Here is a 54,278-nt window from a genome sequence, read left to right as displayed (position 1 = left end):
CCCTCATGGGGGGATCAGCAGCTCTGGCTCCCCATGCCTCCTGACCCTTAGCAGAAGGGAGGGAAGCTTTCCTGGTTCCCCCTCCTCCTGCCCTGGGCGTGGCAGGGAATTAAGTCTTTCTCTTGGGTGTCAGCAAACTGCTAGATCACAGGCTTCCCTCTTGGGCACTCATGGCTCAGGGAAGACCAACCTGTGGTTTGCTGAGGGTGGAGAAAGGGAAAAGGGAGGTGGTTCCCTACCTTTAAAAGTTCCAGACCTGGGCCCTCAGTGTGACCCCATTCGGTGTGTTTTGGAAAGAGGCCTAGTTCTGGTGTTCAAAGTCCTGAGTTGAGACCTGGCCACATGACCTTAGGCAAGTGGCTTTACCTCTGTGAATCTCCGTTTCCTTCCCTGAGAATGCTGCAGCCCCTAGGGATCCTGCAGAGGAAGAATTCTGTATTTCTGTAGTTGGTGGGTGCTTCTCTTGTCCCCTTCTGATAGTGGGGACCCCTCTTTTTTTTGAGACAGGGTCTTGCTCTGTCACCCAGGCTAGAGTGCAGTGGCATCATCATTGTTATCAAACCCACAAGGAAGGTTCGATGTTGCTTGTCGCACAGAAAGCCAATTGCTGAGACAACGATGATTGTCGAGGAAGAAAGGATTTATTGTAGGACATGTGTCTTCTGGGAGGAGGAGGTATGAGCTGCCTCAAATCCACCTCCCCGATCAACAGGGTCTGGGGTTTTTCTGGAGGTAAAATGCATCATTACATGTTTGGGGTGGAGTGCAGGGCACGCAAGCGCAGTGATAAATCCATGCTACTACATATATCCCATGATCAAAAAAATATCGGCTAGGTCCCTCGTAGGGTGGGGATTTTAGTATTATAATGAGCTAGAGGTTAATATTAGTCATTTTTTCAGCCTTGTGCACATGGTCCTTGGGCACAATCTGTGGTGGGGTATCACTTATCTTGTCTTCTTTGGATAAACAGGTGGTGTAAGACTCTGTAGTTATCTCGTGGCTACAAGGAGGTTCCACGGTTTCAGGGAAAGAAACTCAAAGGAATGAATTAGTACAACAAAGTTACAAAGTTTTGGTCATCAAATCTTACTGAGAGCTCTCTATTTTCTGCCTACTTTGGAACTATAGTTGCTCGGCTACCAGTGTAGATAAAACTCACTGTCAGGGCCCCTTAGAGGAGCCAGCCCTGGCCACCGTGTGAACAATGAAAAGTCATTCAAAATATGAGGGAACTAAAAACACTATTTTAAAAACTTTCCTGTTTATGGAGCCAGTTACAATTTCCCCCCTTCTCTTTGTTCATTCCTCAATCTTAGGGAATCAAGGCATGGATGGAACTGGCTGCTTCCTGCTGAAATGGGGTGTAATTGGGGTATGAGGAATACAAGTTTTTAGCCTGTTGCTGAAAGTGTTCACAAGTGATAGGTGAATGATTAAATGTCTCCAGTATCGTTACTTGTGTGTTTTTGTTTGTTCTTTTGAAATAACATTTTAATTTATATTTAATTAATGTATGTGTTATGAGGTAAATCAAGAAAATCAGTAGTAAAAGGGAACAGCTACATTTTAAGATCTCTGAAAGAATATCTTGAGGAATCCAAGAGAATAGTCTTGAAAATCAATCTCTCATTTTCAAACCATTTCTGTTAACCTGTTGTAACCATGAAACTTATCTAATTTTATCAACATGTGTTTCCACTTCTGTGGAGGTATTCATATAAGTGCAGCATGCAGAATTAGCTATAACACAAGCACCCCCTTGTTCTGTTAAAATATAGTCAAGAACAATGTGATTATCAAGAACCACTCTGTAACCGGCTCCATAAGCAAGAAAACACTTTTTATAGTTTTTTTGTAGTTCTCTTATGTTTCAAGTTTCCGGGCCAGTAAGATTTGCTGACCAGACCCATGTAGCTTCTCTTTTGCAGAGATGCATTCCCTTTTGAGTTTCTTTCCCAGAAAGATTGGAGGCTCCTTGCAGTCACAGGATTATTACAAAGCCTTATACCACAAAAGAAGAGATACCCCACCACAAATCTTGCCCAAGGACCCACTGAGCTTGCACACAAGATTGAAAGAATGACCAATATTAACCCCTAACTCATTGTAATACTCAATCCTCACCCTTATCCACCATTTTCTGATCATGGGATGTATGTAGTAGCATGAATTTCTTACTGCGCCTGCGTGCCCTGCACTCCACCCCAAACACGTAATGATGCTCACTCCCCTCATGCATTATTCATTTCACCTCCAGAACCACCCCCCCCCCAATCCTAGTGATTGGGGAGGCAGATTTGAGACATTTCATACCTCCCTCTTCCCAGTTGACACATCCACTGAAATAAATGCTTTCTTCCTTGCCGATCCTCCTTGTCTCAGTAATTGGCTTTCTGTGTGGCAAGCAACAGTGAACACCCGCTGTGGGTTCATTAACAATTTGAACTAAAGAGTCTAAAGATTTTTGCTGAGCAACTATTGCTAATGCAGTTTCATTAGTGATACTTTTCAAGGTTATGGATAGGTTGCATAGCACACATTGTTGAACTGTCACTCCAACCAGGGCAGTAGGGTATACTCAAAGAATTAGTCCTCTCCATCTGGGATTTCCCCGGGGAGGTACTGTTTTGAGGCTCCCCAGATGGAGTTCCCATCTAAAATTCCCCTAGTTATTCTTGAAAACAATTGCAGGAAACTGGTCCAGTGAGCAACTGCAGATCTGTTATGGACTGAGAAGGGAGTGGTGAGGAGTCCTAATAAACAAGCGTCCCCCATCGTCCAGCAGGTTAAGCAATCCTAAGCCCAGGGAGTTCCTTCTTTGCCTCTGCAGACAAAAATATATCCAAGGGGTGCACAACATTATCTGCTCCTGTTTGAAGATTTATAGAACCATTTTTAGGTAACATTAGGGTTAAATTTTTAAACTGAGGATCTGTATAAGGGAGTTAATCCTGTCCCTCTGGGAAGTGATAGGCGGCTAGTTTCCCAAAGCCTTGAGGATACAACTTTTTCTGGTGTACAATGGTACAGCATGGTCCTTATCTGAGGGGTTAAAACATTTCTTTATAAGATAATCTAAAGAGGACAGTGTGGAAAAGATTGTAACAGTCAAGTTTTTACAATAGGTGGTCAATCTAAAGAGATCAATTGCCCAGTAGAAAGGACACTTGTAAGAGTATGGGTCCCTACTGTCACTGTGTATATAATGTCTGATAAGTGGCTGGGTACAAAAGAAACATGGGACCTCTGAGTACGGAGTTATTAGTTGCACCCTGTAGGTGATACAAGAGACAGACTTCTATACGTTCAATGTACAGGAGGGTGCAATAGTGAAATTGTATACAGGGACAGCTACAGGGTCAGAATGGTCTTGCACTGAATGAGGTTTGGGATGACAAACCCAGGAGTGAAACAGGTTAGCAGAGGAGGCGATAGTTTGAGAAATCCTAACTAAAGAGTTGTCTCACCAGGCAAACAAAAATCCCCAAGGAACAAATCAGATGCATAGGGTATATACCTTCATGTTACTTATCTTTTTTTTCAGAAGAGAAACTTTAGATCCTCTAAGGGCTCACCCTTAGAGACTGTTCCTCCAGTCTCTCTGAGGGTGATGAATCCTGGAGGCATGGGGTCTCTGGCAGCGGTGTCTCTTTTATCTGAGTGTGATGAATCCACGGCTTAACTCCTGCAAGTTTAAATGCTGAGTGAGTTGTCAGGAGCACCTTAAATGGCCAATCACTGTGACTATTGGTCCCCAGGATGCTGGTTCCTCCAGGTTTTCAGTAACACCTTATCTCCTGGCTTTAGGGAATGAAGGGGCATGTCCTTGGAAACTGGAGCCTGTTGGATGCAAACTCAGAAATACTAGTTAGCATATTACCAAGCTGTTTTACATATGAGTGAGCCTCCATCTCTGGGGTGAGGCAATCATTGAGTGAGCCCTGGCTCGGAGCTCTTAGGAATGGTCTCCCATATAAAATTTCAAAGGGGCTAAGTGCCAGCTTACCTCTGGGGGCCACCCGAATTCTCAACAGGGCAAGGATAACACTTTGTCCCAACTAAAATTGGTCTCTTGACGAATTTTGGAGAGTGTCTTTTTAAAATTTCTATTCATTTGTTCAGTTTTTCCTGAAGACTGGGCTGTCCACGATGAATGTAGTTTCCAATGGATTTCTAAAATCCTTGATATTTTGGGGGTAATTTTGACAATAAAGGCTGTTCTGTTATCACTTTGGAGAGTTGATGGAAGTCCAGACCTAGGAATAATTTCTTTTTAAAAGGTCCTTTGTGACCTTTGACACCTGTTCGGTCCTGGAGGGGTAAACTCCATCCTGAAAAAGCATCAACAAAGACCAGCAAGTATCAAAAATTCTCAGGGACTCGTGGCATCATGGTAAAGTCTACCTGTCATTCTTCTCCTGGGAAACTTCTTCTCCATTGTGTTCTTTCCTTTAGGGGTGTCTGCAAGTCTCCGGGAGGGTTTGGGTTATTTTTCAAGCAGCTTTGGACTACTGTTTGAATAGTTCTCTGTAAGTTGGGCCCAGTCGTATGGGGCTGCATCCATCGTAAGGTGGCATCTTGTCCAAAATGGGTGCTCTGATGAATCTGTTTAAGCACTGGTCTGACAAGAGTTTTAAGAAGGAGGACCTTCCCTTCTATGGCTGTGAGCCAATTTTGATCATTATACTTCGAGAATCCCCATTCTTTAGCTCTTTCTATATCCTTTTTGGAATATTGAGGATCATGTTTATCCAACTGAAGAAAGGAAATTGGAGTCAATTGACAATTCATTTGTCGGGCTGCCCTTTTTGCCATTAAGCCTGCCATAGTGTTTCCTTTTGTGATATGAGTGTCTGTTTTTGGATGTCCCAGGCAGTGCATGATGGCTACTTGCCTAGGCAGTAAAACTGCTTTTAATAATTCAAGAATCTGAGGCCCATATTTAATTTCTTTATTTTCAGAAGATATCCCTGTGCCTTCCAGATAGCTCCATGAGCATGAACCACCATAAAGGCATATTTATTTATTTATTTACTTATTTTTTGAGACAGAGTCTCACTCTGTTGCCTGGGCTAGTGTGTCGTGGCATCAGCCTAGCTCATAGCAACCTCAAACTCCTGGGCTTAAGCAATCTTTCTGCCTCAGCCTCCCAAGTAGCTCCCATGTGCCACCATGCCTGGCTAATTTTTTTCTATATATATTTCTAGCTGTCCAGATCATTTCTTTCTATTTTTAGTAGAGTCAGGGTCTCGCTCTTGCTCAGGCTGTTCTCGAACTCCTGACCTCGAGCAATCCTCCTGCCTTGGCCTCCCAGAGTTCTAGGATTACAGGCGTGAGCCACCGTGCCTGGCCCATAATGGCATATTTAGAATCAGTATAAATATGGATACAATTATTTTTCTCATGCTATAGGGCTCTGATCAATGTAAGCAATTTCACTTTTGGGGCAGATGTTCCAGAAGGTAGGGCTTGTGCCTCCATTACCTGTTGGCTGGTAACCATGGCATACCCAGTTTTGCATTGTTCCTGCTCCATGAAGCTGTTCCCATCTGTGAAAAATTCTTCATCTAAGTCTGACCAGGGCTGATCAGTTCAATCTGGGTGGCTAGAATATACTGATCAATAATTTGAATATAATCATGAACCGGGGAGTGAGAGTCCTCAGGCAGAAAGGTGGCAGGATTGAAGGTGGACACTGCCTTTAGAGTTACATTAGGATTATCTAACAAAGTAGCCTGATATTTGCCCAGCCGGCCAGTCATTGACTAATAGCCCCCCTTCTGTTCTAGGAGGGGTAACACATAACATGAAGCATGAACAGTTACTGGCTGTCCAAGTGTAAACTTTTTAGATTCTTGTAAAATATCACAAGTAGCGGCAACCGTTCTCAAGCAACTGGGCCATCCTTCCACCACTACACTACATCTGTTTAGAGAAATAGGCCACAGGTCGTGCTTATGAGCCCCCAAAGTTTGGGTTCACACCCCCAGTCCAGTCCTTGTCTTTCCTGGATGAACAAATCAAACAGCTCATGCAAATCCGGGAGGCCCAGTGCAGGAGTAGTCATCAGTTCTTCTTCAATAGTCAAAGAGCCTTTTGGCATTCTCTTGTCCAAGTGAGGGGCTCTTTTGCCTTTCTCTTTAAGGCTTCATAGAGAGATTTGGCTATTAGGCCGAAGCTGGAATATAAATCCGACAAAACCTTGCCATACCCAGGAATCGTCGCAGCTGCTTGCGAGTGGTGGGGACTGCAAACCAGTTTATAGCCTCCCCTGGGTCTAGGAGGAGGTTTCGCGTCCCCTGAGACTATTCAAATCCCAAGTATTTGACAGGGGGCAGTGAGATCTGGGCCTTTTTCTGGGATGCTTTAAATCTTTTGTCAGCTAAAAAAAGTCAGTACAATTACAGCATGTTGCTTTGATTTAGCTTCAGTCTCACTCATAATCAAAATATCACCTCCGTACTGTAAAATTACTCCCTTTTCTAAAATTATTTTTCTTAAATCTGTGGCCAGAATTTCTCCAAAGATGGTTGGAGAGTTTTTAAATCCCCGGGGAAGGATAGTCCAACAGTACTGGCATTTGGTTTTGGTCCTTAAATCCTCCCGTTCGAAAGCAAAGAGTTCCTGTGATTCAGGAGCAAGGGGAATGCAAAAGAAGGAATCTTTCAAGTCTATCAGCGAAAACCAAGCAAAGTTGCCAGATAGAGTAGTGAGAAGAGTATAAGGATTAGGTACCACGAGATGAATGAATGTCTTCCGCTATTTGAGTTATGGCCCTCAGATCTGGAACAAACTGATATTCCTGAGTTCCAGGTTTTTGAACTGGCAAAATAAGAGTGTTATAAGAAGAGCAACAAGGCCAGAGAAGTCCATCATTTAAAAAGGCCGTAACTAGGGGCCAAAGACCCTCCCTAGCTTGAAGCTTTAATGGGTACTGCTTGAGTCGAGAGATTCCCGGTTTTACCTTGATATGAACAGGGTCCGCGTGTGCCCTGCCACAGGGCATACCACAGGTAGCCCACACCTCAGGGTGGACTTGATTGAGGACTTCAGCAGGTAGCTCTTGAGGGACAGCCAAGGAGGTGAGCAGAGCTGCTTGCAAGGCACAGGCACGTTCTGGGGGAACTGTGCTATGTACTCGTTTATTCTGGAAGGTCACTTGAGCCTGCGATTTAGAGAGAAGATCTCGACCTATCAATGGGAGGGCATGCAGCCACGTACAGAAAGCTGTGTGTGAGGAAAGAATTTCTAGTAGCACGATCCAGTCAGTGGCTGGAGAAAATCTTTTTGGGAGGATTCCTCAGATACCCCAGTCACCAGCATTGAGTGTTTAGTAAGCTTAGCCAATTTAAGATTTAAAACTGAGTAGATTGCACCTGTATCAATCAGGAAATCAATCAATTTTTCTTTCACTTTTATGGTTACCTCGGGCTCCTGGTGGGAGATATTAATATTAATCACTGGCTGTGATTCCATGGATTCTGGGGAGTCCCAGGGACCCGTCATTCCATATTTTCTGCATTTAGCCCCATCAATTGTACAGTAGGCTCTCCATCACTCTTTTGCTGTAATTTAGAGCAATCCCTCTTCCAGTGACCCTTCTCCTTGCAGTAGGCACATTGGCCTTTTTCTTTTTCTTTTCTTTTCTTTTTTTTTTTTTTTTTGGAGACAGAGTCTCTCTCTGTTGCTTGGGCTAGAGTGCCATGGCAACACGCTAGCTCAAACTGCTGGGCTTAAGCAATTCTCTTGCCTCAGCCTCCCAAGTAGCTGGGACTACAGATGTGTGCCACAACGCCCAGCTAATTTTTTTGTTTTTAGTAGGGATGGGGTCTCACTCTTACTCATGCTGGTCTCAAAGTCCTGACCTCTAATGATCCTCCCACCTCGGCCTCCCGGAGTGCTAGGATTACAGGCATGAGCCACCGCATCCGGCCACGTTGGCCTTTTGCTAAGGAAAATTTTCCCCTTAATCTTTTTCCTCTGTCGGTGGTGGTCCCTGTTGAGGGGACTCCCTAGAGTTTCTTGTCAGAACTGCTGCCAAAAGTTTTGCCTGTTGTTTATTTCATATACCTTTCTTTTTACCTTTTGCTGCTCTTTAATCTATTCGTGGTTTATAAAGACCTTATAAGCCACTTCAGCCAAATGAGATATGGGCAGAGTGAGAGCCCCCTCTAACTTCTGTAACTTCTGCTGGATATCAGGCAGGCTCTGGCCAACAAAGGTCATGTTAATTAACCTTGAATCATGAGGACCTTCTGGATCTATATCAGTATATTTCCGATATGTCTCCATCATCCACTCTAGGAAGGCTGATGGATTTTCATGTGTTTCCTGTTTTATTTCCTGAATCTTGTTCAGGCTTTTAGTTCTGGGGGCCCCTTTCTTAAGCCCAGCCAGGATGCATGCTTGAGAATGTGGAATCTTACCTTCCTCTCCATCGTTTGGGTTCCGGTTGAGATCATGCGTTGGGACGGCTAAATTAGCTCCAGTTCTCACCTGGTCATTTGTGTCTTCGGCATGTAATCAATCAGCCTCGAGCCTTTTCCGAGGACAATGCGACACTCCTCGGAGGGTAATGGTATGTTAAGCAGGATCTGGAAATCTGCCCATGTGGGGTGATGTGTGGTGAGAACGGGGCCACAGCCTGAGCCTGAGGGCCACAGCCTGAGACAGAGCCACTGTCACGGTGGCCCAGAGGTCTTTTTCAACGTGGGAGTTTCCTTCTGATGTCAAGAGGGGGTTCTTAGATCTGGCTTCTTGTTCCCCAACCTTCTTGAAGGCTTCTGTTCTCTGCACTAGGATCTTACATTTAATTTGATCTGGTTTGTTTTGATACAGAAGCATAAAAGACTGTACATAAGAGATTTCACCCCAACATGATGACAAAACAAATCTAATTGGAGAATAGTATCGTAGCTCAATGATCCATTAAGGGGCCACGTCTACCCAGACCCACGAGAGTACTGGGGCCAGGCAGTATCACAGAAATATACCATTTTTTTCTTCTTCATAGGCTCATAACCATATTCAGACCAGTTTTGAAGAATACAATCCAAAGGGCTACACTCAGGAAATGCATTCTTATTTTCCATAGTCACACAAACACACACACACCCCACGTGGACTGGGTTCCAACAAAGAAGCCCAGGCAGTGCCAAATACAAACAGCTGGAGCCCTACTCTCCCAAATAGCTGAGGCTTCCAACCCAAACGGGAGCTCCAGCGAATACTCCCCAAACGGAGACAGGAGCTTCCCTCTGCGCCAGAGACCCCCTCTCATATGCCCTCTCCAGGCCCTGAAAGTACCTCCTTTCGGGAGCCTCTCGTACATCACATCAAACCTATTAAAATGTGCCTATGGCCCACACATTAAGTATCTTTTGCTATAAACTTTTTGAAGGGGTTTTGAGAAAGTTGCTTTATAAATTATTTGGCAATAAATAACTTATTGAATTTTGATTGGCTATGATATTTTTGTGATCATAGTAGATACTGGAAATTCTTGGAAAGTGAGAAAAGCTTACAATGAGTTTCTAAATGTAGTGCCATTTTCTTGACTGCTGAATGAATTAATTTACAAGCCAGTTAGTAAACCACTAACAACTTAAAATCAGGCATGGTAGTAGTATTTAAACCATGGAAATCAGCAAACACTGCAAAACACTGCAGTATTAATTCATAGCTCTGACCGATTTACCCCTGACCACTGGGGAATTGTTCGGGTTTTTTTTCCTTTAAATCCCCATGTGATTCAAATGCGTAGCCACAGATCTGAAGAAGTTCAGGATCTTGAGTCCACTTAGAGAGGCCCGAACAGGGACTGCGGCTCAAGAGGAACCCAGACACGATTCTATCAGGAAGGGGGAACCCCCGCAGGAAAGACAGGGTGTGCTCTCTGGAAAGTGCTCCCTGCCTCCAGCCTCAGGCCTTGCTCTTGGGGAGTCCTAGTTTAGATCAAGGGCTAGTCAAGAAAGGGTTTAATCTCTTTATATGTTTGTATTTGTACTGCAGTCAGTCTGTTCTGTTTCACTGCTGCCATTTTATTCAGTAATCTTTAGCCTATTTATTGTGTTTATTTTACTTCTCTTTTTATCTTTCACTGTTAACAGTCCCTGCCAGCAAGCAGAATGGAGGGGGGCCTGCCCAGCAGGGAGGAACTGTGGCCGAAGCAAGCTCCTCCGCCTTTCCTGCACCAGAGGCAGGTGGCCTGGGGGAAGTCCTTGATCTTGAACTGAGACATTTAGGGTCTGCGGGTGGCCTCACCTTCAAAGTGCTGGGGCCTCTCCAGACAGAGGAAGTCTGTGAGCCTGAGAGGTTTCCTGAAAGCTGCCAGAGACAACTCAGCCAAGCTCCAGCTCTGAGAGGCTGTGTGAAATGGGGCAAGAGCTTGGGGTTATTGACAGAGGAGGGATGAATGGAGCACGGTGCCGTGCCGTGGTGGGAGGACAAACCAGATTTATGCGTTTCAACACAGAGAACTCTCAAAACAAGCTGTGAGTAAAAAATGAAAGTTACCAAGCCATGTGTATGGTACACTGGCCACTGATGTGAAAGCACTCACTTAAAAACAGTACAATGAGCCAGGCATGGTGGCTCACGCCTGTAATCACAGCACTTTGGGAGGCTGAGGCAGGAGGATGGCTTGAGGCCAGGAGTTCAAGACTAGCCTGGGCAACATAGCAAGAACCCTTCTCTCCAAAAACTTAAAAATTTAGCTGGGTGTGGTAGCACCTGTAGTCCCAGCTACTCGAGAGACTGAGGCAGGAGGGTCACTTGAGCTCGAGTCTAAGGTTACAGTGAGCTGTGATCATGCCACTGTACTTTAGCCTGGTTGACACAGCAAGACTCTGTCTCTTAAAAAAAAAAAAAAAAAAGCACCTTGGCTGGGCATGGTGGCTCATACCTGTAATCCTAGCACTCTGGGAGGCCAAGGTGGTAGGATTGCTTGAGGTCAGGAGTTCGAGACCAGCCTGAACAAGAACTGAGACCCCCCCTCATCTCTACTAAAAATAGAATAAAATTAGCCAGGCATGGTAGCATGTGCCTGTAGTCCCAGCTACTCAGGAGGCTGAGGCAGGAAGATTGCTTGAGCTCAGGAGTTTGAGGTTGCTGTGAGCTAGGCTGACACCATGGTACTCTAGCCCGGGCAACAGAGTGCGACTCTGTCTCAAAAAAAAAAAAAAAAAAAAAAAAAAAGTCACCTGAAATAAAAAAAAAAAGAAGCTCCAAATAAAGTCCAGAATCTTTCCCCAAGGACAGAAAGGAAAGTGGGGCTGGATGTGGTAGCTTACACTTGTAATCCCAGCACTTTGGGAGGCCAGAAGATCAACTGAGGCTAAGAGTTTGAGACCAGCCAGGACAACATAGTGAGACCCCGTCTCTAAAAAAAATAATTTTTTTTAATTAGCTGGGTGTGGTTGTGCACGCCTATAGTCCCAGCTACTTGGGAGGCTGAGGCAGGAGGATTGCTCGAGCCCAGGAGTTCAAGGTTATAGTGAGCTATGATTGTGTCACTGCACTCTAGCCTGGGTGACAGAGGGAGATCCCATCTCAAAAAAAAAAAAAGAGAGAGAGAGAGAGAGAGAGAGAGAATGATCACAACTAACATCCCCTCCTTTATTCATAGGAGAAAGGAAGGGGAAGAAGTAGACATTTACAACAGGCTTACTGTGCCCCAGGCTCTGTGCTGGGTGGACTGAGAGCTCAGGACACCCTAAGACTTAGGTTTCTCATTCTACAGATGCTGAAACTGATGAGCTTCAGTGACATTAAGAAACTTGGCTCCGGGGGCAGTTGAAATTCTGGATTTAGATCTAGCTTTGTCGGACTCCCAAGCAGCCAACAGCAGCAGCAGCAACTGGCAACAGCCACTGCTCCCCATTGCTACTGCTGGGCTAAGAGTGATGTCATTTAATCTTCCTAAGGGTGATAGGTTTTATTATTCACATTTTACAGCTAAATAAAATGGGATGCAAGAGAGGCTGAGCTGGCCCAAAGTGACACAGATCTGTGTGGTTCCAGTCTGTTCACCAGCCCGCTCGCTGGCCTCTCTCCACCTGCCCCTCCCACACCGGGGAGATGCTGGCAGAATCTCTGAGACGTGGAAAGGGAGAAGGCAGCCACATGGGAGTTCGCAGATCAGGCTGACTGATTCGGGGGGTTGGGGTACATGAACTCCCATGGCCGTCTGGATGTCATCAAGGCTTATGATAAGGACACTCTTCAGAGCCTGGAGGTCAAGGAGACAAGGAGATGAAACAGATATTGCTTGTGTTGTGGATTGAATTGTGTCCTCAAGCCCTGTATCTATGCGCATGACCTTGTTTGGAAACGGGATCTTCGCAGATGTAATCCAGTTAAGAATGAACTCATACCGGATTAGGATGAGCCCTAAACTCAGTAACTGGTGTCCCTACAAGAGGAGGGAAATTTGGACACAGAGACTCAAAAAGACAACTACAGAGGGAAGAAGGCCCCGTGAAGATGGAGGCCAGATGGGGTGATGAAGGTATAACCGAAGGAACGTCAAGGATTGCCAGCAACCCTCAACCGCTAGGAAGAGTCAAAGTTGGATTCTTTTCAAAGCTTTTGGAGGGAGCGTGGCCCTGCTGACAACTTCACTTAGGACCTCTGTAAGAGGATGAACCTCTTTTGTTTTAAGCCATCCAATTTGTGGCAATATGTCATAGGAAACCTGGGAAACTAACACAGCTTGGTTGTTCCACAGGTGATTGGGCAGTCACATCCAGAAAACACACATTATTGTCAACATGTCATGTGGACTTGCGTAGTGAGCCAGAGAGTTTCATCCTTGACCCTCATTTATTTTATTATCCCCTTGGATGAAAATAGAGAGAAAGCCTACCAACCACATTGGTGGATTATGCAAAACCTGGAGAGATGGTTAGTACTGAAGACAGGATCTATAGCCAAAAACACCTCAATGAATAGCAAAAACATAACAAGGACAAAGTCCTTTATTTAGTTTCAAAGAACCATTTGCACAAATGCAGGATGGGGAATCCTTGGCTGGATGACACTCACGTAATAAAAGGTGTTGGCTGAAAGCAGAGTATGAGTCAATAATGCATTGCCGTCACTGAAAAATATTTGTCTCACTTCTTTTTGTTTGCTTCGGGTATATATATTTGTTACTAATTCAACCCCAAACTCTCCCCCATTTAAATATTGGCTATAAATCTCTAGTCAATAGATTCAAAACATTAGCTTCCACCTTCCTGAACAAATCTGTCCCAAAGCCTTCTGGTTTGCTCCAGAGCCCAGCCACAACTGTCATCTTGAAATTTGGCCCCACCGTCAGCTAGAATTTGCTCCTCACTTAATTGGCTCTTGGTACTTGGATCCCATTTCTTCTTCCTTTTTCGATTTCTCTCTTGTTTGAGCAGAGCATATCCTCCAGTAGCTTCCTGAAAATATGGGTGCAAGGGAGATGCATTTTTTTTTTTTTTTTACTTGAAAGGTTATTTCTTTTTTTCTTTTTCTTTTCTTCTCTTTCTTTCTTTTCAGACACAGGTTCTCGCTATGTTGCCCAGTGTGGTTTCCAACTCCCCAGCCTCAAGCGATGGGTGGTATATTTTTGAAATGTTCTCTGAAAATGTTTCACGCTCACACTTAGTTGCTGGAGATTGGATATTGTTGTCCTTCAGAATTTTGGAGGTCTTGTTCCATTGTGTTCTCGCTTCCAGAGCTGCTGCTGAGAAGGCTGATGCCATTCGGATTCTTGAGCCTTTGTGTGAAATCTGGGTTTGGTTTTGTTTTGTTTTGCTTTCTCAAAACTTGTAGGATCCTCTCATTGTCCCAGTGAGCTGTTCCAGCAGATTCAGAGATGAATAAATTATAATCTCAAGGAGCTCCAAGCCCAATAGAGAAGACATGTGTATTGGTTATCTCTTGGTGTGTAGTAAATTACCCCAAAAGTTAGAGGCTTTAAACAATGAACATTTGTTACCTCACCTGTGAACAGGAATCTGGGCATAACTTAGCTGGGTGCCCCTGGCCTCAGGATCTTTCATGACAAGACTGATAAGTGATCACTGGGGCTGCAGTCGTCTCAGAGGCTTGGCTGTGGGAGGACCTGCTTCCAAGGTCAGTCATGTGGCAGTTGACCAGCCTCAAGTCCTTGCTGTCTGTGGGCTAGAGACATCTGTTCCTTCCAACCTGGTCCTTTCCATAGAACACACTAAAATGGCAGTTTGCTTCCTCCTGCCATGTTCTTGTTGTTAGAAGTCAGTCAATTAGGTTGAATGTGGTGACTCACACCTGTAATCCTAGCACTTTGGGAGGCCAGGAGTTTGAGACCAGCCTGGGCAGTATAGTGAGACCCTACTCTTCAAAGTATAAAAAAAAATTAGCTGGGCATGGTCGTGCATGCCTGTAGTCCTAGCTACTCTGGAAGATGAATGGGGAGGATTGCTTGAGCCCAGGAGTTTGAGGCTGCAGTGAGCTATGATGTTGCCACTGTACTCCAGCCTGGGTGACAGAGAGAGAACCCATGAAAAAAAAAAAAAAAAAAGAAAAAGAAAGAAAGAAAGAAAGAAAAAGAAAAAGAAAAAGAAATGAGTCAATTAGCCCAGCTCACTAGACTTCCATCTTTAAAAAGAAGAGGTTAGATTAGCTGCGTTCTGTGTTCTCTGCCAGCCCTGGCTTGCTGGGATTCCATCTCCCACTCATCTCTCTGGGTTCCATAGGCTCCAGGCCGTCATAGCATGGATTGCTAGCAAGTAACGCAGTGTAACGTGCATTCCAGCCCCCTGATGGCTGTCTGCATTCCCTCCTTCCCTCTGCTCAGGCCTGCCCGGGGGAGCCATGGGTCTGCGATGAGCTCAGCTCCTTATCTTAATTCTGCAAACCTATTTTGAGGTTTGGTCTTGTTCCCAGCTGAGCACTCAGGTACTAGGGTCCTGGTGTCTTGGCCTGGAATCTGCCCCGCACACCATGAATCACCAGTGGACAGGGGCTTCCAGAAGTCATATAGTCCATCTCTCTGCTGCAGGCAGGACTACTTCTGTTCATCAGCGATAATCTCTAAGTAGGTACAGAAGAAATCGTCACACCTTTAGGGTAACATGTTATATTTTGCAGATCCTCCATAGTGAGGTTCTTTCTTAGATCTATCCTAAACCCTTCAGGAAAACTTAAAACAAAACAAAGCTAATTCTGATGGCTTCTGGATAGAGAAATCAGGCCAGATCTGCCCCACTCAGCTTTCCCTCACAGAAGTGAGGGCTCAGGCCTCCAAGCAGCGCGTGAAGGAGACCCATTCCTGTCACCTCTGTCCTCTCTGGCGAGGCCCAGCCCACACCTGCCTTGGCCAGAGCTACGGTTGCCCTTGGCACCCTGAAGGCCTGCAGATTAGGTAACAGGTCTTGGCCAGACATTCTGGTTTGGCAGGTATAAGCTACAAGTTAAAAATTGTTCTAAAAATGCACACAGGCCTAGAGGAGAGGCTGTGGGCAGAGGCCACAGTCAGTGGATGTGTTTTCCACAGGGACTTTGGGCCCAGAGCTCTGACCCAAGGGAAACATCAAACTTGGGGGCGAGTGGCAGCACCTGCTCCCCAGAGATGGCACCTGTGGCCCAACACCCTCTTAGCCGTTTTCTCTAGAAGTGACTCAGCCTCTCTTTGCCTCCGGTGAGAAAGCTGCTCTGGCCCTGCCACCGCAGGGACACGCCTCCCATCTGCGTCTGCACTGGCCCTTCACTTTTTTGCTATTTTGACGGTTTGTTCCATTTCCATACTCTTAGGTGCCTCTGCCCTCCCTTACTTCTTAGTTTCTCTTCCCCCTCTTCTTTCTTTTCCTCTTTTTTCTCTCTTGCCTCTACTCCTCTATACCCACTAGGTAATGAGGATGAGTTTTCCTTTCTCCCCTCCTGAAGCTCTGCCCCTCCCCCCAAGCCTCTAGGAACCGGCCTGGGGGAGGGAAGCAGCCTCTTGTCCCTCCATCTGCGGCCCTGGGGATCCCCTTCGCCTCTCTGGGCCTGTGTCAAATGGCGACAATAACACCCACTTGATCCTCTGCCTCACACAATGGCTGGGAAAATCAAAAGAGGGGATACTGACTTCTGTACACACATGTAAGGACTTTTTTAAAGTTTCCTTCAGTTCATTCATTTGTTCCATATTAATTAAGCACCTGTAATTTGCCAGGCATTGTGGTAGGTTCTGGGGTATATAAAGAGGAATGAAAAACACTTGGGGAGGGGTCCCCAAACCTGCCTATCAGAATTACACGGAGGGCTTAAAAAACAAAAATAAACTCCTGACATCCACCCAGCCACACAGGGTGGGAATCCGCAAAGGTGGGGCCCAAGGAGGCAGGTGATGCCTGTGTTTTTACAGCAACTCGGGCGAGCCAGCCGCCCCGGGCTGGAAACTGTGTGCAGGTGGGCTGGGGTGGGAAGGGCAAAGCCGGGGTCCACTCTGGGAAGGATTAGAGGGGCCAAGGTGGGAGGCAGGAGAACAGGTGGAAGCGGCTGGGAACATTGAAACATGGGGGCATTTTTCACCTGCTCCTTGACGGGGTTGACCACACACGTTTCCAGACTGGCCAGCGATTCAAGGCCTGTAATGGATTCTTTATGAAAAGGGCAGGCATGGTGGCTCCCACCTGTAATCCCAGAACTTTGGAAGGCCGAGGCAGGAGAATCACTTGAGGCCAGGAGTTTGAGACCAGCCTGAGCAAGAGCAAGACCTACAAAAAATAGGAAAATTAGCCAGGTGTGATGGTGTGCCAGTAGTCCCGGCTACTTGGGAGGCTGAGGCTGCAGTGAGCTATGATGACACCACTGCATTCTAGCCTGGGCAACAGAGCGAGACCCTATTTCAAAAACAAAACAAAACAAAACAGGGAACACTCATTCTATTTTATATTTTATAGCATGAAGTGTTGCCCCATTCAAAACAAAAAACATAGTAAAACCTAATGCCTCCAACCCTGATGGTTAGAAAAGACGGTTTCTTTTAGGAAGCATAATCTGATGTGAAGCAATTCCTTTATTCTACTTCAGTATCTTTTTTTCTCTTCTGTTAAATGGGAAGTTAAAATGAATATTTGTAATTTTAAAATATTAACAGTGATTTTGTTTTTCATTCCACAATTATTTGAGTATCCAGGCAGTGTTAATGGCAAAAGCAGTGAATAAAACAGAGAAATCCCTTCCCTGATGCAGCTTACAATCCAGGTGGGGAGAGAAAAGAAGCCAAAGTAACCGGATCCAATAAGAACACATCGAGTGCGATGGACAGTATTGAAATGCTAAGGAGGAAAACGGAATCAGGAGTAAGGAGTATGAAATGAGAGGAAGGAGATACGGTTGGAATTTTAGCTTAGGGAAGCCTTGGAGGCCCTCCTGAGAAGATAACATTTTAAACTTTCATTACAGAAAATTTCAAAGTGAGAGTATGTGAAAGTAGAAAGAATAATGAATATGAATATCCATATATGCATTATCCAGTTTCAACAAATATTAACATTTTGCCAATTTGTTTTTGTTTTTAAGAGAGAGGGTTTCACTCTGTTGCCCAGGCTGGAGTGCAGGGGCATGATCATAGCTCACTGCAGCCTCCAACTCCCCGGCTCACTCGATCCTCCCACCTCAGCCTCCTGAGTTGCTGGGACTACGGGTGTGCCACCACCTCTGGCTAATTTTTAAATTTTTTTGTAGAGACAGGGTCTCATTATGTTGCCCAGACTGATCTTAAACTCCTGGGCTCAAACAATGTTCCCCCTCTACCTCCCAAAGTTCTGGGATTATAGGCATGAGCTACTGCACCCGGCCCAATTTGATTTTATCTAATCTTCCCCAATTTTTTGTTTGTTTTTTGTGCTAGAGTTTTTAAAAGCAAATCTGAGACATCATATCAATTTTCTTATAAATATGCCAGTAAACATCTTAACTAATAAGGGTTTTTCTTTTTTTTTAAAAGACATATCCTCCCTACTCCCAACCAAATTAACAATAACTCCTTAATATCATGGAATAACCAGCCCATATTCTCAATTTCAAATAAATTCAAAAATGTCTTTTTACAATTGGTTTTGAAACAGTATAATATAAAGGCTAATTTTCAGTGATGTCTTTTTTTTTTTTACTTTTTCTCTATTTTTCGGATTTTCTACCATGAACATGTATTCCTTTCACAACTTTTTAAAAATATAATTTTGAAAAAGAAAAAGAAAAGATGACAAACTGGAGAAAAAGCTTGCAGCAAATATGGTAAAAGATTAGGTTCAGAAATAGCTCATCAAGACTGATGATGAGGCCAGGCGCGGTGGCTCACGCCTGTAATCCTAGCACTCTGGGAGGCCGAGGCGGGCAGATTGTTTGAGCTCAGGAGTTTGAGACCAGCCTGAGCAAGAGTGAGACCCTGTCTCTACTAAAAATAGAAAGAAATTATATAGACAGCTAAAAATAAATAGAAAAAATTAGCTGGGCATGGTGGCGCATGCCTGTAGTCCCAGCTACTCGGGAGGCTGAGGCAGAAGGATTGCTTGAGCTCAGGAGTTTGAGGTTGCTGTGAGCTAGGCTGATGCCATGGCACTCTAGCCCATGCAACAGAACGAGACTCTGTCTCAAAAAAAAAAAAAGAACAGAAAAGTGTAAATTGTTCCACTGTGGGGAGCAATATAGCCATAAAGAATTTTAAAACTGTATACAAATATATGTTTCTCTTTAACAGCAAAAACAAGCAAACTAAATGCTCAGCAATAGGATAATGAATAAATAAATGATGGTACATCAACGTGATGGAAGATCAGGCTGCCATTCAAAATTCTGTTTATGAAGACTTAGGATTGTGAATGAGCATTTATGATAAAAGTGTGTGATGTGCAAAAAATAAAATAGATTTCTACGACTACAGTGAAATATTAATAAAATATGCATGCATCTGGACAAACAGGAAGAACAGAAAGAGAGAGAAAATAGTATCGTTGGATGAGAATGTTGAGATCATAGGTGACTTATTTTTCCTTCAAAATTTCCTTTACTGCCTTAATACTGTTTTTACAATAACTCTTTTTAAGGAGAAGTCAGGATGTGGGTAGAAAGTTGGAGTCGTGGAAAATATGCCCACATACACCCTCTCCTCCTTCTTCGGAGGTCTGTGCCTCCAGCCCAGTGCTTGCTAGTCTCACTGTCCCACACCCTGGGAGGGCTGGAAAAGGGGCCCGTGAGGTCACCTGCATTTCAATGCACTGGCAGGCCCTGGCGCCTGGGGCACCGCAGAAACAGCTCTGCCAGCTGTTCCCCTTTTCTGAACCCACCTCCCTGCCAGGTTCTTTATAATACTTTGTTTCAATTTAATTCTCCCAACAAGTCCGTGAGATTTGAGAGTTGGGTAACTTGCCCAAGGTCACACAGTGTGTAGAGAACAGTGCCAAATTCAAGCCTCTGTTCTTAATCTCTGTTTTCCATTGCTGTGCTGAGTTCTCCAGTCAGCTCTGCCACAAGGCTGGCTGTGCAGTGGAGCAAGCTCCTTCGCCTCTCTGGTCTCCTAGTCACTCCTAGGTAACAAGGTGAGGGGCCCTGGGGAGGAATGTGCCTCCCTGGGTTTGGACTCAGAGCTTCTCATGGGCTGCGCAGTGCAGAGGATGGCGGGACCATCACCTCTACTGACTCAGCCATGCATTCATTCTTGCACTCAACGCACATCTACTGAGCACTCTGTGTGCCAGGCCCTGTGCTACCTCTGGGGATGTGGGTAGTAAGACACGGTCCCATCGGGCTAAGGGAGGGAGACATATCAGCAGAAAAGTGTAATGAAATACTCTCTCCATTCAGATGTCAACTGCTCAAAGAGGATGCGCTGGACTGTGTTATAAACTGTCTCTCCACTTCGATTCACTTTCCTATCACCCTGTTGTTTCTTCATGTATTTATCACTGTTTGAAATTCTCTTAGCCACTTTTGAGTTCCATGAGGATGGGGACTTTGTCTTGCTCACCTCTGTGTCTCCCAGGGCTTAGCACCGAGTGGACACTGCATGGATGTTTCCTGCTTATTGAGTTATCTGAGGGAAGTATTACAGGCACTTGCAGAGCTGAGCAGAGCAGGGCCCCAGAGGAATGATTTCAGAAGGAAGAGAAGGGGGGTCTCACCAGGTATAGTTTGGGAAAGGGAGGGAAATGTCCCTTTATTGGCAAGAGGTCACGATAACACCCGAGACCCTTCAAACCCAGAAGAGAGGTGGCTGAGGTGCTGAACACAACCCCAGGATCTGGAGTCAGAGATCCTGACCGCAGCCTCAACCCCGCAGAGAAGCCAGAACTAGAGGATGTGGCGCTGGAAGGAGCCTCAGAGCTCATCCAGGTCCATGCTTTACCTCTCCAGCTCCTGCTCTTTGTAGGGAAAAAAGATGGTGAGTGGCTCATGGCTTCAGGTTTCACTGGTTTCAAAGAGACATAAAAGATTGAGATGATAAAAAGAGACATTAAAAAGATTGTATTCCCATCAAACTAGCAATTTATCTTCTATAGTTTGGCCTAAGCAAATAATGGCAAGATGAGGGCTGAGTACAAGGATGTTCATCACAGCATTGTTTATAATGATAAAAAGTTGGAAAAAGCCTTGTCCAACCATAGAGGAGCAGCTATTAATAACTAATGATTGGTACATATGATGATATAGTATGTGCTCATTAAAATGCATTCGTGGACCCGCACATTTATAGCCTTGAAAGACTACTCAAGATGTATATTTCATGTAAAACCATGTTCCCAAATAGCATTATATGTTTGATATTCTTTCATTTTGACAATTTTATATATATGGATGTATGAGACAAAAATATATTGGTTATCTCTGAGCGGTGGACCTACTGGTGATTTTTCTCTCTTTTTACTTAGTTTTCCCCTAAATTTTCTGCAATAAATATAAATGATTTGGATATTAAAAATGAAATGTAAATACAGATAAATAAGATCTAGACTATACTCTGGAGATGGGGGTTAGGCAGGTATGAAATACAGGGAAAAGCACATCCAATTCCGGGGACCAGTATCCCTGGGGGAGAAATCGGTGCCCATCCATCCTCATAGGAAATGAGAACTCTCCAAACATGGAAAGAAACCCGATCCACTGGCTCTAATCAGCTGAGCGTTCATTCAGTACACTCAAGGCTGAGTCTGCTGGGTGCTACACTCAAGGCTGAGTCTGCTGGGCGCAGGGATAATGGGATTAGAAACACAAAATTGATTTCATGATGGCAGGATCTCCAGGACTGTCAGTTGGGTGGAAATCGACTGCTCTACCCCAGGCCTCCATGCAAGTGCCAGCCTCCTCCGCACTGGGGTGTCTGTCCCCCAGGAGGATGGAGGGGTGGCAGAGCCTCCTGCCTGGTGACCCCTTTCTTGTCAGTCCCCATTCAGGGAGCTCTTTCTTACACCGAGTTAAATTTTCTGCCACCATAATTATAAATATAATAATTTTATTGTTCTCTCATTACAGAGCACTTGAAAGATATGAAAAATATATACTTGGAATGAATATGAATTAGAAGGAAGAAAAATATCACCAATAAACCCATACCCTGGAAATATAACCCACTCATTCTTCTATATTTTTTTCTCTGCACTTCAATTCATATATAGGCATAATTGGCATCACCCATTTCCTTCCTTTGGGGTCCTTATCTCTTCATTTACCATCAAGAGTGAAGTTTCGGGCCAGGCACGGTAGCTCACGCCTGTAATCCTAACACTCTGGGAGGCCGAGGTGGGCGGATCGTTTGAGCTCAGGAGTTTGAGACCAGCCTGAGCAAGAGCGAGACCCCCGTCTCTAGTAAAAATAGAAGGAAATTAGCTGGACGACTAAAAGTATATAGAAAAAAATTAGCTGGGCATGGTGGCACATGCCTGTGTCGCAGCTACTTGGGAGGCTGAGGCAGGAGGATTGCTTGAGCCCAGGAGTTTGAGGGTGCTGTGAGCTAGGCTGACGCCATGGCACTCTAGCCCGGGCAACAGAGTGAGACTCTATCTCAAAAAAAAAAAAAAAAAAAAAAGAATGAAGTTTCTTTTTCCTTCTTCTTTTTAAAAATTTTTTTCGTAAAGAATGGGGGCTCAAAAAATTGGGTAAAGGCTCATAACTGTTCCTCTCCATGGAAATCTTTAGTATAATAAAAGGCAGAAGGTTTACACAATCTGAAGAGAAACCAGGGTATGTAAGAATGAAGTTTCCTAGATGTTTGTAGAGAAAGGCCTTCCAGCCTCATCTCCTGGGCCCAGCTCCTTGCTCCCTGGCTGGGCTGCGGCCCCTCGATAGACCACTGACTGCTGCCCAGCAGAGACAAAGGTGCCCCCCACCCACAGTGTGCTCTGTCCTGAAGACCCTCGAGGGAAAAGAGTTTCTCATCTGTGGAGCACAAACTCTCATGGAGGAGAGCACTTGGAGGGGAAGGGCAGGAAGTTGGGATTGAAGCTCTGAAAGCCCCTGTCATCATGGTTTTTGTTGATTAACATAATCAAGACAGCACCGAGCACAAAGGGGACAGCAACAACACCGCCATGTCTTACACTGGACACAGCAGGCCCTGTACTGTTTCCATCCACCAGGACTGGCCGTACACACCCTTCTCGGATGTCCCTCATTGAAGTTCCCACCAGACAATCACGATTTTGCTTGGCTTTGTTGCTGGTGACTCACATACCAAAAGCTACATGGTTCTGGCTGGTTCCCCCTCACAAACTTGAGCTCTTGCTGACGACAGGGGCTTTCCACCTCCTGTCTTGATGCTGGGATGTTTGTGTAGCTCACTCAGTCATGAGACCCTCAAAAGTCTCAAGCTCTGTCCCCATCCAGGCTTAAGAAACCTGGGTGCTGCCAGGGCATGCAGCCTGACACAGGCCTCCAGATGCCCCCCCAAGCCCAGTCTACACAGCAATCACTCCCTCATCCCACTGAGCTGGCCCACAGCCAGGGCCCCCCTCCCTCAGCCTCCCGCAATTCTGCCCAGGCTACATTGCATAAAACCTCTACTCCAGCCCAGCCGTGTGCATCACCTCTGGTTTATCACACAATCCCCAGACCCTTCGCTTTCCAACTGCCCTCCTGCATGAGTATTCCATGGAAACCCAAGACCTTTTTCTCAAGTCGATCCTTCAATCAAAACCTAATGATGATTTCCTGTTTCACTCAAAGTGAAACCAATTCCTTATATCAGCCACCCTCTCCAACTCTGAGGGCTGTCCCTCCAATACATCAGGCTGGCTCTGCGTTAGGGCCTTTGCATGGCTGTCACCCCTACCTGGGATGTTCTGACCTCAGGTGTCCATTTGGCTGCATCTCTCAGCTCCTTTGAGTCACGCTCTTGACAGGGCCCACCTTGTCCCCTGCAGTCCCCGTTCCCACCAGCACCCCTCACGCCCTTCTCACACGACAGCTCTCAACACACGACATGATGAACTCATTTATTGTGTCTGTGCATCATGGCCCATCTTCCCTCCCCCGAACGGGACGCAGGCTCCCTGAGGGGTGCAAACTCACTGATGTGTCTGGCGTGCCGAGCGGTGCCCCACACAAAGTAGCTGTACAATAAACAGTTGTCGAATGAGAGATGAATGAGCAAAAGGTATTTAGAACCTAACGTGCTAACAGGAGGAAACTCCTGATGGGAGAGAAGAAGTGTACTTTTCCTGGGGGCCAGAGGCAGGCTGGATCACGCCCACTGCAGCCTGAGTCCCAGTTTGTTTAGGAACCTCCAGCTCAGTCTCCCTCTGCGCAGTCTGGAAGGGGGAGGAAGTGTGCTGCCCATGTACATTGTCCATCTACCTGTGGTGTGAGGCCTTCCTGGAGGCCCTGGAGACGTCTAAGACACACAGGCAGACCTGCCTTAGGCCCCATCTTGGACCGATTAGGTTGGATCTCAGAGAACGTCCCAGACAGTCCCAGGGAGCAAGGTGCCCAGTGACTGAGGGCCTGAGAACCACTCTCTCTGGAGACACTTTTCTTCCTGGGCTAGCTGGGTGTGTCTTATTCCCCCAGAAAATGGGATCACTCAGATGATGCCCCAAAAGCTCCTGAGGCAGCTGGGACGTGGTGGAAAGAATACGTATTCCATCGCCAGAAGATATTCAGCTTCCACCTCTGCCACTTACTAGCTGAGTGACAGGCTTTGAAACCGCTCTGTGGGAGGCAGAATAATGGTCCCCAAGGATGCCCGTCCCCTAATCACCAGAACCTGTGACCGTGTTACATTGCATGGCAGAATGGATTTTGTAGACGTGATTAAGGTCACGTCCCGGATGATCCCAGTGGACCCAGTCTAATCACATGAGCCTTTGAAAGCAGAAAACTTGCTCTGGATAAAGGCAGAAGGGAGGTGACACACAAAGGGGATCAGAGAGATGTGAGGCACGAGCAGGACTCAACCTGGCTGTGAAGATAGAGGAAGGAGCTGAAGCCAGGGGTGCCAGCGGCCTCTAGAAGCTGACAGCGACCCCCAGCTGACAGGCAGCAGGGAAGGAAGCACCTCATCCCACACCACATGCAAATGACCTCTGCCAGTGGCCTGCATGGGACTGGGCACCGACTCAGCCCCAGAACCTCCAGAAAGGAGCACAGCCTAGACCTGCCTCTGGCCTCGCGAAGTCCATGCCCTGCCTGGACTTCTGACCAGAGGAACCTAATACATTTGTGTGCTTTTAAGATGCTAAATTTGTGTTAATTTGTTACAGCAACAACAGAAAAGGAATATTCTCTTTGGGCCTTGGTTTTCTCAGCTGTAAAATGGAGACGAGCTTATGGTCTCCATCTTGCCGACTTGCTGCAGCAACTAAATGAAATTAGCAGGAAGGCGCTTTGTAAACTGTTCTCTGTGACCTAGGCTGTAAATCTGCCATAATTGAGTGTTCTGCTCCCCGGCAGTCCCGGGGTTATCTCTCAGCCAGCGGCCTGTACAGGCAGGATTCCAGGCACATTCAGGAATGGTGGAGAAGGGTCCCTGGGAGCTAGTCCAAGGACGGGCCTCTTCTTCCAGGGCTGTGGCCAAAGCCTCAGGGCAGGGAAAGGCCAGGGTCAGAGGACTGGGGAGCTGGCTCCTGGCTGCCCTTCAATCTTAGTCCTGAAAAGCCACACTGCAGGTGACCACACCTGAGGTAAGGTAAGGTGAGGCAAGGCTGGGAGGTGAGGAGACGGATCCTTTCCAAGAGACACGTCCCACGGCCCTTCCCTTCTCTTCATGCTTCAGTTCCATTCAGCAAGCCTGGCCCTGCCGTGCATGATACAGAAGCAGAATGCATCTGCGGCCATACCACCGTATGGTATGCCCGATCTCGTCTGATCTCCGAAGCTGAGCAGGATTGAAGCTAAGCAGGGTCAGGCCTGGTTCGTACCTGGATGGGAGAAGCAAAATGCGACACACACACACACATGCACACACACACACCGCCCTGCCCCCAGGGCACCGTGGTGGTTCTGGCGTCCTGGGCTGCTCTCTCTTCAGTTGGGAGTCCCTCAGACTCCCAGGCCCTTGAGAGCTGTCTACTGTCCCTGGTATCCCCCCCTTTGCACACTTTTGCTCCCCCCTGCCTGCCCTGTCCTGGCGAGGCTTGGGGGGAGGGGCTGGCCACCAAACCCACGTGGAGCACAGCAGGGGAGTCCCTGGAGCTGAAAGCACAGAGCAGGAGTGCCAGGGGCTTTCTGTCATTGAGCCTCCTGCCAAGGAGAGAACAGCCTCAGGAGTGGGAACCCCATCCTTCTATGGCAGGCAGGGGGGCAGTGACCCTCTTCCCAGCTCCTGTGAGGGGGCCAAGGCCACAAGTGGTTGAGAGGGAGGGTGACCAGGGTGCCATTGCCTATTCCCCCAGCCCAGTGGACAGCTCCACCCACCTTGGGAAGCTCCTCGTAGACCTTCTCCCCCGCTACACACATATCCGCCAAGTTCAAAGGGCCCTGTGAGGGCATCTAACCGAAACCCGTCATCATACATTTAGGGAAACTGAGGCCCAGGCAGAGGGAGCCCTCCATCAACATAGGCAGTTGTTCTACGGGCAGTGATGTGGCCTCAGATCTTTTCCCTCTCCAAAATCGGCATAGCGCACACAACAAGCTGCACCAAAAAGTCAAGTCCCAACCGCTCCCTTCCTCCCCCCACTGCATCCTCTGTATCGGCCTGCAGCTTGTGCAGTCGACACAGGGCCAGGCTATCCTGTTTCCTCTCAGCCAGAGGGGCTTATCACAGAGGCAGCCACATTCTCCCAAGATTAAATAAAAGCAGCCACACTTCCAGATATTCATTCGCTTATTTATTATTTATACCACACCCACTTCCAAGAAAGTATTTGAGGTGGCTCACAATAAAAGCCACATTGACAACAGAACTATTCATAAGTGAATAAATGTCCAGACAGTCAAAACCTTTCATGATTTCAGACTATGGGAGGAATTTTGTTTTTAAGGACAAAAGAGGTCTTTGAACTCAAGTACTTGAGAGAGTCGGGTCTTACATGTAGACATTTAAAGGTGCCTGGTCAGGTCAAATAATTAAAACTGGAGCAACTGGTAGAGTACAGGGGTAGATACCATGGGGAAGAAAGAAGGCCAAGGGCAGGTGTAGGAGTCTACACGCAGAAAGGCATCCTCATCTACTAAAGCAGCTTTGTCGAGAATCTACCATGTGGATTCTCCCAAGGTCTCTATGGAGATGAAGAAGACATAATCCCTGCCTTCAAGTAGCAAGGAGGCAAGGGCCCTGCAGTGGGCAGTGTGGATTGTCAACTGCATGGGACATGTTGGATGCAACTCCTCAAATTCCCTCGGCCTCACCTGTCTCCCAAGCCCGTGGCCACTTGCTCATGGAGAACTGCAGCCACATCTGCCACCTTCTTGTCCACTAACCACTCTGCTGTCCTGGCCCAGCCCTGGTTGGGGCCGGTCTCCAGCGTGGCCTCATTTGCACTTGCTGTGGCAGAAGCTGCAGCTCCACTGCCCAGGCCTATAGGCTTCCCTGATCACTTCAGACCCGAGAAGCACCATACCGCAGGGCTAAGAGCTGGCTCTCTAGGAGGCCAGGTGTCAGAATGCAGAAGTGTGATGGGTTCACTTTGGAGGAGCAATCTTTGACCAGTGAGAGATGGGGGAGTGAGCAGAGCCAGAGAGATGTGGTTTTCCTGTGTGGCCCATCATGCTCTCCAGAGATGTCCTACGTGGCCGAGTAGCCAGCTGTGTCTCTTCACATCCTGCCCTGACTGACTTCCCTCTTCCCTTACTCTCCCTGCCTGGATCGTAAATCCCAATAAGGCACAAGAACTTAAAACTCAGCTCAGGTAATAGTAGTACTTCCCAGACTTTGGCTGCACATAAATCACCTGGGGAATCTTGTTAAAATGCAGATTCATTGGGTGTGGGGTGGGGCCTGAGCATCTGCATTTCTAGCAAGATCCCAGTTGATACCATGCTGCTAGTGTGTGGACCTCACTTTGACTAGCAAGGTAGCAAAGTTTGAGGAAAACTGAGCCAAGATACCTCCCCAGGGTTCATTGCCTTTTATTTCTTGACAAGAGAACTCTGACTTCATTGGATGTCAATATACCTAGCCACAGGAGATGGTTCATGATTGGTCTAAATTAATCATGACAGCAGCCTGGGCAACATAGCAAGACTCCATCTCTACAAAATGAAAAAAAATTAGCCAGGTGTGGTGGTGCACACCTGTAGTCCCAGCTACTTGAGAGGCTGAGGCAGGAGGATCACTTGAGTTCAGGAGTTCAAGGCTGCAGTGAGCTATGAGGACCACTGCATTCCAGCCTGGGCAACAGAGTGAGATCCTGTTTCTAAAAAAAATTAGTCATGACAATCCCATTTCCCTTTGCCAATGATTAGTCTTGGTTGGTGGGCCCATGACCTGGAACGGGCCAGTCAGATGTAAGCAAATCTCTGCTGGGTGCTTCTGGGAAAGATTTTCCTTCTGAAAAAAGATGCGTTAATGTACAAAAGGCCCTTTTTGCCCAACCTGCTTTTTTATTTCTTGGATGCCGAAGTGTGAGGATGTGATGCTTGAAGCAGCAGCTGCTGTTTTGTGGCCATGAGGCAAGGCACACCCAACACACTAAGGATGACAGAAGGAAAAAGATCTGTCATCCTTGGTGACATGGTGTCACCAAGGTCCTTGGTGAACCCATCTGAAAGAGTCCACTGTCAGCTGACCGAAAAATAACTTAGTGTTTCTTTTGTTTAAGCCACTGTGGGTGAGGTGTTCTGTTACTTGCAGCCGAACACACCCAAACTAATACAGTGATAGCTCTGAAATCCTAGTGATCAGCGTCAGACCCGGTGGAAGCCCAGAGAGGGATACTGGCTTTACCCAGAGGGGTCAGAAAGGCTCCTTGGAAAACCCTCTCCAAGGAGGGTCTTGGAGGATGAGTCAGAGTTTGCCAGTCAGGCGAGGGAGGAAGGGCACCTCAAGGAGAGGGACGGCGCTCAGAGAGGCTTGGAGGCGAGGGCTGGGGAGCTGTGGTAAGAAAAGAAATGTCTCTCCAGACGAATCCACAGTCAGGAAAAAATAAAAAAGCAGCATGGCCTTGGCTCAGTGTGCAGTAGGGAGCCAGCAGGAGAACTGACGCCAGGGGCTAGACGTTGGAACTGGAAGAAACGGAGCAGGTTACAAATATCAGGGTGATTAGGCCACACGAGGAAAGGTGAGTTTGGGGAACAAGTGGAAGGGACCCAGCACCACCAAGAGGGAGCCTGAGTCAGTATCAAGACTTGTTCATCAAAGAACTTCTCACCCTTGTGTGGGCCTTCTCTGGGGACTCTTTGCTTTGCAGGAACTAGTCACCCTCGGCGTGATGGCCAATCACACAGAACGCCAGCGGCTGTTGGGAAAATCCTGACAAAGGTCAGGATCCCACACAAAGGACCCACCTGTGCTAGCGCATCAGAGCTTCTCACCAGATCCTACGTGGTACCGATGAGGAAACTGAGGCCCCCAGGAGGGCTGTGGCCCTACCAGGCCACACAGCTAACTGGAGGCAGAGCAGGACTGGAACCGCGTTCTCCTGACCTCGAGCTCTCACTCAGCCCAGCACCCCCAGCTCCCCGCTAACTACAAATGGCCGCGGATCAAACAGAACAAAGGAGAAACCCCTGGGCCTGCAGGATGACACAGCCTCCTTTCCCTGCAAACTGAGAGGAGACAGTGTTTGAAGCCCATGAGTAGGGACTGTCTCCCAGAGTGAGGAAGTTACAGATAAAATTCCTTAAGCCCATACTGATTATTTTTAACATTTTTTCAGAATTCCTAAGAAGCTAAACTTTTATTTTTTTTTTTAAAAAAAAGAATACAAACAAGCTTTGAAGCTGTTTGAAGATAAAAGGTATTTTGTGGGCCAAGGCTGGTGGGGGGAAAGGCTTACAGGTATTTTGAAATAAACTTTGGCGCATTCATCACAGTTTGAAAGGATTCTGATAATAGATCACAGACATGTTTGTCTCCACCTGGCGAGACAATACAGTCTCATCTCAGAGTCACATGACACAGTGATAACGTACAGAACTGGGCGGGGGTGGGCGGGTGGGGGTGGGGTGGGCGTGGTCCTAAGACCCTCAGCTCCAGAGCCTGGTGCCTGGTTCCAATCCCAGCTTCATCACTCACAGGCCGGGGCAAGTGTCCTCCTCCCTCTGTGCTTCGGTTTCCTCATCTGTAGCTAGGACAGTATCAGTCACCTGCTCATAGGGCCGTCGTGAAGATTACGTGACTTAGTGTAAAGGGCTCAGAGCAGAGGTTGCACATGGTTGGCCTTAGCTGTCATCATTAGTTCCACACATCTCGGTGGGGAGAAACATCCGGCCGTGTCTAGCCTGACTGGGCCTCCTGGCTCTCTGGCCTCTCGCCTACGCATACAGGGCACTGGCCTTCCCTATTATGTGTGGTCCTGGGGAAAGCAGTAACTGTCACCTGACGGACAGGAAAGCTGAACTTGAGGCCCCACCCCAAACCTATTGAAGCAGAAGCTTTGTTTTAACGAGATCCTACGGGGGTTCAGGAGAACATTAAAGATGGAGGGGCGCTGGACTAGGCCACTGACATGACGTCTCCAAGTGGAGGGGCTTCGGCCTTTTGCAGCCAGGACCCCACGGGCACTCCTGCCTGCTGGAGCGGCCTGGCCGCCCTGACTCCTGCTTCCCACAGGACTCAGGTCTGGATGTCACTTCCATTTCCCTGCCTCTGGTGTGGGTCTGACGGGTAGGGGCACATGGGAGACCTAGGTTTACCTGGAACAGGGACTTGGTGGTTGCATCTTGCATGGAGATTCCAGCCTTGCCCTTGGGTGACCTTCTACAAATCCCTGTGGCATGTAGAGCAAAAGGTGGCTTCTCCAACAGCCATCCAAAGGCCAGCACGCCCTGCCACAGAGACAGTCACGGGGCTGGCTGTGGGGATGACTAATCCTCAGCACCAGGTTCTGAGAAGTTGGGGCCATCAAAAACCCTGAGCAAAGCCAAGCAGGAACCATTCATTCATTAATTCTCTCCAGGAAAATTTTTTTTAAATAAGTGACAGCATTTAACTGATTCAAATGATCCATTTGTTCTAGAAGTCAAGAAAGCCTTGGTTTGACCTTGAACAAGTCACTTCCCATCCCTGGGCTCTCTGCGATTAGATGTAAAGAGGGAAGTTCTCTAAGGTGCCTTCTCTCTGTTCAAGAGTAAGGATAAATATGCCTGAATCAGTACACAGAGCATAAGTTAAGAAGGATGTGGAAGGCCAAGCTGTAAAATTCAGACTTGATACTCTACACTTGTGGTAGGCCACTGGCCCCATGAGCACTTGAAATGTGGCTACTCTGAGTTGAGATGTGGTACAAGTGTAAAATACATATCATATTTTTCATTCTGTATTCAGAAGAAAAAACATACTAGATTTTGAAGACTTCATACAACAAAAGGAATATAAACTACACATTAATATTATGTTGGTTGCACATTAAAATGATAATATTTTGGATGTGCTGGGTGAAATAACATACTTTATTAAAATGAATTTCAGTGGTTTCTTTTTTTAATTTTAAATGTGGCTACTAGCTTTTAAATTATATATGTGGCTTGTATTATACATCTATGGAACACTACTGCTCTAGAGCTATTCAACTTCTTAAGGATAGGAAGGGCTGAACTAAAGATTTATTTATGCTTTCCTTTTTTTTAGAGACTGGGTCTCACTCTGTCACCCAGGCTAGAGTGCAGTGGCACAATCGTAGCTCACTGAAGCCTCAAACTTCTGGGCTCAAGAGGTCCTCCTGCCTTAGCCTGCTGAGCAGCTGGGACTACAGGTAATTTATCCTTGAATAGTGCTCCATGAGAATCATTTCCAAATTTAACCATCAAAGAAAGAATCCACTGGGACAAATATGAGGGTTAATTCTATAGATACTCTAATGAAAGTTCCAGATTTTGCCTGTACTTTCCTAAAATGTCAGCACTTGAATGTGTAACCTATTGTTCTATCTTTAGGGACTTGTCTTAGTGCTTGCTTTAAGCCTGATTGGTTGAGAACCAGGGACAGGTCTCTGGAGTATAAGGATAATTCTCCAGGTCATACTTTGATCACCTGACAGAAAGGTAAATAAAGACCTAAAGTAAAGAGACATGTTAATCCTGAGGATGATGTTGCAATAAATTTTCCTGATACAGCAAATTGTTCATCCCTCTGACATAGAAGGCAATGCTTGTATGGTTTAAAAACCAGAACAGTGGGAACATTTTAGCAGGGGCTCACAGGGAGGAAGGTACCAACCCCCGGCTCTGTGGATCAGCTTCCTCTCATGAAATTCTCTGCAGAAGCCCTGCAGTTATTTGCCATGTGGATTTTGGGAAACTGGGGCAACACATCGTGACCTCTCGTCTGTCGCCCTGTCAGCTGCCATCCTGGGAGACACAGCCTGGATGTCCCTTCTCCCTTGCACATGTCCAGCTGACTGGGCACCTGCCTGGGCTAGGAGCCAAGGTGGCAGTTAGGGTGCAAGAAGACAAGAGAGGGAGACCATTTGCTTGGCCTTTGGCTCTGGGCCTCCCTTGGCCCCAGCTGAAGCCCCCATGCCAGCCAATAGCCCAGCAGGTCCAGAGTGGCCCCTACTCCCGGGGTCTGCTGAACCCTGCCCTGCTCTCTGAGCCCTTGACTCTGGGAGTGGGACAAGGTGGATAGGGCTGCTGTCTCCACCCCTGGGGACCATGCCCCCAGCCTTGTCCCATGGGGCACTAGGACTGCATGGCTTGTGCCCTTTGGGCCAGAGTTGCTTGGGCCAAATCTTATCTACAGGAAGTCCCTTTCCCCTCAGTGTTTTGGAGAGGAAGCAAACTTCCTTGCCCTAAGTTCTCATGACACAAATAAGTCTTCAAAAAGTCCTAGAATGAAAAGGACATGGACCGGGAACGGTAGCTCACGCCTGTAATCCTAGCACTCTGGGAGGCCAAGGCGGGTGGATTGTTTGAGCTCAGGAGTTCAAGACCAGCCTGAGCAAGAGCGAGACCCCATCTCTACTAAAAATAGAAAGAAATTAGCCGGACAACTAAAAATATATAGAAAAAATTAGCCGGGCATGGTGGTGCTTGCCTGTAGTCCCAGCTACTCGGGAGGCTGAGGCAGGAGGATCGCTTGAGCCCAGGAGTTTGAGGTTGCTGTGAGCTAGGCTGACGTCATGGCACTCACTCTAGCCCGGGCAACAGAGCGAGACTCTGTCTCAAAAAAAAAGGACATGGATACTATATTTTTGGAATATGGCTCAAGCTGGTCTCCAACTCCTGGGCTCAAGCAATCATCCTGCCTTGGCCTCCTAAAGTGCTAGGATTATAGGTGTAAGCCACCATGCTCAGACTGGGGGGCTGTATAATATATTTTCAAAATCTATATAACATATATGAATTTAAAGAATTATAACATTTTGTATACAAATAATTTGTTGGTTATATATGTTACAAATATGTTTGTAGCTTGTTTTTCGCTCTCTTTACAGAATCTTTTAGTAAGTATAAATTCTTAATTATGATGGAATAGAATTTATCAATGTTTTCTTTCTTTTTTTTTTTAAGGCTAGTCAAGTGGAGCAGTGGGAGTGGAGAAGGAACAAAGGGATCTGTAACTGGTTGTGAGCAATTAGTTGTAAACACCACTGCACTCGGACCAGCCTTATCAACGTGTTCTTTTATGGTTTGCACTTTTTGTGTCTGATTTTAAAAGTCATTTCCTATCCCAAAGTCAAATAAGATGTTTTTCTATATTGTTTTTTCTAAATGGTTTATAGTTTGGCCTTCCACATTTACATCTTCAAACCACCTAGAATTTTTATTTTTTGAGGTGATATAAGGTGCTTGTTCTTTCTATTATACTAACTTATGGACAATGTGCTCTCTAAACACCCCCATTACTACACAAACAAAGCTTACTTCTTTCAATTCAGTTTCATAAGGTTTTATTTAGTATCTACTGTGGGATTATCTAGAAGTAGGTCTTGCATAAGAAGAAAAAGAAAATTACGGATTGCTAAGTTTTGAATCATTAATTAGAGGTGTACTGTTAAGGAGACTATCATGTATTTTCTACCTTCCCGATTTATTAATTTCACACATAAAGAGAGGTTTATATAGGTCCTGTGGGCCTTCAGGATTCCCATACTCACTTCCTCTGAAATGAGTTTGGTGAACAGTGGTGTGGGGCGAGGTGAGGTCTCAAGTTCTTGTTCACATTCTATTTTGTTACTTAACTTTCTCTGCAGAGATATGCTATGGTCCAGAAATTTTTCTTAAGATCCTACCATGATCCTCTACTTTTGCACAAGTAGAGAGAGGTGTTTAAGAACAAGTATGGGCCAGGCTCAGCGGCTCACGCCTATAATTCTAGCACTCTGGGAGGCCGAGGCAGGAGGATCGCTTGAGGTCAGGAATTCGAGACCAGCCTGAGCAAGAGCAAGACCCCATCTCTACAAAAAATAGAAAAATTGGCTGGGGGTTGTGGCATGCACCTATAGTCCCAGCTACTCAGGAGGCTGAGGCAGGAGGATCACTTGAGCCCAGGAGTCTGAGGCTGCTGTGAGCCAGACTGATGCCACAGCCCTGGCACTCTACTCAGGGCAACAGAGTGAGACTCTGTCTCAAAATAAATAAATAAATAAAAGAACAAGTATGGTACCCATGTGACTAGGTGTTTCTACAACTGGGTGTAAACATGGTGAAAATCGATTGGGCCATATTTGGATTATTAAGTCCAAACAATTGGCTTACCATAAGCCTCCCATTGCCACTCTAGAAAAATCACTCAAAGTTAACAGCCCATTATGTTTGAATTTGTAGAGGTGACTAACTGGGGAAGTTCTTTCTCATCCAATATGAAAAATTATTTTTATTTTTAAGTCATTATTGTGTAGGTTTAAGCAGAGACTTCTGAAAGGCCTTTACAGTCCCCAGGGAGCCAGACTCCAAATGCAACAAAATGGTACTTAACAGAATAAAAGCCAGGTGTGGTGGTGCATGCCTGTAGTCCCAGCTACTCAGGAGACTAAGGCAGGAGGATCACTTGAGCCCAGGAGTTTGAGGCTGTTATGAGCTATGATTATGCCACTGCACTCCAGCCTGGGCCACAGAGCAAGACCCTATCTCAAAAAAAAAAAAAGTGTTATATGTATATATATAATATATAGAGAGAAGGCAAACATCTCGAATACTATAGAAGGCTATAAAAATTTCTGTCTGCCCACCCTGGTCCTCTCCCCAGAGTTAATCATTATTAATAATTTCTTATGTGTCCTTTCAAGAATTATTTTTAAGCATATATAAGCACAAAGTATTTATATTTGCCTTTTTTTTTTTTTTTTTGAGACAGAGTCTCACTCTGTTGCCCAGGCTAGAGTGAGTGCCGTGGCGTCAGCCTAGCTCACAGCAACCTCAAACTACTGAGCTCAAGGGATCCTCCTGCCTCAGCCTCCCGAGTAGCTGGGACTACAGGCATGCGCCACCATGCCCGGCTAATTTTTTATATATATATTTTTAGCTGTCCATATAATTTCTTTCTATTTTTAGTAGAGATGGGGTCTCGCTCTTGCTCAGGCTGGTCTCGAACTCCTGAGCTCAAACGATCCGCCCACCTCGGCCTCCCAGAGTGCTAGGATTACAGGCGTGAGCCACCGCGCCCGGCCATATTTGCCTTTTAATGATGCAAATGGAATCACATTAAATATGCTACTTGGCAGCTTATTTTCTTTTATTGTGCTATTATTTACATACAATAAAATTTACTGTTCTCAACTGTTTAATTTGATGAGTTCTTTTTTATTTTTATTGAGACAAGGTCTCATTCTATTGTCCGGGCTAGAGTACAGTGGTGTAATCACAGCTCACTGCAACCTCAAACTCCTGGACTCAAGCAATCCTCCTGCCTCCGAGTAGCTGGGATTATAGGCGCATGTGCCACCACGCCCGGCTAATTTTTCTATTTTTTTGTAGAGACAGGTCTCGCTCTTGCTCAAGCTAGTCTCGAACTCCTGGCCTCAAATGATCCTCCCACCTGGGCCTCCCAAAGTGGTAGGATTACAGGTGTGAACCACTACACCCAGCCAGAGTTGTATAAACCCACATAACCACAATTTAAGACAAGATGTAGAATTCCACCCCCCAGTAGGTTTCCTTGTTCCCCTTTCCTGTCAATTCCCACTGCTCCTACTACTCACTTCTCCCCACCATCAAAGGCAACCACTTTGCAGCTTGCTTTTTCTACTGAACATGTCTTGGATGTGATTTGTTATCAATGCATAGAGTCCTACCTCATTCCTTTAAATAATTGCATAATATGCGTGGCATAGATGTATCAAAGTTCCTTATAGACATTAAGGATGTTACCATTTAAAAAGTTAAAACCAGGCTGGGTGCAGTGGCTCACACCTGTAGTCCTAGCACTTTGGGAGGCCGAGGTGGGAGGATCGCTTGAGGCCAGGAATTTGGGACCAGCCTGGGAAGTACAGCGAGATCCCATCTCTACTAACTAACTAAATAAATAAATTCAACCGATATAAATATAATGGATTAAATTCTAAGTGAAAACAAGGCAGCCTCTCAACATGCAGCCCCTGGCGTTTCTACCCCAGTCTGGACCTCTGCTCTTAAGGTTCCACTGTTGTGTGGCAACCTTTGCTCCCTCCAGTTAAGTTCCAAGTCCCACTTTATCTATGTAAAATGATGCCATTATTAAAAGTCATAAAAAGAAAAAGTAGATGCTGTTAACCTTACCCAGAAAATATAATATTTTTAAAATCCTGTACCAGCAGCTACCCCTCTTCAAAGGGACTCGCTGGCCCTTGGTTTGTGTGTTCACACGTGATGGGGAGGGAAGAGATGGCCTCTAGGGATTTTTCGTCCTAACCCTATGCTCAAGGGACCTAAGTGGGCAAATAATGTAATAATATGCACAAATCTTACAATGTTTTTTAAAGTAACCAACCAAAAGGTACTGAGGTAGAGACACCACAGACCAATAAATCCTTGAAAAAGAAAGGCTACCTTGATAGTTAATAATTATGTAGTGCACAAGAATGGTTAATAGGATAGCCTACTCTTAGGTAGTAAGTGCATTCTAGAGCATATACAAGAAAAGTGAATATGTGATTAGGGAAGAAATTGAAGCAAGTAATAAAATTAAGTTATATCAAAATAAAGGCAGCGTGATCTTGGTAACTAGAGTAGTTTTACACGTGAAACTTAGCATCTATCATGGGTGGTGTCAGTTGGAAACGCAGAACTTTTCTTATCCGACAATAGCTTATCATATGTGCTTGGTAGATAGACCCAAGACCAGGTTCCTCTAAAAACAGGTAAAGAAAAAACTGGCAGTGTAGACCAGAGGACCATGAGCTATTTCCATGGAAAGGAGAGCATCTCTCACCTGCTCCCCCACTTGCCAGCACCCTGCCCCACCCAACACCCCAGTAATATACTAGAGAAAATTTTATCCAAGTAAATAGCTAATATTGTGACTATGGCAAAAAAAAAAAATGTAAAAAATTTAAAGACATGGTCACATTTTATGTATACACAATTATCAACTGTATCAAGGACCTTTGAGGACCCTCTTTAGAAATTAAGATAGTCCCCCCTGAGTCTGGTAAGATTTACTGCTGCCCAGCCCCTCTCCTCAACTGAACCACTACAGATGCATTTTAAAAATATCTACAGCTAAGTCAGTGACCTGCAAGTTACTCCAGGGAATAGGTATTATTAGTTCAGGTAGTGTTTTTAGCTTCATCTTGCAAGCTGGAATGGGCCGCGTTGGTGTGTGCTCCCTCTTAGCTCAGATCCCTGCAGGTAGAGCTACACTAAGGAACTCATTGTTGTTGGCATTTAAAATCATGACTAACCCTGAAGATTTTTACAGCTTTTCTTACCCAGAGCAAACGGTGGGTTTCCCCCTTTTGCTTACATTGAGACTTCAGGGGAAAAACAAAAAACTCAGTTTTTACTAAAGATCCTTTCAGAGTAAAGAAAGCTCAATGCCTAGTACTTCTGAGAAGTATAATTTGGTTTGTTCCTCTTTAGTGGTTTGTGGGATTTTTAAAAAATTACTTTTTTTTTCATTTGAGTAAGTGGAGTAGGAAGAAAGGGTGGGAATTGATGCAGGAAACATTAGAATTTCTCTATTCTCTCCCAGTCTCTAACTTTGATCAGTTTCTACAAATGACCAGGTCTGGACGCATCCCTGAGGAGACGGTGCCCTGTCAGAGGAACTAGGAAGGCCACAGGTCTGTTGTGGAAACATACATCGGACTGTCAGAGAGGGCCGGTTAATACCGCAGCCTTACAACTGTCAGAGGTTGGGTGCTGGGAAACAGACCAGGAGAGAGATTTGCTTACAGGAAGTTTATCAAGGATGGCCTCAGGATTAACACCTGTGGAAGAAGCAGGGCAGCAGGATTGAGGGAGGTTGGCCTGGGGTGCTGGTGACAAAGGCCTCAGGCGAGGTGACCCTCTGGAGCTGGGATGGCCCTTTGCAGGTTTGGTGGCTGTCCTCGGGGAGGGCATGACCTTGGTGAGGCAGCTCTATTCAGCCTCAGGTAGTCCCCACAGAGGGACTTCCCTTGTCCTTCCAGGCACACTTCTCATTACATTTTGGTCTCCTCTGTGTTTGTCTAATAGAGAAATAACGTGCCACACAGGTGCATGGGCAAGTCTGAGCTACCTCGGAGTTTTATATTCATTTTTACCCCTACATCATTCCAAAAGACGATCTGGGGTGCCAATGTAGATAAACATAGCTTCTTTTTTTTTTTTGAGATGGAGTCTTAATCTGTCGCCCAGGCTAGAGTGCCATGGCGTCAGCCTAGCTTTACAACAACTGCAAACTCCTGGGCTCAAGTGATCCTCCTGCCTCAGCCTCCCAAGTAGCTGGGACTACAGGCATGTGCCACCACACCCTGCCAATTTTTTCTATTTTTAGTAGAGACAGGGTCTCACTGTCGCTCAGGCTGGTCTTGGACTCCTGACTTCAAGCAATATTCTCGCCTCGGCCTCCCTGAGTGCTAGGATTACAGGTGTGAGTCACTGCACCCAGCCATAACTTTTTAATTATTACTATATAGCTACCATTTATTGAGAACTACTATAGGCTATTACTCGACTAATTATTTTACACAGATCATCTTATTAATCTCAGAGCAACCCTGTGAGATAGGTATTATCTTATGGATAAGGAAATAGGCTCAGAGAGGTTAAGTATCTTGCCCAGGGTCATGCGGTTGGTGAATGGCAGTGCAGAAGGTCGGACTGGCTCCAAGCCTGTTGTTTTAACCATTTGGGCCTATTGAAGAGACATGAAAATACGAGGAAACCAGAGGGATATTAGGGCCTCTGTCTGAAACATGCGTACCCTGAAGTCCTGCACAGTGTTGGGATGGACCCCAGAATTGAGTCAGAGCTTCCTGGGGCTACAGTGGAGAAAGAAAAATCAGAAACAAGATTCGTGGCAGAACCTCTGCAGTAAAAGTAAACCCATGATGATAGATGTCAGACTAGTGGTTACCTTTGTGGGAGGGGCGTGGACTGAAGGGCAAGAGGAAGGCTTCTGGATGCTGGTAATGTTCTCCATTTCGATCCAGGACGTGGTTACACAGGTGAAATCTGGTATGAACGTTTAAAAGGTTATACATATAAGGTTTGTGTTCTTTAGTGTATGTACGTTATACTTCAGTTTAAAAAAAGCTATTAAAATTGTGTCAAAAATAAAACAACCCCATTGTTTAGGTGGAGCTCAGCCTTTTCTGGTACTGAAACCCTAGAAAAATTTCCAGGATTGCTGTCTTCTATAACAGCTCCTACGATAAACTCAATATTGAATTTCATGTGACTTTTCATTCTAACGTCCCTTAATGAAGGCAGACAGCATGACGCTAAAGAAGAATTCAGTGAAGCTTTGAGATACCAACTCTGCAGTCCCAGGGTAAAGCTCTGTGTCTCTTTCTCATTGTTGTCAAGGTGGCATTCGACAGCACTAATGGGGGGTCCTGAGCGACTGCTCTCGGCTTTCTCGTGGCAGTTCTGTGTTGGGGCCACCCTGGATCCCAGGCTCAGAAGCACTGCTGCATGGGAACTGCTGGGTGTGTGTACGGGTATGTGCATGTGTGTGCGCACTCGCAATAGCGCACGTGCATGGTGGGAGCACAGGTGATTCAGTGGTTGGGTAACCTGGTTCACTTGTCCTGCCCAAGCTTCGCTCGCCAGATGCTGTTGCTCTCTCTGCTCCCTCCTTGGGATGGTCCCTCCTTTATCTCAGACTGTGCAACTCCAGGGCACCACTTACAAATGTCCACATTGTGCGATGCAGTGACTGTGAGCTATGGCCTCCTTTCCCCTTTCTCTCCTGGGAAGAAGGAGGCTTCCTGCTGAGGAGGGAAGGGAAGGCTTCATCCCAGCCCCATGACTCAGACAGTGTTTGGATCCTGGGGGAGCCAGGAGCCCCGAGGCAGCTGTGACCTGTGAGGCTGCCAACCAGAGCCACCGATAACCTGCCAACCCACTCTTCTGCCATCATTCTGAACCTTGAGTATTACCCAGCACCCAGGCTGTGCCTGTTATCCTAGCACAGGCCAACATGGGCTCTGGAATCAGTGGACCTGGGTTCAAATTCTGGCTCCTCCCCTTACTAGTTGGGCAAGCTCCTAAACACTCTAAGTTTTCTCAGCTGTAAAATGGACATGGTGATTATATTAGTACCCACCTCACTGAGATGTTAAGACAACTGAGTAACACGATATGTACACAGTGGATGTCACGTTGTATGTGCTCAGTATGAGTTAACTGTCCACACAAATCTATCTGCGTGATGTTCAGCATAAGAGAAAGATGTGCATCCTATTAGAGAATAGTAGTAGATAGAATACAGTAGGAAGGCATCTGGGAACCACAACAATCGGATATCAGACTGAGGTGGGGGTGGGGGAGGGGATGGGGGAATGCCTACACAATGAGTGCATTGCGCACCGTTTGGGGAATGGTAACACTTGAAGGTGCTGACTCGGGAAGGGGGGGGTGGGGAAGGGAGGGATATATACCTACATGATGGGTGCAACGCGCACTACCTGGGGAACGGACACGCCTGGAGCTCTGACTTGGGGAGACAGGCGGTACATGGGCAACGTATGTAACCTGCAATTCTGTATCCCCCATAACAATAAGATGAAATAAAAAAAAAAAAAAAGAATACAGTAGGAAGGGAAAGCCAGGGTTAGATTTTAAACAGATAAATCATTTTCTATTTTCATGGTTTAAAAAAGTATTTTTTCATGTTCAAAGTAATATATATTCATTAAAGAACACTTAATGGAAAAAGAAAAAGGGCTGGTCTGATGGTAGTGGGTTATCAGAACTTACTAACATTGGTGTCACTAAAGTTGGTATTCAACCTCCCACTGCTAAATTCGACTGGCTTTAAAAAAAAAAAGAAAAAGAAAAAGGTTTTAAAAACTATTGCTATTAATTTTTAGGGGTTTTTCCCTATTATTTTTTTTCCTGCAACTATGTGTTTATGTGTGTATGTTTTTTATTTTCATTTTTTGAGATGGGGTCTTGCTATGTTGCACAGGCTGATCTCAAACTCCTGGCGTCAAGTGATTCCCCCTGCCTCAGCCTCCTGAGTAGCTGGGATTACAGGCATGAGCCACTGTGCCCAGCCTATATTTTTAAATAAACTTTGTACTTTCTTTTTTTTTCTTTTTTCTTTTATTTTTTTTAAAGCCAGTCAAATTTAGCAGTGGGGGGTTGAATACCAACTTTAGTGACGCTAATGTTAATAAGTTCTGATAACCCACTACCATTGGACTAGCCAAACTTTATACTTTAGAATTTTTTTTATTTACAGAAAAGTTACAAGGACAATATAGAGTTCCCATATACTCCACACCCAGTTTTTTCTATTGTTATCATATTAATGTAGTACATTTATCACAAATAATGAACCAATTCTGATACATTATTCTTTGTATTTGTTCATTTGTTTGTTTGTTTTTGAGACAGGGTCTTGCTCTGTCTCACTCTGTTGCCCTGGGCAGAGTGCAGTGGCATCATCACAGCTCACAGCAACCTCAAACTTCTGGGCTCAGGTGATCCTCCTACCTCAGCCTCCCAAGTAGCTGGGACTACAGGTGCATGCCAACCACCTGGCTAATTTTTGTATTTTTTGTAGACATAGGGAGCTCTTGCTCAGGCTGGTCTCCAACAATCCTCCCACCTCGGCCTCCCAAAGTGCTAGGATTATAGGTGTGGGCCACCGTGCCCAGCCTTGATACATTATTCTGAACTGAAGTCCATACTTAATTTGGACTACCTTAGTTTTTACCTAATGTTCCACTTCTAGCCTAGGATTTCATCTAGGATACCACATTACATTTAGTTATTTTTCCCTAGACTCTTCTAGAATGTAAGAGTTTCTCGGGCTTTTCTTATTTTTGATGAACTTGACAGTTTTGAGGAATGCTGATGAAGTATTTTGTAGAATGTCTTTCAACTGGGACTTATATGATGTTTTTGTCATGATTGGACTGGGGTTTTGGGTTTCGAGGAGGAAAACCACAGACCAACAGTGCCATTTTCATCATACCATACCTAAGATATGTACTATCAACATGATTTGTCTTTGTTGGTGTTGACTTGGATTATCTGGTTGAAGGACTATTTGTAAAATATATAAAGTTACTTTTTTCCTCATCTTTTCATACTGTATTCTTTGGAAGGAAGTTACTATATGCAACCCACACTTTAGGAGTAGGGAATTATGCTCCACCTCCCTAATGCTATATGTAAATATATCATCTAGAATTCTCCTGTACAAAAAATTTGTCTATTCTTCCTCATTTACTTGTTTAGTCAATCAGTTAATTATGGTAGTAGAGTCTAATGAATATTTATTTTACACTTTGGGTTATAATCCTGTATTATGCTATTTATTTTCTTGCTCAAATTATTCCACCTTTGGCCATTGGGAGCTCCTTTAGTTGGCCCCATGTCCATAGACATATCCCCACCATTTTGTACTTTGAGCTCTTCCTTACTTTCTGGCACTAGAAGATGCTCCAGATTCATCTTAAATATTTCCTTAGAATATATATAAGAATCAGCCTTAGAATCAGTCATTTTTCCAAGGATACTGGCTCTTTCTTATTGGGAAATGGTATTAGGAACCAAGATCCAGGCACTGGATATGCTCATTGCTGCCTGGATATTATTGTTTCTAAGCCCTCTCAGTGGACAGAGCTAGGAAATATACATGTGAATACTAATAGTTTTTTAGTGGGCTCATTAGGATTTTCCCTCTATAAAATCATATCATCTGCAAAGAGAGATAGTTTCACTTCTTCCTTTTGAATATGAATGCCTTTTATTTCTTTTTCTTGCCTATTTGCTTTGGCTAGAACCATCAGTACAGTGTTGAATAGAAGAGATGAGAGTGGACATCTTTGTCTTGTTCCCGATGTTAGGGGAAAGTCTTTTACTTCTAAGTATGTTAGCTGTGGGTTTTTTGTAAATGCCCTTTATTGGACTGAGGTAGTTCCCGTAAGTTTGTTGAGTGTTTTTTTGTTTGTTTTCTTTTATAAGATGGGGTCTCACCATGTTGCCTAGGCTGGACCGAAACTTCTGGGCTCAAGTGATCTTCCCACCTCAGCCTCTCAAGTGGCTGGGACTATGGGCATGCATCTAGCTGTTGAATGTTGTTTTTTTAATTATGAAAAAAACATGGATTTTTTTCAAATGCTATTGGTATGGTATATTATGTTAATTTATTTTTAGATGTTAAACTAACGTTGTATTCCTGGGATAAGTCCTGCTTGATCATGTCACATATTCCTTTTTATGCTGCTGATTTCATTTTGCTAGTATTTTGTTGAGGATTTTGGCCTCCATCTTCATAAAACATATTGGGCTGCAGTTTTCTTACAAAGTGTTTGGTATTGATTTTAGGGTAATACTAACCTCATAGAATGAATTGGGAACTGTTTGGTCCACTTTTTTTTTTTTTTTTAAGCATTTGTAAAGAATTGTTATTTATTCTTCTTTAAATACTTGTTAGAAGTTACCAATGAAGCCATCTGGGCCTGGGGCTTTTCTTTGTGGGAAGTTCTAAAATTATGAATTCAATCTCTTTTCTTCCTATAGGTCTATTTAAATCTTCCATTTCTTCTTGAGTCAGTTTCAGAAGTTTGTGCCTTTCTAGGAATTTGTCCATTTTACATAAGTTATCTAATTTGTTGGCATATAGTTGTTCATAGTATAAGGGCCAAAGGGAACCTCTGAAGTTTAGCTGAAAAATCAATTTACAAAAGGCTGACTAATTGTAGAAAAGGCATACAAATTTATTTAATATATATATGCCTATGCGGAGAATCAGGGAGTGATTATCCACTCTCCAAAGGCATTCAGAAGCTCATATACCATCCTGGCAAAACAGGTTATAGGAGCGGGGAAAGAGGAATCCTGCTGAGCAGGATAAAGGCTTATGTACAGTGCTTATCTATAGTTCCTTTTGTCTTTATTCTTACAGTCTCCACTCATTTCCAAGTCACTTAGGTCAGCACTTCTCCACTCCCTTTAGTGAGTTTAGGTCATATGTTTGTAACACAGTTAGATTCTTTTATCACAGTCTGCATTCTATTCCAGAACCCCCTGAACTACTACTTGATTTTTTTTAATTGGCATACATTAAGGTTGACTCTTTGTGCTGTAAAGTTCTATAGGTTTTGATAAATGCATAGTCTCATGTACCATACAGAATAGTTTTACTGCCCTAAAATATCATATATGGTTCACCTATTCAGCCCACCTTATCCTCTAAGCCTTTAGCAACCACTGATGTATTTTAGGTCTTTATAATTTCACCTTTTCCAGAATGTCATATTAATGGAATCATATGGTATGTAGCCTTTTAAGACTGGCTTCTTTAATTTAGCAATATGCATTTAATATGCATTTTGCTTAGCAACATTTTCTACATTGTTATGTGAATTGATAGCTCATTCCTTCTTATTGCTAAATTGTGTGGATGGATGTACCACAGTTTGTTCATCCATTCGTCTATCAAAGGCTATCTTGATTGCTTCCTGTTTTTGAAAATTACAAATAAAGCTGCTCTAAACATTCATATGCAGGCTTTTGTGTACACGTTGGGTATAGGGGCCAAGGAAAAGTTTCTGTCTCACCCTCTGAAGGTTCACTGAAAAATTAACTAACAAAAGGCAGATTAATTGGAGGACAGGCATACAAATTTAATAACATGCACATGGAGAACCACAGAGTGATTACCCCCTATCCCAGTGGAGCTCAAATACTTATATACCCTTATTTCAGAGGGGAGGGGGAAGATGGGGGATATACGTGATTCTGTTGAGGGGCAATAAATGATTACCAAGGAGAATGAATGGATCTAGGAACAGAAATTCATTTGTAAATGGTTCTCTTTGGAAACTGAATGAGCCTCAGAGACAGATACTCTCCTAGTCTGTTCAGTCATGGTTACATTCTTGGTCTTCTTTTCTGTAATAGGTAATATTATAATAGGGAAGAGGAGGAAAAAACAATTGTTCTGGGGGGACTTTCCAGTCTTTATGTAGATGGGGAAAAATCTTCTCCAGGGTTTTTTTTTTTGTTGTTGTTGTTGTTTATTTAAACACAACTATCATTGTACAATCAACCTTTGTTGATCTCCAAGGGCCTTTAATTCAAAATACTCATTATACCAGGGAGCCATATTTTGGGGCGAAGTTCCCTGTGCTCCTTCATGGGTAAATGCCAAGGAGTGTGATTGCAGGATTGTATGATAAGACTAGGTTTAGCTTTATAAAAAACTGCCAACCTGTCTTCCAGAGTGGCTCTACCATTTTGCATTCCCACCAGCAACAAATGAGAGTCTTGTACATTATCATAGAAGACCTATCAGCTAAAATGACCCAGAATTAGTTTATAGCCTTCTGCTAATCTTGCTCTTTACTGCTCTGATGGATTTAAGGTTGTGGGAAACTGCAGGAAAGTAAGGGTGTGCCTGGAAGGGAGATATGGACCCTTTAATTAATTTTATCAATCTCCTGGCCAATGGCTAACCTTACAAACATCAGCATTAAGATTAAATCCAAGGACATCCCATTCTGCTAACATTAAAGGGCTGTTATCACAGAAAGGAAAGAGTCTTTCGTCACTAAATTTATAATCTCAATTTTCCCAGGCCATGTATATCTTGCACCTCTTCCCAATAATCCAGAAGGTACCATGCTATAGGGCACTACAGATATTACATGCTTTAGCTATCTCTTTTGATATTGTTGTTTATAGTAGGAAAAGTATACATTTGGGTTGAAAGGCCATACATAGGACAAGATGGTCTGTTTCTTGTTAATTTTGAATTCCTAGTGGAGATGATTTTTAGATACGTCTGTGATAGGGGCAAATACTATAAACATGACATTGAGGTTACTGGGTTTAAAGAGACCAGAGGGACTGACAGGTGTTAGGACAAGGGGTCAGGAAGCTGTGATCAGTGAAAGGGAGAGAGGGAGTGAAGAAAAACCTATCTGGGAACAAGGGGAGGGGCAGATGGCAGGGATGGGTGACCCTCATGGAAGAGATCCCCACAGGCTGGGATGGAGAATGTGGAGAAGGGGAAGGATGCAGGGAGTCGGGGAGGAAGTCAGGGCATGGGGGCAAATGCAGTCTGCCTGGAATGACAGCTGAGGTTGAGAGGTTTGGGGAGAAGAAACTGAAGTCACAGGTAGCTTAGTCATTCTGTCCTGAAGTTCTAGCAGCAGCAGCAGCTAACTTATTTGGAGCCCTTCTAAGGTGCTGAATTATCTATTATTTAAACAACCTTGCTTAAACCTGTGAGGCAAACATTATTTCCATTTTACAGATAAGAGATAATGGAGACTTAGAGAGCTTAAGATACTTAGAGGTAAGTATCTCTAAGATACTTAAAGAATTTATGATGAAACCGGGGTGCTACAGCCACAGACTTTAAAGAATTTAAGTTGAAATTCCAATCTAGGCTTGTTTGGTTCCAAAGCTCCTTTCTTTTTTTTTTTTTTTTTTGAGACAGAGTCTTGCTCTGTTGCCAGGTTAGAGTGCCGTGGCGTCAGCCTAGCTCACAGCAACCTCAAACTCCTGGGTTCAAGCAATTTTCCTGCCTCAGTCTCCCCAGTAGCAGGCATGCACCACCACATCTGGCTAATTTTTTTCCTATTTTTAGTATAGATGCGGTCTTGCTCTTGCTCAGGCTGGTCTCAAACTCCCGACCTCAAGGGATCCTCCTGCCTCGGCCTCCCAGAGTGCTAGGATTACAGGTGTGAGCCACCGCCCAGTCCAAAGCTCCCTCTTTATGTCTGTGAGCTCTTTTGAACACCTTCGAGGCTCCAGTGGTGGGGTATCAAAGTGCTCGCAGCCTGCCCGGATGGTACCTTCAAGACCCCTCACGTCTTGTTCTTTCCAGGAGGCCCTCTAGACCTCGCAGGTCACAGTGGTCCCTCCTCTGAACTCCCCGCAGCCCTTGTCTAACCACTCCCCAACAAGCACCTCTTGCTTTCAATGTTTGCCTTGGACATTGGCTCAAAGGACTTCGCTTTTTTTTTTTTTTTTTTCTTTTTCTAAGAAAAAAGTAAAGGAAAGAAAATCTTATGGGTTTGATCTTTGTCCCCTAAACTAGGCAGTTTTCTTGTTGTTGTTGTGGGTTTTTTTTTTGTTTGTTTGTCTGTTTGTTTTACTTTTCCTTGCTTTCCTTTTTCTTTCATTTCCCTTTTCTTCCCTTTCTTTTACTTTTATTTTCTATAATTTTTCTTTCCTTCCCTTCACTTTTTGTTCTTTGTTTTTTCTGTTTCTCATCATTTTCTGAGAGCGTGAGTCCAGGAGTTTGAGGTTGCAGTGAGCTATGATGACACCACTGCACTCTAGCCCAGTAACAGAGGGAGACCTTGGCTCCCCGCCCCCCGTCCCCCCAAAACAGAAACAGGATGGGGTAATTCAGTGTCTCTGGCAGAGGGAGTCAATGCAATGCAGACAAGCCCTGAGCAGGTGCCCCCTTCCACTCGGGCATAGATGCTGCTAGTTGAGGGCCATCCGTGACCCAGCCCAGTGTGTGTGCTAAGTGGCCAGAAAGAAATGGGTCAGAGGCAGGGCTGGCCTCCCAGGAGCTAACCACACAGAGATATCCAGACAGGCTGGAGGAGGTCTGCGGGTACAGTGCAGAGAGCCTGGCCTCAGTGGGGGAATCAGGGGCTTGGCGAGGTCAGTGCATCCTCAGCAGAGCCTCAGTCTCCAGGGAGGGTCTGGGTGGGCTGTGGGAGCCTCTGTCCCGGCCCACCCCCCAAAGGATAATCTTGGGAGCCCATTCCCAGGCATAGGATGACAATGCCCCCTGCACTGTGCCAGCACCAGCCCTCCAAGTGTGCGTGTCCTTGCCTGGAACCCACCTCCCTCTGCCAACTCAGAGAGGCAGAGAAGAGGAAGTAGGTCAGGGCTGGTGCCTCACTCAAGCTGACCTTAAATGGACTCCAAATCTAGGTTCCCAAATGCATACTCTGATCTGTTTGTTTCATTCCTTATGAACGTGTGAGTGGGCTGGGGGAGGGGGGAAGAGTAGTGTTTTAGTATTTGTTTCTCTTTACTTTCCCAGTAAGAGTTTTTTGTTTGTCTTTTTTGTTGTTGTTGTTTGGGATGGGGGTGACATTTGGTTGTTTTAGAAAAATCCTACCCTTGCTCCAGCCCTGGCCCTGTCTGCAGGGAAAGTTCTAGAGCAGAGTCTGTGCAGACTGTCTAAGCAATGCAGCTGGTTTTCCCGGGGAACTGGATCAAATTCACAACAGGTCTAGGTTGTTCCTCTGGTTTGGTTTCAGAAACTCATTTTATCAGTTCATGAAGGTTATCGGGTAATCTGCTACCCAACGTCACAAACCATAAGGCCTATTTATTAATTTGTGTGAAACAAGAGAACTGCTGTGTAGGCCAAATCTTCCCATTGGAGTCTAGTGTCTTCTCAGGAGGGAAAATCGTCTCAAGAATTAGGTTGAGAGGATTGTTTGGTAATTGTGAGTTCCTAACAAAGGAGGTGAATGGTCTATTTTTTGTTAGAGATACGGTCTTGCTCTGTTGCCCAGACTGGAGTGCATGGTGCAATCATAGCTCACTGCAGCCTAGAACTCCTGCCTCAGCCTCTTGAGTAGCTGGGACTACAGGTGCAGGCCACCACACCCAGATAATGTTTTTTTGTGTGTGTGTGTATGTGTGTGTGTGGAGATGGGGTCTTGCTATGTTGCCCAGGTTGGTCTCGAACTCCAGCAATCCTGTCTTGGCTTCCCAAGTGCTATGATTACAGGTGTGAGCCACTGCCCCTAGCCACTGAATAGTCCTGAGGGCTACGTAACTGAAGCTGTGATAGCCCAGGAATTGCCCTTGTCCACTGAAATGCTTTGTAGAATAACAAGCCAATACAGCTACATAAAAACAGCTGCCAAGCAGAAACCACTTTCATTCCAGTTGGCCACACAGCATGCCCTTTCTGTGGGGAGTGCTGGAGAACAGCTAATGAAAACCTCCCCCGCCTCTGAATCAGAATCTGCATTTTAACAAGGCCCCCCGGGTGACTTATATGCACATTAAAGTTTAAGAAGCACTGGGCTAGAGTCTAGGCTCCATGTGAATCTCAAAACCAACTTCAGCTTGATTCATCTCAGCACCTGCAGGGAAACCAGCCTGTACTTGAGTAAAGTCAAGGCTGGAGCTGGGATCTTGACCACAGGCAGGAGCAGCCGCCTGAGCTGGGGAGCGCAGCTGGCTCAGCAGGATCGGCTCCAGTTCCCAGTTTTCTCTTTCGCTCTGCAGTTCCTGCTGGCCTTGCAACCTTTAAGTCCTGGACTTTATTTTTTTTATTTTTTTAAAATTTATTTATTTTTATTTTTTTGAGACACAGTCTTGCTCTGTTGCCCAGGCTAGAGGGCCATGGTGTCAGCCTAGCTCACAGCAACCTCATACTCCTGGGCTCAAGCAATTCTCCTGCCTCAGCCTCCCAAGTGGCTGGGACTACAGGCATGCGCCACCACATCTGGCTAATTTTTAGTTTTCTGGCTAAATTCTTTCTATTTTTAGTAGAGACGGGGTCTCACTCTTGCTGAGGCTGGTCTCGGACTCCTGACCTCAAGTGATCCTCCTGCCTCAGCCTCCCAGAGTGCTAGGATTATAGGTGTGAGCCATCATGTTCAGCCTAAGTCCTGGACTTTATTACAGAAGACAGTGGGCCTCTTCAAATGTTCCCCTTCCTCATTGGAACCCAGTTTCAGAGGCAGTAATCTTCGACAGATTTGGAGATGTCATCATGATTACATTTTAGGCTGGCTGCTTTGCTTTCTGATGACCTGGCTGGAGGCTACGGACCTCTATCTCCTCAGTCAAGCACATTCTAAATCTTACTGTAGCGTAAGTTACTTCTAGGAAGCATCCTGGGAGGTAGTTATCCCAGGCACACTGGACCTTGTGACCTCATCTTTATATTTTGGGGTCTTTTATTTTGTGCCCCTGTCATGTCATCAAACTCCACCGTAAACTTGACTCTGGCCTTCCTAAGATGGGTAGTTATAAGGCCCAGGCTGCAGCCTGGCAGTAAGGATATAGAGCTTCAACTAGCAGAGCCTGCTAGAACTGTAATTTAACATTTTAATATCTGAGATGTGGCAAAAAGTGGCTTTAAGATAAACAATCTCAAAAATCTGAAGTTACGCTCTGGTATTTAAAAGCTGTGCCACTTCTAGCCAATTATTTTGTATTCTTTGCACATCCACTTCTTCATCTAAAAAATGGGCATGGTATCTATTTCACAGAATTATTGGGGGCCAAACCAAGATGACACAAATATAAGTAGCCAGCCCAGGACCTAGGCAACACAGGGGCTCAGTGAACGTTAGTTGACCCTGATTCCTGGATGCCCCAGCCCTGGGTACAGCTTTTCCCATCGCTCAGGAGACAGTGTGAGATGAACAAGGGAAGCCAGGCCAGGCTTCGCAGAGGGAACCAACACACAGCTGCCTCCTTGGCCACATTTCCACCTACATAATACAAGAAAGAAAGGTTTTGGCAGGATCATGTTCCAAACCAAGGGAAAGTTTGTCTACCATGTGTATTAAGCTGAAGAAACCAAAAAGTTTCTGCCGATTTGGTATTTTTTCTGAACACTGGATCTGCTGACTTGGGGGTTAGATGGAATGGTCTGTTTGCGAGTGTTTTCTTCACACATTTTTCCCCATTTACATCAGCAGTCACCCAGCACTTCACCATGTTCTTTCAAAGGCCTCTTTTTTAGACTTTTTTTTTTTTTTTTTTTAAACGCAGTGTTTGGCCATCTGGCACCCAGTTAATCAGAATTATTATTGCTTGAGGTGCTAGATTGAAACCAGAGAGGAAGGGAAGGTCAGATATAAGTGAGAGTTGCAAGCTCAGACCTCAAAAGAAGAAGATGAAAATAAGAAAAACCAACTGACTTGTTGATATTTAGGATGCAAAGTTAACAAAACTCTATTAATTCAATAACTCTCCTTATCAAAGGTGGATATACATTCTGAGAATTTAAGGAAATCAGCTGTCTTGCAGGGACAGTATGAATGCATGGCAATTTTGTCAACTATGTACCTAGATTTCTGAAACATTAGTTATATTAAAAAGTCTTATTTTTAGAATTATCTGGGATTCCCTCCACATGAATATGAATCCAAATTTGGAAATGAAATTAAATCTGAAGTGAAAAATAAATGGATCCCCCAGGGGGATCTTCTCAAATTGTCCCCCCTAAATGGTCCTTGGACCTCTTTAGTAGAAATTCTGCCTTGAGAAGAAGTCTGCAGAGCCACGCACGTAGCGCAGTCAGGCTATGTCATGCTCGGCTTTGGAAGGAGGCAGTGTAGTGGGATTGTTTAGGGCCAGGTTCAGAAGCCAGATGGCTTAGGTCTGAATTCTGGTTGTCATCATTTATTTGCCATGTGACCTGGGCAAGTAATTTAACTTCTGTATAATGCCCATTTCCACACCTGGAAAGTGGGGATGATATTTTTATTTTTATTTGTTTATTTTTAGTATAGCTAGCTTCCTTGTGGTTTTTTAAATTTTTTAAATTTTTATTATTTTTTAGTATACCTTGGGATAACATTCATTCCTATTTTTAAGAATTGTTCTGAGGAATACATGAGCTAATATGGTGGGGGTTTTTTTGTTTTGTTTTTTTTGAGACAGAGTCTAGCTCAGTCACCCTAGGTAGAGTGCCATGGCATCAGCATAGCTCACAGCAACCTCAAACTCCTGGGCTCAAGGGATCCTCCTGCCTCAGCCTCCCAAGTAGCTGGGACTACAGACACTCGCCACTATGCCCAGATAATTTTTTGTTTCTATTTTTAGTTACCTAGCTAATTTTTTCTATTTTTAGTAGAGATGGGGTCTCGCCATTGCTCAGGCTGGTCTCAAACTCCTGACCTCAAGCAATTCTCCTGCCTTGGCTTCCCAGAGTGCTAGAATCACAGGCGTGAGCCACCGCGCCTGGCCTAGCTAATATGTTTAATGCCCTAGAATTGAGCACATAATTCTCAATAATTCTTAGCCCTTGTTATTCAGCTTTAAGGCAAGGAGGCTCCCAACTGAATAGATAAGACTCTTTTCCATCTTTAGCTAAATTGGACTGGTGATAAACCGGACAGGTATTCTACATACAGTGTATATCAGACTATAGTAATATCTGGATAGCACCGTATCCATGGAAAAGAGAGAAATATGGAATACTAGTATAATTAACTAGTACTTGGCAAAACTAGATTTTGGACCTGGGTCTCTCTGTTTCAAAGATCCATCTGTTCCCATTGAACCCTGCTGAAAATTCACCCTGAGTCAACAATGTGGTGTGGCTGTTAAGGTAGCAAATGTGGTGGCAGACGGATGGCATTCATAAAGGGTATGGCGTCTGGAACAGAGGAATGATGGCCCTGCCCCCTCTGGATTGGTCAAACCAGGCTTCCGAAAGTGACCAGTGAGTGCAGAGACATGGAATCACATCCCATGTGGCCCTAGAAGGGATCTGGATATTTAGGCTGAAGAAGAGAAGACAGGTATGGACAAGAGAACAGTCTTCAAACAACAATAAATTTATGGAAAGTAGAGGATGAGAAAATTTAGCTCAATATAAGTAAAAACTTTCTAACAGTTCAAACTTCCCAAGGCTCTCTGCTTTGAGGAACTACAGATTTGCTCTCATTGGAGACATAAAGGAGAAATCTGATAACCATTTGATGAGCTGAAGTAGAGGGATTTTATTTAATTGATTCAATGTACATCTATTGAGCACTTACTATAGGCCAGGGACAATAATGCATGAGTTAAAGTTTCTTCCAAACATGAAATTCTATTATTAAGCTCTTAATAGCTCTATTCTTCCCAAATGGGACTTAATAGGACCTCATATCCTGCTCAAAACTTTTACTTAGCCCCCTATAGTAGTTGGCATAAATATCCCTGTAATCAATTTAAAAAATACTTATTCTCCTTTCCCTCCCCAAAGTGACCTTTGCTATTTGCTATAAAGTGAGGGCAGACTCCTCCAGATTCACCTGGATATTGCTCCTGTTCCATGCCCTCCTTGTGTAAGCTTCCTTTTAGCACTGGAGAAACAAAAAATTATTTAGTCAGCAGAATAAGGACAGGAAACTGAAGGTTTCCAAGTACATTTTTAAGGGTGGAAAATAAAAAATATGCAAAATAAAATGGAAAATAGTACAAACCTCAAATCTATGAGTTGATGGTCTACCAGCCATTCTCTGGAATGCATCCTGTTCCAATGTGGCAGAGTTCCACAATTTTATTTTATAATTCCAGTCCTAAAGTGATGGCCCTAGGCTTAGGATTCCAAGGTAAAGAAAATGGACATAGCATGTTAATAGGAACTGTAGTCAGTGCTGAACGTAGGGTAGAGTGGTCTCCATAGAGGTTGCTATGAAGACGTGCCATGTGACAGACAGGCAGAGTTCTGCCATCACTGACCAGTGTGTCACTATTTGCAAGCATTTGAAAAGACTTCATTTCTCTGTTTTCTAACTTTGCCTCCCAATTCATAAAACCTCAATCAATATTGGCTGAAGTAGGGTGGTAGAAAGTTGAAATAGTGAGCAAAGTAACAGGGAGAAACCTTGCGAGTTGAAATTTAACTTTGTTCTTCTTTTTCTTTTTAAACGAGTCTTATAATTTTGAGTGATTCAAGCAAGTCACAGAAGTCTCCATACAGTACAATATCATTTTCATAAAGCTCAAAAACAATCAAAACTAAATAACTTAGTTTTAGGGTACATAATTATATGATAAATGATTTTATTTTTAAAGCAAGGGAAAGATAGACTCAAAATTCTTGAGAGAGATTGCCTGGGGATGGGCAGAAGGTGAGGGAGGGGAGCAGCACAGGAATGCTCTGACCTTGACTTTGATTCTATATAGGGTCAGATATTAAATATTTCAGGTTTTGTGGGGTAGACAGTCTCTGCCACAACTACTCAGCTCTGCTGTTGTAGAGCAAAGGCAGCCTTGGACAGTATGTAATGAAATAAGTGTGGCTGTGTTCCAGCAGAACTTTACCTGTGGACTCATTTATCCTATTCATTAAAAAGACTTGTGCTCTGAGAAAGGAAATGGCCTAGGACTATGGTTTTCAAACCTAGGTTACAGCCCATCAATCGAATAGGTTGAAATTAGCATTTTTACAATTAAATAGGATAGAAAATTCCAGAGGGAAACACACAGCAAGG

General features: G+C 44.9%; 1 non-coding gene across 1 annotated transcript; it reads right to left on the bottom strand.

The window, feature by feature from the left end:
- Positions 1-22,062: 22,062 nt before the first annotated feature.
- On the bottom strand, positions 22,063-22,183 carry LOC138388723 (U5 spliceosomal RNA). Its single transcript, XR_011234216.1, has one exon. It is a non-coding gene; the product is annotated as a U5 spliceosomal RNA (small nuclear RNA).
- Positions 22,184-54,278: the final 32,095 nt, after the last annotated feature.

This window comes from Eulemur rufifrons, chromosome 7 (genome assembly GCF_041146395.1).
Source record: "Eulemur rufifrons isolate Redbay chromosome 7, OSU_ERuf_1, whole genome shotgun sequence".
Lineage (NCBI taxonomy): Eukaryota > Metazoa > Chordata > Mammalia > Primates > Lemuridae > Eulemur > Eulemur rufifrons.
Note: the sequence above shows the minus strand (reverse complement) of the source record. Positions and strands in the feature narration are given on the sequence as shown.